Source organism: Haliotis rubra, unplaced genomic scaffold (genome assembly GCF_003918875.1).
Source record: "Haliotis rubra isolate DU_JTF1 unplaced genomic scaffold, ASM391887v1 Scf156, whole genome shotgun sequence".
In the NCBI taxonomy this organism is placed as follows: Eukaryota; Metazoa; Mollusca; class Gastropoda; order Lepetellida; family Haliotidae; genus Haliotis; species Haliotis rubra.
In genome coordinates this window covers 172,902-229,851 of record NW_025765514.1, presented here as the reverse complement: position 1 = coordinate 229,851, position 56,950 = coordinate 172,902, and the positions used below count along the sequence as shown (strand labels likewise).

At 39.8% G+C, this 56,950-nt stretch overlaps 1 protein-coding gene and 1 long non-coding RNA gene across 2 annotated transcripts; both read right to left on the bottom strand.

The window, feature by feature from the left end:
• Positions 1-4,524: 4,524 nt before the first annotated feature.
• Positions 4,525-19,168, bottom strand: LOC124270922 (barrier-to-autointegration factor-like). The gene is made up of 3 exons (XM_046705987.1): positions 19,097-19,168; positions 13,245-13,386; positions 4,525-4,950 (listed from the first exon to the last, which is right to left on the bottom strand). Exons 1-3 carry the CDS (start codon positions 19,135-19,137, stop codon positions 4,804-4,806), a joined length of 330 nt encoding a protein of 109 aa, XP_046561943.1. The 5' UTR covers positions 19,138-19,168; the 3' UTR covers positions 4,525-4,803.
• Positions 19,169-23,797: 4,629 nt separating this feature from the next.
• Positions 23,798-53,565, bottom strand: LOC124270923. The gene is made up of 3 exons (XR_006896903.1): positions 53,404-53,565; positions 37,396-37,546; positions 23,798-23,863 (listed from the first exon to the last, which is right to left on the bottom strand). It is a non-coding gene; the product is annotated as an uncharacterized LOC124270923 (long non-coding RNA).
• Positions 53,566-56,950: the final 3,385 nt, after the last annotated feature.

Below are 56,950 nucleotides of genomic sequence, written 5' to 3'. Positions count from 1 at the left end.
ACTGTCACGTGTGTGGATTATATGTAATAAATATAAAGACAGTTTGCTATTTATCATTAAACATGACATTTTGTTGATATACCATGCCATGTTAGGGAAGATGAGCTATTGATAACACAAAATCGATACACATATTTGAACGTTTTTTCAAGATGCATATATATCCCAAAATACATTGATGGTATCTCTTTTGGTTCTTAGACATCAGAAATTGTTTTCAATATCACAAAATATATTTTAGGTATCATAAAATACCTTTTAGATACTATTAATCAAATTTCTGACAATCAATATTTCATGATATCGATACTTATTTCGTGACATCATAAAATTGGATATCAATCAATTATTATTAATATCGCTATAATAAAATAGAAGATAATATAACGAAGATGTTCGTAAGGAATACGTATAGGCTGTCTGTGTAAAGGTCGCCAAGAAATGTTCAAAATAGAGCAAACGGAGTTTTGTCCCTTGTTCGTTCTGCTCGCCGATCTCGGATTGTCAGAAATTTTTCATGTGCTTTGTCGAGTATAGTTTTTTATTTTTAAATTTGCCTTTTGAATACTTTGCATTGACAGGAATAATGTATACACTTCGAGACGACACACCAAAACTTTTACAAGCTACATGTATATTTGTATCTACTTGGGGTTTTCTGTCTGTTATTTAGTCTGAATATGAATAGTAGGAGATACCATGCCGCAGTTTAGCATGAATGCCCTGCTCAGACACATGAAACTAACTCCGATCCGACCAGTTCTTGTTGTACCCATTAATGCCGAACACCCAGGCAGGGACCAACAAGATTCATAGTTTAACGTCTTTTGGTATGACGCGACCGGGGATCAAACCCGCGACCTTTCACTCTCCAGGAGGTAGCTCTAACCACTACACCACGGAGACGGCCAGTTCTTTGTATGACTTCAGTGATTAACAACAGTTATGTTTGCTGATTTCCCTGTTAGAGTTACGTAATTCACGAAGTGGTCGTCTCGCTGCTACACATGCAGCATGACACTCGTTGTCACACCAGCTGCTGCTGTTAAAGCGCTGACAAACCTACACACAAATTAAACCAAACAGGATTAGAAACAACACTCATTGGCCTTTGGTGTGACCAAAGGAGGCAACTCTATAAGCCGTTCGAGAGCCATGTGTATGGCCCTGACAGACCACATGGAACCCTAGAGTATGTGTATGGCCCTGACGGACCACATGGAACCCTAGAGTATGTGTATGGCCCTGACAGACCACATGGAACCCCAGAGTATGTGTATGGCCCTGACAGACCACATGGAACCCTAGAGTATGTGTATGGCCCTGACAGACCACATGGAACCCTAGAGTATGTGTATGGCCCTGACAGACCACATGGAACCCCAGAGTATGTGTATGGCCCTGACAGACCACATGGAACCCCAGAGTATGTGTATGGCCCTGACAGACCACATGGATCCCCAGAGTATGTGTATGGCCCTGACAGACCACTTGGAACCCCAGAGTATGTGCATGGTCCTGACAGGCCACATGGAACCCCAGAGTATGTGTATGGCAATGACAGACCACATGGATCCCCAGAGTATGTGTATGGCCCTGACAGACCACTTGGAACCCCAGAGTATGTGTATGGTCCTGACAGACTACATGGAACCCTAGAGTATGTGTATGGCCCTGACAGACTACATGGAACCCCAGAGTATGTGTATGGCCCTGACAGACCAAGGATCATAACTAGAGCAAATCCCTGGATCCCCTGGATCCCAGTGTATGTTCGACTTATCTGCTCGCCGTTGCTTTCTATTTCAATGTGCAGTGTAACAGTCTGAGCGGGCAACCACCCTTACATCCTGATCAAAAAGGGGGCACAACTCTACATGGCAACACATCATGTGACATGTCCTGCTTTGTCTTAGCCAAATCCTAGTCTTTGAAAGGAAATTTGAAAAACAACAGAATTGATTTTTTTAGTGGATAACAGCTTCTTTATCTTAAAAAATAATAAATGTTATCCATCAAAACTGTCATGGAAACACTAAACAACCGTAGTTGTGGCTTGTTTATGACCGAAATTGCATCAGTATTACAGGTTTGTGATGGAAGTCTGTATATAATCAACACTTGACGAATGGCTGAACAAAGTCAGTGAACCTGACCACATTATCCCACTAGTCGCTTTATGACAAGCATGGGCTTCTGAGACTCTAACGTGGATCTTCAGGTAACAGCTTCAGAACATTCAACAGATTATTATATACCACAAAAGACACATTTGAATGCCAACCTTTTCCTCCGAGTATTCAAATTACAATGAAAACAACAGTTACTAAAATAAGAATTTATTGAACATTGCCAAAACGTAAAATGGAAAACTCACATTGATGTTCATGTATAATGTATCAGATATGGTAATTATCATTGTGTACAGAGATGAATAATTGAATCCCTGTGTCAGCACAGTACAACAACGTAGCTTGTGTGAATGGCCTACTAAGCTTAGTATTAAATCTAACCCTTTTCCTTACTTGTCAGATCAGTTTGCTTTATATAACAACGAAACAAACAATTACTGCACTCCAGCTTACATTTTCCCATTGAAAGCTTTTCTCTAGTTTCTTGCCCCTGGAAATAAACATTGTTGTGTCGGTTCATGCACAACTTTCAAACAAAGTCAAACAAACAAGCATATGTCACCAGTGCCAGATGGCATTCTGAGAGCAATAGGTAGTTTATCATTGGTGTAAAATGTTAAAGGTCACATGCAACCAAAACATCAAACATAATTAAAACACAATTATCACTTATTCATGACATATAATATACATTGCTTGTTATGAAAAAACATATAAACAATATTATAAGCGTACAATCGCACATCAAAAGTGCAATATTGTGTACTTGGGTTTACTTCCCAAGAAACGAAGCAGCCGGGATAACGAACCCAGTCAGAGCGGGTGGGTGTGCACTCAAGTGTAACGGCTGGTTCATTTGCAGATGCCCTCACGGTTCATTGTGTGTGTGTATATAGAGATGTTGGGTTTTGTAAATACATGCTCATTTTTTGTGTATAACATTTTGCAATCAACAGACATCATAACATGTCATGTGTTCAAGTATCACACCTGCCTGTCTGTGTAATTACATAATGTGACAGAGACCGAACTCGGGCCATAAATCAATGCGTTGTGTTTATGGTGTATAGCCTGATTGGTGTTAAGTTCAAATTGCATGTGGTCAGTGATCGCAGTTGTGTATTGAATATTGTCATTAGCAGACAGGCAGGCAGACACACAGGTGTCAATAAAACAAAACATTGAGTTTTGTTTGTGACAACGACATATCTATATCACAGTTAGAAATTCTGTCAACGCTAAATAATGACCTTTCCTCTAAGTATCGAACTGAGAAAGTGACTCGGTAAGAAGAACGTGTGGTGAAATAGACAAATGAAATTATATAAACAGTTTATTTACTGTCATAACATATAAAAAGCTCGCGCCTGTGAGATATCAACAAAACATTAGGAAAACAGCTCACACCAAAGCCTTCACCGAGTATTCACGGGACAGCCCGCTTCCAAGTTGCGCGAACCTATTTCACTGCGCACGTGCTATGAGCGCAGCCCAGCTGTTGAAACCAGTTTTCCCCGGAAAAGTCGGGGGAAAATTAGTGAATCGTTTGAACTCCGATTTCGCGCGGTCTTTTTTCATCGCGTTATTTTTCAACTTTATAACTTTAATTTGCATTTTTGATGATTTGTTTCGGTAAGTCCATACCGAAAGGTATCAGAATCCGCAAAGTTGTGTTTTACGTTGCATGTGGCCTTTAAGGATTTTGGGCTCTTCCATTAAAAGGTTACAGGTGAAATACCTAATGGTTCCTTGAATACCATCAATACTATAAATGTATATAATCGCATTTAGCGTTAACCGCTAAATTGTGTTATTGTTGGCGTCGCATACTTTGTTTATAAACATGACCTTGGCACGCGCAGCTGCAAACATTACGTCAACAGATGACGTCATCAGTTTCTACGTCATCACACCACGCGACAGATAACGGTGAGTTACCTCACTTCTCGCGTCACCACCGAACTCGCCTGTCGCGCACAGCTATTAACCCGCCCTCCCTCCCCGTGCTCACTTGTTCACGGTATCTGATTGAGTGTACATTGCAGTCTAGGAAATTTAATATGTATACATTGTACCTTTTATTCACTGTTCATGAATTAAAACGTCATGGTGTGTATGGCCTGTTTGAGGTGAGAAGTTCTCAATCGCTATGCTGCTGGTTGTCCGCTTTCACAGCGGAAACCCCATAATCATAATTCCAGCCTGCTTTACAGTAGGTGGAAATTATTCGCTCGCTATGCTCACCTCGTCTGCTTGGTCACAGCGGAGAGGTGATTGTGTAATATGCTCTCGCTGCTACTTCTCACCCCTGTATAGCCATCACACATACTGGCCACTACTTCCCAAAACAAATATGTTCCTTTTCATTTATAACGCTAGTCCAGCAATAACTACTATTTCATATAGATCTGGGTCCAAGCTGTTTCAAAGTGATGAATGTCTGATTGTAGTGTTTTTAAACCTACCAAAGCAAGCATAACAAACAAGCACATTAACAACTAACAATAATCCATTCCTGCAAATGTTGTCCAAGACAAACAAACCACGTCACCAAACAAATAAATGATCTAACAAAAGAGGAGTGAGTTGTGCAACGTGGACCAAGGAAGCCCAAAGTAAGAGTATGCACGAGTACATGTGGAAAGAAGTAAGATATGACAGGGCAGGCACCTCACAAGTGAGCATCACACCAGGCTCTCAGACAATTGTAGCATTGCCCCGCCTGATCGACATTAGCTTTAAATGTATCCTTCAGCCAGGCTTTGAAACGATCCGCATCTTTGCTCAACATCAGGAACTTGCCCAGAACATGATACGCCTGGAAAAACATAAAACAATAAATCAATGGAGGTGAAAAGGAGTCTAATGTTGCTTTCAAGTAACAGATTATCAACACTAAGCCAGTTGTTTTAGTGCTACCAACTGAGAGAGAGCATGCTGCAGTTTAGCATGCAGACCCTCACGGTAAGAATATCAGTGTTTACCTATATCACATATACTTGTCAATAACCATTGATACTACATAGCTAATTCACTGCAACGGAAATGCTCATAGGATTAAATGTATCAACTGTGCCTGTAGGTCTATATAGGTATATACACATAAATTATTCGCAGTGTTAAAAGTTATTTTGACATGGACTTGTTTTGATAATCTTGTAAATGATTCTTTTGAATCTGAATCAGAGAAAGAGAGTGTTAAAATGGTCAAAGAAACTTAATTAAGCATTTGCTGTTCGAACTGCATGACATTTGCAAAAAGCATGACATATTTAACAAAGGTGGCCAGTAATATTCACTTTAAAAGGCAAGACAATCAGACGCTTATTGTTTCCACTCAGTGAAATCTTAAGAAGTGCAGAAGTCAGAAAAACACCTTTGTTCATCATTCTAGAAGACGTCAACATGCCACGCTTTGGGGAAAATGACTACAAGCATGCTTCCTTTATGACCTCGCAGCATGATCAACGTCCATGGAAACACTATTTGGCACTTATGGGGATGTTTTCGGCAACACAGTCAAGTTATAGACTGTCCCTGTAGTCGTCAGCCACAGTAACAGCCACAGTTTTCCTCTGGCTCGTCCAGGCCATAGGAAAACTTGAAAGGGGAAGTGTACACGAAAAAACACATAATCCCTTAAGTGAAACAAAATGGGAATTGTATATTTATATACTTATCCTATCTCATGGTATGCGCCTCTTTCTTCTTCGACCATGTGTGGAAACGTGCTATAGCTAAGTTGACTCGAATCTTTCTGGCCTCTAACCACCTGACCGCTGCCCCCACTCCGATATCGGCACCTGTCAATCATCTCTATAAGCGTGCAGATCGTCCTGGTTGATCACATGACGTCCTGTGCCTCTCATTCTCGTCTTGGAGCTTCCAGTAATCTGAGATGTGGGGCAGGTCGGGTGGGCATTCGCGTGAGATAGCATAAGTATATAAATATACAATTTATAGTTAAAATTTCCAAATTTTTAAACTTATCCTATCTCACGGTATGCATTATCACACGGTTGGCAGGTGGGCCGCAGATTACCCTGTCTGTTCTACAACCGTGAGGACGCATAGCACAAGAAGGCCAGAAGAAAGCACCAACTCCCGATATGCTCCAACTCCAACTTGTGATGGGTTGCTTCAGATAACCCCTTGGCTTAAACAGCACAAAACTCTAGGGAGTGGTCGCTCGCGAATTAATGTGGTTTTCAGCCGCAACTTTTGACAAGCAAAAGGACGCAGTTTGGCAAGTAGGCCCCGCCACCCCGCGATTTATCAGGTGACCCCAGTATTCTGGCCAGTCCCTGCTTCGAAACTACCCCCCACAGACACACGCTGGAAGGCAGTGAAAGAGGGAATAGCCCAGTTGCTCAACGAGTTTAACGTTCAGTACCAATCTCCCCAACTTACCAAAGGTGAGAAAGGACTTAGGAGCAGAATGCTTCGAGAACCATGTAGGCAATCGGAAATCAACACTTCACTGACGTAATTGCTCAGAGAGTAGAGGTCAGTAAGCGGAGTGTCGAACATCTCTGCATGTAGCACAAGACTGGCCTCACAGTCTATCAAGTCATAACTTATGACAGTGCAGACACGCCCTAATTCCATAGGTGAGAACTAAACCCAAGAGAAAAAAAGTACCAAGATATGGATTACATTTATATCTTTTATTATGTACAGAGCAAAACCGACCAAAGAAGTATTGCTTTATCTGCGAAACACGGGTTGATGACAACTGCTGTGCTGGGACCAAAGGACCAAACTGATGCAGACCTTCCACATCTGTATTCGAGAGATCCCGAAGGATTGTGCGAGGCAAAGACGGTATCCGACTTCCAAAAACAAACCTCCATGATGGACTGGATGGAACATTTCCTATGAAGCGCCATGGTGGAAGCCAGAGCCCAGGTCTCATAAGGGTTCGGCGTCGTAGGTGGAGGAATGTCTGCAAAGGCATATGCACGCAGGATCGTAGATTTCATCCAAAACGCCAAGGTAGTACAGGAGACTTCCGAGGCGGAGGCAGTGGATAACGGGATGAATAGTCTCTTGCGCAACCTGCAGCAGTCCTGAGAGGCAGCTAGGTAAATCCATAATGCTTGAACCGGGCGTAAGGAAAGATCTTCAGTGTCATCTGGACCCAGGACAGTAGACAGCAATCAGATCGACAGATCGTGAAAGTGCGATCCGTCTGTCCTGGCAATTGATTTTTGGCAAGAAAATCCAATCGCAAACAAAGGAACACCTTAGCATGTCTAGACCTTTCAAATCTCACCCAAGAGACGTCAAGCGTGTGCAACTCGGAAATACGGGCAGTTGTCGCTAAGGCCAACAGAACAAAGATCTTGAAAGTGACATGATCAAAATCCTTCTCCTCTAAGGGCTCATAATCTGCTGATGAAAGGTGATTGAGTACAACGGAAAGATCCAAAAGGTGGAGGCCGGAACTTCTGGGACTGATCAGCACGTTTGTAAGATCTGAGGAGAGACTGGAGCTCAGGGACAGTGGATACCCTCGCACGCAATAACTGTGTTTAGGGCAGTCAGGTAGGTAGGCAGCATAGAACCTTTAAGCTTGTTAGAGGTTCGAAGATGCTGAAGATATTCTGCCACCATCTGTGGTGATGCCATAGTGGGTGATGTTATGACCTTCATCCTGCAATACGCTTCAAAATATGTTCTTACACTTATCATCATAAAGTGACCTAGTGGAGGTACGGCCCGCAGTAATGGCAGTAGCAACACCCTTCCAATATCCCTTAGCCGTTAGTGATTTATGTAAATGCGCCAAACGTGAAGATGGAGTGTGAGCGGAGACCAATGTTGGAATGTGGATGAACGAGTAGATCTTGAAGATCTATGAACCAACTCCTGGCTGGCCAATAAGGTGGGACCAAAAGCAGTGTCATCCGCTGAGTCGTGTGCAGTTTCAGGAGTAGGCGTGGAAGAAAGGCCAATGGCAGAAATGCGTATGCATCCCATGAGATGGCTAGAACGTAGTGGTCCCAAGCCAGAGGGTCCGGAATTGGAGATACGAACAGCGGCAGCTGATGGTTGAAACGAGTGGCGAATAGATCCACTGTCGGATTCGTCAACGGAAGGCAAACGGTCTGGAACACTTGAGGGTGTAATTTCCACTCTGTCAAGGATGGACGATTCACCCGGGACAGAGAGTCTCTGATGACATTCTTCACCCCTGGAATATGATTGGCTTGTACTGAGATGTTGAGGGTGTCTATCAAGTCGAAGAACTACTGTGTCCATTGTTAGAAGTTGCGGAGACCCCGTTGACCCCATCCGATTGATGCTGCTGCATTGTCCGAACGGACCATGAGAGACAATGATCGTAGAATCGCTTGCCAGTGATTGATCGCAAGAATCACCACCCTGAGCTCTAACACGTTGATGTGGCAAGCGTGATCTGCGAAACCACTGCCTGGCCACTTGCTGATCTAGGTGAGCCCCCCAGCCGTGTAGAGAGGCGTCTACATACAGGTAGTGAGAAGGGATGAACGGCCTTCACGGAACGGAAAGCAAACTCTGCCGCAAACATTCAAATTTTCCATCCACCACAAGAGAAGGGGGTGGAGCTCCGGAGCCAGAGAGATCAGAGCAAGCGGGTTGCCCACTCTGATGTGAGGAGCCAGAAATAGTTATAAAGGCCGGAGTTGCAATTGACCTCGACGCGTCAACGCCTGAGCTGACGTCAACAGGCTCAGTAGCTCCTGCCATTGACGAAGTGTCCTGGGTTGTGACAACGCAAGGGGAACCAGGCGCTGTATCTTGCAGAAGCGATCCCTCGGAACAAACAGTTTGTTGACAGTGTTGAACACTGCACCGATAAATTGCAGACAGCGCGTATGGACTAGTTCCGACTTCTGCAAGTTGACCAACCAGACTAACTGGCAAAGTAGCTTCATCGTGTACTGCATTTGTCGAAGTAGAAGGCCACGATTGGACTGGGCCTGGATGCAGTCGTCGATGTTAGCTTAAAAATATCCCTTGCGATGTAGGAAACTGGTTATAGGCATCATCACCTATGTAAACAGCCATGTGGCCGAAGAAATTCCAAACGGGAGAACACGCCACTGATAGTGGGTGCCCTCGAAGACAAACCGAAGGAACTTGCGATGAGCCGGAAAAATGGGGATGTGAAGGTACGCATCCTCGAGGTCGAGACTGTCCATGTAGTCTCCCGGCTTTATGATCATTTTGAGAAAAGCCACCGACACCATACTGAAGTGAGGCGGAGAAACATTTTGTTGAAAACCTTCATATTGAAAATTAGTCTCAACTTAGTCTCTTTCTTTGGCACCAGAAAGATTGGAGAATAGAACCCCGGGTGGGTCGGAGCCAGGCCCAGGGACTCGATCGCAAGTTTCTGGAGGAGAGTGTCGATCGAGGAGCATAGAACAGCCATCTGGGCTGTGCTCCGGCAGCAAAGTTAGAGTAGGATTGCCGATAACAGGCAGTTGGAACCCCCTTGAAAGTGTGGAAAGGACGCCGTTGCCGCAAGCAATTCTCGACTTGTAATCGTTGGAATTTCAACAACTCCACTGACACCTGTAAATGGGCGTCCTGCCCCACTCTAGTGGCAACGTCTCTGATAGCTCCATTGAAGAGAGACTTGCCCGACCATGGTTGGCAAAGGAAATCAGTTCGAAATCTATCCTCCCATGAGGACAAATGAAGGGGCCCCCTTCGCCACATCGCCGTGATGTAGGAGAAGAAATGGGCCAACTGATCCAGAATGGTCTGAAATTGCTATTGTAATAACACCATCGACGCCCGAATATACGCCTGTTGATGAGAAGTCTCATGGGAAACAGACATGGCAACTGCTTCAGTAGTCGTTAAGACCATATTGAGGGGAGCCATAATCTTCCTGATGGCAACATCCAAATGCAGTATCCTCGATCCTCCACCAAGAATGGTGAGTAAGCTCACTGTTTCGATCCCAACAACACAATATCATCATCCACCGGAGGGGAGACAATAATCGAACAAAAACGAAGCACATGGGAGGACGCTAAACTAAAGCGAGGGGCTGCAAAACCATCCTTCACCTTCCTCAGGTTGTCAAACGCCTCATCCAGAAAAGCAGCCAGTTGAGAGATGCAAGGACACAGCGGAAACGTGATGGAGTCAAAATCACCTGTCTTCATGTCAAAAACAAGACAACCAGTCTGAAGGCGAACTACTACGCTGAAGACGTAAACTATCCACACCAACAACTGAGGCGTGTCCACCGCGTCGATACTAACATCCGAAGATGAAGTACCATCTGAGGTGAGACAAGGTGTAACCGAATGCTGTACTTCCTCCACATGTTGAACTGGGGCAGTCGGGTGACCAGATGGATGAGTAGGCGCAGAAGGCTCTGGAGCCTGCTGACGCAAAGTCGAAGCAACAGCCTGCACAATGGCATCAAAGTCAATATGTTGCGAAGCAGAAACATCAGATGCCGGGTTCCATGGAACCGGTAAAATAGGCCTCGATGTACAATCCAAAGTAGGTGGTAAAAAGGAACCATGGGCAGGCATGGAAGGGTGCTGTGAAACTTCACCAAAAGAAGTCAAACTCCCTGTAGATTGAGGCAAATTCCCATGTTGAAAAGCCGAATGTGAAGCATGCGACCCAAACGCCGCTGTAGGTGGTAACTGAGAACCCACTGAACTAATTTCAAGAGAGACAACAGTGGAGTTCATCGAAAAAGGCGCTTAAGAAACAAGTGGTGTAGTAAGGGTCGCACTCGGGACACACAGGACACCAGGAACAAGCGTTGAATAAGATACAAGCGCTGACGTATTGAGGGCAAGGGCTGCACTGAGTGTACAAGGAACCAACGCTGATCCCAGAACAGTTGTAGAAAGCATCGAACCAAGAGCGCTAGAAGTAAGCGCTGAATCAGAAAGAGACGGCCCTATGAACGAAAGCGCTGAACTGGAACCAAGCGGCGCTCTGAATGAAAGCGCTGAACTGGAATCTAGCAGCACTCTAAATGACAGCGCTGAACTGGGGATCAAGCGGCACTCTGAATGAGAGCACTGAACTGGGATCAAATGCCCCTCTGGAGGCAAACGACACATTGGAATAAAGTGGTGGTACATGACCAAAAGGTACAGTATTTAGGATGGAAGTAGGAAAAAAACACACTAGAAGTCATCGGCAAAGTCGGAGGAATCACAGGAGGATGAGAAAGCGCCAACCCAGTATGATCCACTGTACCAGAAGAAAGCGTCACACTCGACACAAGGGTTGCATGGGTAACAGACGTAGATGCAACCACCGAGGTGGAAAGCGCCGAACTGACAGCAAGCGACGCTTGGGAGAATATGTCGGGTAACACACCAAGCGCCACACTAGAAACAACCATCGAAGGAACATCAGCATGCTGGGGCACAGTAACTACAGATGAGGGACGGGACTGAACAACAGTTGAAGAAAGCAATACCACCCTAGGTAGTGATGACTCTTCTGCAGTGACAGGGCTAGACGTATGCGGACGGAAGAACCAGTCTTCATTTGGAGACGGGGATTTAGAACGTCTAACCGCTATTTTCTTACACCGGTGCGTCTTCGATCGTTTAGATGAAGAGGGACCCTCAGATGGTCTACAACGGTCCCTGTCTGACATGCGTCTCAAAGCTACCCGACGATATTCCGAGAATGCATCGTCGTCAAGATCAGCACAAATAGTGCAGCGATGAGACCAATCACAGCGGCCTACACAGTCCACACAAAGTGCATGCGGATCTGTCGCCGTGAAATTGCTGTTACACTTGTCAATATTTACGCTTCTTGGAAACATTCCTGTTAGATTTACCCATGGTACTTTATTGACCATCACAATTGCCGAGCTAACACACGTCCACACGGTGTGGCGACAAGAAAGAGAATGACAGGCACAGGACGATCTGCACCCTTATAGGGATGATTGACAGGTGCCGATATCGGAGTGGGGGCAGCGGTCAGGTGGTTAGAGGCCAGAAAGATTCGAGTCAACTTAGCTATAGCACGTTTCCACACATGGTCGAAGAAGAAGAAGCGAGGTGCATACCGTGAGATGGGATAAGTTTAAAAATATAGAGTTTAATGGCGTCATGTATTCGTTTTAAAGTTGGGCACCATTGACGTCATTTGCAAGGGACATAAGCCATGGTGTGTTTATTGTGGACATAGAACTCTCGGTAAATGTGAAACATATGAATCGATATAATTGAACGAGTTAATTAGTTACTTCTGAAATATGTACTGTTTTGGCCATGAGACTGCTTAACAAACATTTTTACGCAGAAAATGTTAATTTTCCTGTAAACTTGCCCTTTAAGATGGATTCAAACCATTCACCTCCAACCCTTACAGTCTGTACCATGCCACAGAGGTGTATCATGCCTGCCAACAAATGGTACAGATACGAGAACAGTTTCTTGACGTCTGCGTTACCTGTGCAAGATGGCAGATGGCAAATTCTGACGCCAGACTGTTGACGCTTAAGTCTCCAGTGGAGCAGACAACACTTGCTGTGGGGAGCATGTGACATGAGGAGAGTTCTCGTCTCTGTCACGTTTCACAATGTGAATGTGTTACCTTGACTGACAAGATCACGTCATTTGTCACCCGATGGACACATAAATGATGAAATGGAGCCACATTTGTGACATGATCCGAATCCTCCAACAATGCTGCAGGAACTGGAATGGAATTTCAGCAACGTCAAGTAGCCTCGATCAGCTGAAGTAGCCAGGCCTGCATCAATGCACAAGGTGGACGCACTCGTTACTGACCACGTGACCTTGCTTGTGAGCCCCCTTTTGTCTTGTGCATGTGCCAGGTACACTGTTCTTCTGTTGAATGTTGCCATAACTTGAAACAGTTGTGTTTCCATGTCATAAGAAAATATTTGCGGTAGTAAAAGTTTAATGCTGATTATGTTTGTTGTATGAGTGTCACACTAACTGTTGCCTTTGCGTATATTCATTAATGAGTAAAAAATTTATCAGAATATCCTGATACTTTTTGGTCAGTACATATAAATTATTTTCAGCAATGTCAGTTATGTCTGGTTCTTCAGTCTACTGAAATGTAAGACATCGTAAAGTGTAATCTCACCCTTCTAAACCCCGCTTCTCTGAGTCTTTCACCAAGAACCTCTCCTATTCCTGGTAGGGAAGTTGCGAGCTTATCTCCCATTGGCTCTGACATAAAGTCCCGGTTTTTTAGTTTCGGACGACATCCTCTCATCAGACTTTTACTGGAAAAAAATAATTATTTGTTTTCTTGTCATTCCTTATTAAAAATTGAAATAATAACCTTCACATTCTTTTCACAAGACATGTTACATTTGATACTATCTATGCTAGTGAGGAATATCTTTTCATTGTTACGAAATGCATTGTTACGTCTTGGAATTGATATTGTGCTGATGCTTGTGGTTAGTATGCCACAGTGAAATGTCTGACCAGCTGATCCACACTCTTGGATCAGACCAAACCTGTGACCAGCTGATCCATTGATATTCTGACCAAAGATCCACACTGTTGGGGTGTGATGCCACAGTGAACCATGTCTGACCAGCTGATCCACACTGTCGGGATCCACACGTGTGTGCGATACCACAGTGAACCATGTCTGACCAGCTGATCCACACTGTCGGGGTGTGATGCCACAGTGGACAGTGGACCAGCTGATCCACACCCAGTGAACTGATCTGACCAGCTGATCCACACTGTCGGGGTGTGATGCCACAGTGAACCATGTCTGACCAGCTGATCCACACTGTCGGGGTGTGATGCCACAGTGAACCATGTCTGACCAGCTGATCCACACTGTCGGGGTGTGTACATGTCTGACCAGCTCCACAGTGGACCATCCACACTGTCGGGGTGTGATACCACAGTGACCATCCACACTCTCGCTGATCCACACTGTCGGGGTGTAATTCCACAGGGTGCGATGCCACAGTGAACCATGTCTGACCAGCTGATCCACACTGTCGGGGTGCGATACTACAGTGAACCACGTATGACCAGCTGATCCATGAAGTCCCCTCTTACTACTACAACCAACTCGGGTTCTAACACCAGAATCCTTGAAAGGTAAAATATTATCGGATACAACACTCAGCATCAGTCGCCCTACACCTTGACAAGTGAGTAGCCGGTCTCTCATAGTCCCTAAACCATATTATTTTCCCTAAAGTTCAGCCCACTCAATAATGCAAAAGCCCAATATAAAGCAAGTCTTGATTAACCGCAGCGTCAGAATCTCCCAGCTTACTGGGGCTTCTTTTCGGTTATGTGTTTCTTTCAAAGTAATGTTTTCAGAGATTAAGCCTTAGTTTTTTGTTTTCTGGAAGGATTGATTTTCAACAGAAAACTCCATTTTGGTTTTGGAAAACATGGGGATAATTATCATCTTCCAAGCACTTTTGGGAACAGACCATCCCACAACAAGAATATCAAATTCTAAGCATTGCTAATCGTGCTAATATAGACAATGATCCTGTGTCATTCTTCAATATACTCTAAAATACCCTTTTCATAATTTAGAATACTAAAAAGTGAATTTCGATGCTGTGATATTTCTGTAGATAAACTTGAGGTATGTGTTAGATGATATGGTAGATGTATGTTTTTGTTGTAGCTGTCCACATTACGTGCTCCTGGACATATACTCTTAAAAAAAGTAGGGGAACTTCATTTTTCATTTACGCTTGGTAAAAGTGACAGACCGGAGTAACCTTCAGTAACCCATGCTTGTCGTAAAAGGCGACTAACGGGATCGGGTGGCCAGGCTCGCTGACTTGGTTGACATCGTATCCCAATTGCGCAGATCGATGCTCGCTCATTATTATCATATCAATGATAATCATGAATGTTCCCTCTGACCATAGTTGTTTGTACAGTAAGCGCTCTTGAAAGATGATTGGTGTATGACGTGAAATTTGCATGTGTACGATTTTCAAACAAAAACTAGAAACACTAACTGTGTGATTCAAGATGATTGTTAAAATTAATGGTCTACAGTTGGGCTCTCACGAGCACTCGGGTACTCGCATTCTCTTCCCACAGAGGTTACTTGTCACATCTTCCTACAAGATATGACAAGTAACCTCTGTGGGAAGAGAATGGGGTACTCGGGGCAGTCCGACATTGAATGGACTCGCAGGGGAGATAACTCTAAACGTCTCACGCAATCAAGATGGATGATCTTGAGATAAAATCCAATGTCTGACGCATTTTTATCTTGATTTAGTGGCCAAAATCCCCAAAACGAAATCCCGTCTTTGTGGTGATTCCTTTAGTTACGCAGGTAGTGGAACAAGTTCAATGCGCACGCATTTGTCCTGTAAGCACCCGCAAATAAGCACTGTAGACAGAAAACCAGATCAACAAGCAACGCTGGGGCAGTTTGGTAATTTTGTTAGCAAAAGTCGCAAGCCTGTTGACAGGAAATGTATGAAGGTATTACGCAAAAAGCAATGCTTATGGGCGTTAAGGATATGCAACCATTAAACCTTGTTAAAGGGGATGGGTTCAGGGATTTCAGTGAAGCATTGAACCCAAATTACCCCATGTACCGCGATTACCTCAGACCCGTGTGTCCATCAGTAACCGCGTCGTAAAGGCGACTATGCTTGTCGTACGACTAACGGGATCGGGTGGTCAGACTCGCTGACTACACTCGGTTCCCATGAATGTGGTCACTGGATGTCTGGTCCAGATTATTTACAGACCGCCGCCATATAGCTGGAATATTGCCGAGAGAACATAATGTCAGTACTAATGTCAAAAAAATGGTACCTGCCGTTGCCCTAACTAAGGACATGTGGACAAGCGTAGCCACTCACGGCTATATTACTGTCACTGCCCACTATAGTCCGTTTAAATTGGGTTTAGATGAGAACGATGAATTTGCAAATATCTCGAAATAGTGGTAAGTCAACAAAACATAAATAAGGCACATGGTCCTAAAACCTCTCTACCCAACAGGATCTGAAATCTGACGTTTTTTGATCGATCACGGAAAAAGTTGTTTAAGAAACCATCATGTAATATTGTGCTATTTTCACGTTTCACACCGAGGGGTGACAAACGGCTGATGGAACAGCACCAGCACACATTCCTGAATGTGCACTCAGCACAGCCAGGTGAGATGACCCCAGTCGTTCTTACCCAGCGTATTTCAGTGTTAAATATTCGTCAATTAACACATACATACGCATTCAACCGAGACCTAACTCCTGAAATAGTTAAAGTTTTAATCACAATAAATACCATTGACGTGCGTGATCTCCATTCAGCAGAGTTCCGGAAGAAGAAATACAGTGTAGTGTTATTCAATAAATGCTTAGTCTTTAGTTTGAAACCAAAACGTTTCACTATAAGAAATCTCAAATTTACATGAATCCAGTTTTACATATTTTATTCTTAAGTTCCATAGTCGATTCATCTTTACAAGATATCCAATGCAGCACCAATCAATGAATGCTTTGTCTAAATATCTTCCAGCTTGCTCACGTATTTTGCCGCAATTTAACCATGATTAAAATTAATTGATTGTAGATGCAAGAACACAACTCCAAAACTCGCATCGACAGGGATTTATTAAAGTTACGATTTTCGGCAGTCGTTGACAAGTCATTGGCTCATTATCGTTGACATGACTCGGTCCATCGATGAGGTTTAAGAAACTAAAAGAAACAAAATGATTCTTTTAGCTAATACATTAATTACAGCATTTAAATAAAACTTTTCTGAATTTTCAAATATAGGATTTCATGATTATCAAATATAGCTATTCAAAATTGTTAGGTAAAACGTTTGAAGATTCAATAGCAGCTTTCTATCAAAATATACAATAATAATGGTCAAAATATTCCAAATGATAACTCCAACAACATATACTATTCAAATGTCATATAAAGTTATACAATGTAAGATTAAAAGTACTCACATTTGTGTTGCAATACAGAGAGGTTTGCAGACAGCCAAGTGACCATGTGGATAGCATAGTGAATCAGCCTTTGCATGAAGATTTTGTGCAAGGGTTAGGTCATGTGACCATCAATAATGAAAGTGAGGCTATATATTTACTGATTAAATTTACAAAAGTTTTTGCTATTACGCTGGATTTGAACCCTAGCACTTTGGATCACAAGTCTAATTCGTTAACCACTAGGCCACCGTACAAGACACTCATTCATGCCTGGTTTAACAATGCTGAACATTACTGAATATAACATAACTTGTAGTTAGCATTAACATTGATTATGTGGCTTATCGTCTAGGTGAATGTTTAAAAGTTGCTAATAGGTGAGGTGAGGTGAAATTGGGTTTAACGTCGTGCTTGAGAATATTTCGCTCATATGACGAAAGTAACTAATATGTCATAACTGCAACGACATATTAATATTAGATAATCTTAAAAGCACAGTCAAACTTATAACCAAGAGGAAAGAGAAGTATATTAATTGGCTTCTACGTCATCATATTACAGCATTTACAGGCGTAATAAGGTATCACCGGTCCAGCTCATGAATATTAATCACATTATTGATCGCGTAGTAACTGGGTCACAGTGATACTTACGCTGCCTTCACATGCTGTTTGCAATAATAAAAGGGTGACATTGAATATCAATTGCTTTATTCAAGAACGTTTAGATTCATGTTGCATTATTCGTAGTTGGAACAGTCACGTGTATGCTTGCATGTTGGTTTTAGATAAGCATCCAAATTGTCGGGTAGTCGGGTCCGAGTCAGGTTTGACCTCTCCAGTACTCGAGTCCCAAATTTTGGACTCGAGAGAGCCCTAGTCCACAGTGATTGATCGACCTTCTGGAAAACCGTCAAAATCAAGAATGACACCCCATGCACGTGTATGGGGCTACTGTGTTGTGCACGTGCATCCCATGCGTTGAGAATAGGGATGGTGATAAAGAGACATGGTGGTTCGTTCATAAGGTGTCTGTCTTGGAAAAGTTTATTAACGCTTATACTTCCTATCCAACTTGAAAGTTCAGGTTCCGTTTCATTTTTTAAGCGTGTACTTGGGAGAACGGATTGTAATTTCAGACGTGTTGGCCTGTTGATGGTTTAGTTTCATCATCCGTGCAAATATCACCTTTCTATATAAGTGATATAACTGCAACTTTAAAAACATGTTCATCTGGTTTTTAATAACAAGGTGAAGATTACTGGTATTGGCTCATATTCTTTCTTAGTCAGCCCCATAAGCAGGGGCATATATCCCAGATCATATCCAATAGTCCATGATTACTTCCAGGGTGGCTTCTACAAAATAACGACATTTTACTGTCTCGGATTGACAGGCTAGCGTTCATTTCTGTCCCAGGCAATATAACAGATACAAAAGTGCATGTATCATATATTCTTCGTCATACAGTGTATAGTGCTCTTTGATCAGGACCACCTGGATTTGTCATTCACTAAAATTTCTACCCGAATGATTTTGATCCAATACTATTAATTTGAATTTTGAATCAGAACATTATCATAATATTATCGCATTTTTCCTCTCCCATGTCTGTTGACATTTGAAAGATTTCGCACATAATTTTCAACTTTCGATATCGTTGAAGGAGACAAGTCGACTGAAAGGTGATAGATATACCAGGTATGACCGAGTGGTCAGCTCCTGATAACGTTTAGGGTTAGGGAAATGCGCAACAGTGGAGCAAAACAAGGAAATATTCACCGGACTCGTGATTTGTTAGGTTGTTGAATCATCAGTGGGTGGTGATGTCGCAAACAATACAGTTTGACTGGCTTCCGGACTACTGCGAAAATGACGAGCCTGCGATCATGCCATATCATTTTGTCAAATCGTTGGAAGAAAGAGGAGATTATGTATCATTAAGCAATAACTTAAACGGACTTTCTGAAAAATACATGTTCCTCGCCCTAACTGATTGCTTGTTGTCGTATTAGCATATCTTACCTTTTACTTGGTTTGATGGCCACAGACGCAGATACACACATCCGGGTGCTTGGGTAATTTAGGAAGGCTTTGCGCAAGCTCAAAAATAGCTCAGGTGTCAGATTTCAAGTGATTGTGCTATACGGAGACAATGTTCAGCCAACGTTCAGTCACGTGTTCTGTGGGGTGTCCTTGAAATAAAACCCAGTCATCAGTGCATTGAAGAAGATATTTTATCGTGCTACTGTACCACACATAATATGATCTGACAAAGGTTTCGATTTGGATAATAAGAAAGTAAGATCCTTCTTGAAAAGATGAAATGTCTCTTATTATGTTACACGAAAAGAAACCGCCATATGCCGAGACAGTGATTAGAACTGTGAAGGTAGCTATGTACAGATATTTCACTTACAAGCCGACGTATCATTATATGGATGTACTGCAGGACCTCGTAAAAGACTATAACACCCCCTTCTGATATTAATAAAAACAAACGAAGCTTTCGTATGGGAAGAACAATACACTAAACGCCAAAAAGAAACGTTACCTCTACACATTTATGAATTACTTAAAAACTATCAAACATATGTTAGAAGGTATTAGTTTACAAGAAAGCTTAACAGCACAGCTTTATGCAAATCACGAAAAGAATTCTCAAATGCATTTATATTTAGGTGAAATGCATCCTTTTCATCCTTTTTTTGTCCTATTTTCGTCCGTGCCGAAATAAACCAATAACAGTGATTTAGATGTCCAAAAGGAGGGTTGAAATAGAATTCTGGTTTGAGACAACGATAAACCATTAAAGTCACCATTATTCAACTATTAAAGCAAGAAACAGATGTTGTAGAGTGTGTAATATTGTAAAGTAACCATTCCTATGATTTCAGTCTTTTAAAACATTTTCTGCTTATTTGCATTGGTGAAAACAAGTGAAACGTGTCTTTGATATTGTGAAAAAAATGTTTAGGAACATCTAAAATTATCTTTGTTGACATTTTTGCTTGCAAAGTAACATTTTTCCTTTTTCTGTTTACACATAGCAATATCAATCGCCAAAACGCAGCAATATTCAAGCAGTATTTGCATTCATTTTACATGTAGAATGATTCTATAGGGTATAAAGAGAGCCTAGAATGCATGCTATGATACACAAGTACGGACCGCCTCCATGGTGTAGTGGTTAGAGCGTCCGCCCGGAGAGCGGAAGGTCGCGGGTTCAATCCCCGACCGCGTCATACCAAAAGACGTTAAAATATGGTACTTGTTGGTCAATATAGAACAAATTTTATGGATAACAACTTCTTTTTATTCGTGAGTGCGACGTTTCGATACAGATTCTTGTACCGTTGTCAAGCACAATGGAACATGAAGACTGACTGACTGACTGAGTTTGGTTTTACACCGCTTTTAGCAATATTCCAGCAACATCACGGCGGGGGACACAAGAAATGGGCTTCACACATTGTACCCATGTGGGGATTCGAACCCGGGTCTTCGGCGTGACGAGCCAACGCTTTAACCACTAGGCTACCCCATCGCCCCGGAACATGAAGAAGGGGGAAGTATATATATACTGGATGTAACAATGTAACAAAGAAAACAACATAATTAACATAATTGGCTAGGCAGAAAGCTGATGAAGCCAGAGAGTAGACAAAGGACAGGCGTTGAAGCCAATGATGTACAAATAATAATGAGATGTTTATACAGCAGAGTTTATACAGTAGATTGGGCTTGGTGGATGAGTGCATCATTAGCGGATGGAATGAAGTATCCTTGGTCTCGGTTGATGGTGGGCTTTTGGCGTTTGATGTGGATGGCTTCGGTGAGCTTGCGTTTAGTGAAGTCTGTTTGTTTGTTAGAGAGAATGGTGATGTCAGACCACTCATCGAAACGTCGCACTCACGAATAAAAAGAAGTTGTTATCCACAAAGTTTGTTCTATATTGTACTTCCCAACTTCTAAAATGCCACTCAAAGAAGTTACTTGTTGGTCCCTGCCTGGCGCTCGGCATTAATGGATACAACAAGGACTGGTCGGCTCGGAGTCAGTATAATGTGTCTGAGTGGGGTATTCATGCTTCACTGCGGCATGGTATCTCAGTGGGCTAGCACTATAAAACCAGCTTCAGTCTGGGCTAGAACAAGCAGCCGCACATACACATACACACGCATGCACGTCGTCATATGAGCGAAATATTCTCAAGCACGACGTTAAACCCAATTTCACCCCACCTCATCTCATACACAAGTACGAGAAATATGCCACTATTAATAGCTGAAGAGAGAGAAAGAGCCATGGTGCAGATGTTGTCGACATACAATGCTGTTGTCAACCCCCTCGGATGCCATCGTATCACGGTTATAAGACTTATTCAGGGCTTCAGACAGACTGGGGTCCCAGTAGACAGAGCAAGAAGTGGACGTCCACGCACCACAACGCCAGCTGAAGACAGGTACCTCTGTCATTAAGGAAGGAGGGTAACGTTTCTTTGGGCGTTTAGTGTATGTGAAACCACTGAAGAAATCTAATGATATGAAACAGACTAAGAAACAGTCACATACACCGCCGCCTCCTCTCCCATAAGGAGCGAGAGGTAAAAGGTTTTGCGAGTATTTGTGGGGACAAACTCTATACAGAAACATTGACTAAGAGAGACGAATATGAAGATCAAGGTCGAAGTGAGAGATGAATTGAGAGGAAATTTGCTGTCATAGATCGACTGACACTAGCCAAGCTATGTGAACTACTTCGGATATGGACCAGTTTTCAAGCCTATTCTGGAGAAGGTGAGAGTTATGGATCCCGCTACAGATCCCAATGAACTATCCACTAAAATCATCATGTGGATGAAACCTATTATGGAAGATATTCTCACTCATGTAGATCTGTCGAAGATCTGAAGATCTCGAGCGTGAAAAGTCAGATGAGGATGTTTCAGACGGTGAGCAATCATCTGTTAATGTGCATTGTTATGAGATGCAGTCAGATTCTATCGGAATATGAATTTGTTTCTTTTGACATAAAATGGATCTTGACAGTTAATATGTTTGTCTGTTTTTCATGTGTTATGATCGAGATGTCATAATTCGACATGAGTCAAATTCTAGAATGAGCCCTTGCGGTTATATGAAACATGTGAACTGGTACAAGTCCAAGGTTGATGCTGTCTCACCAAACCATAGTTTTAAGATGCCTTCCATATTCAACAACAACAAACATACAAACAACTCGTTTAATACATTTATTCAAGTATAAATCATTCAATAAATCGAGTACAAGTATTCTACACATATTTCCAACAACATATTGTATACAATAATACTGTGCCAGAACATCAGGCCAACACACACAAGATGTAGGTCAGCTCAGCTGCATTACACAATGTTTCTGCACACATGAACATTCGAAAGATATGTATACACACAAGAACAACGTTAGCAAAATTTAAGCCCTAAACATAAAAAAGTTGCTTAACAAACTATCGATCTATGTAAACATAACACCTCATTACAGAAACGATCATGAAGTCTTTCCACTTCAGGTGATGGGTGAAACCCCCAAACCTCAGAACCATAGACAAGAATTGGCAAAATTTTGACATCAAACATATGACATAACATATGAACTGGTACGTTATGAAAGTTATTGACTTTAGGCTTTAAGCACTGGATGACCTTAGTAGCTTGAGGGCTAAAGTGTTCTGAGCAATATACCACAAGTCAGAACTTGAGAAATGTACTCCCAGGTATGTATAAGTAGGTACAATATTTATTATTCGACCACTGAAAAAGAATTTTTCGTAAAGCTTAAGTCTGCCTTTCTTTCTAAACACAATAACTATTATCTAAGTTAACCAGCAGCTGCCATTTATCACAATAACTTGATAACATATCTAATCTCTTTTGGAGACCTTTAACTGCACTGTCCATTATTACTATATCATCTGCGAACAGAAGCATAAACAATGGCAGCATACCAATATTGATAGACCATTGATTATGCTGCCCTAGATGCTCAACTATGTCGTTGATGAAAAATGAAAAAGGGGAAGGGAGACAACTGGCAACCCTGACGAACTCCAAAGTAGCAATCAAAGAAGCGGGTACAACCATTCCCAACAAAATAACAGAAGATTTTATATTTTCATACTTGGAGAGGAACATAGAATCAGAATATCACTTGTTTCTTATAAGTTATTTATATAAATGTCCATTATGAGTCAAAGGCGGATTTTAAATCTATGAAGGCACAGTAAAGTCTACCTTTATGCAAAGACAAGTATTTATTTATTACAGTGTCTATGATAATATATATTGTTTAAAAACCTTTTCTGACCCAACCTGCTCTGGAGCTAAAGTACTTTCTTGAGTGGCCCAGTTTGCTAGCCTATTGTAAATAATCTTAGAAAATATCTTCCCCGACACGACACTTCATGATCAACAAGTGTAATTGATTTGTAATTACTGGACCATTAGGATCACCTTATATATATATATATATATATATATATATGAATATTGCCAAAACGTAAAATGGAAAACTCACATTGACAAAATGTACATGTATAATGTCTCAATTTTCACAATTTCTTTCGTGTATGGTATGGCAGGGCAGGCACCTTATATATCACAAGAAAGAACGACACCAGTCGTATAGACCTTCGAAGCAGGCCCGCGCAAGCCCGCGCTGGCCCGAGTGCATGTTACATATGCCCATCAGCCAGTTTATGAAGCTCTCCTCATTTTGGTCCAACAGGTACTGGCCCAGAACTTGTGTCGCCTGGAAAAACAATAAGCAATAAATTGTTGGAGGTGAGAGGTGAGTGAGTGAGTGAGTTAATATTTATCGTCACATCGGCAATATTTCAGCCATATCGTGACGAGAACAGGTTATAATTATATTTAAGATCAATAAGGTTAGAAATTAAAAACCTGTTGACGAAGAACAGTAAAACTACTAATGTATCACAGATATCAATTTAAAACTAGTAATTAAATCTAAAATATTGGACATATAAATGACAATACAATATAAAACAGGCTATAGATTGCAAACGACTGAAGGTAGATCACCATACTAGGGACCATGGGGACTTACAGTACATTTGCTTCCCGCATGGACCCTAGCTGGATTTACACCATCCCTTCAGCCGTTAGCAACGTAGACAAATCTAGCCATACATTTTAAAACACACATATTCTACGATTAAAAATAGTGGAGAGTTTTAATTTACTTTGAATGTTTGTGGACTTGCGTATCCTCTCAGGAGGACAATAATTTTACAGTACTTTAACCCCCTTTGAGGATACAGCCACTAACAATCTGAGTTACTAAATTAAACTTCCAATCATAAAATATTTATCTATTTACAAATCATTTAACAAATCTAATTCTTTTAAAAATGCAATAATTAAATGAGAACTTATATTATGAAAAAGATCCCTCATAATTCGTGATTTTAAATAGTTATCCCTTGTGATGGAATATTCAACACAGTCAAGCAAGACATGCTTGACCGTGATTCTTTCATCACAAGGAATGCGAAACGGAGGATCCTCACCTTTCAATAGGTATTCATGAGTATATCTTGTGTGGCCAATACGACATCGTCGCATGATGACCTCTTCATCTCTGGACTGACAACCCAGTAGGTACAACCAATATAGGGTTTTATTGCATGTAATCTATTGATACCTACTTGGGTGTCCCACTTCTTTTGCATCAGATCACGGATGTAAGTTCTAATGCTAGTTTTGTAATCAGAGTATGGAAGAAGAAGGTGGTGTCACAGATTTGTTGAGTGCTGCCTTGGCAGCAAGATCGGCCATTGTGTTCCCAGAAATGCCAACGTGGCTGGGCAACCAACAGAAGGTGATGTTGCATTGGCCAGTAGCAAGATCTTTATATAATTCGATTATTTCAATTAAAAGTGGATGTTTACAAGATAGATTTTTTTATAGCCTGAAGGCAAGAAAGAGAGTAAGAAAAGATTATATAATGTTTATGTTTAGGATGTCTTTGAATATATTTAAGAGCCGTTAATATGGCATTTGCTTCTGCTGTAAAAATAGAGCTGATATCTGGTATTCTAGAAGATATTGTTCTGGATCCAATGACCGCGTCACCGTCCTTGGACCCATCTGTAAATAAGGATTTGTATCTATTATATTTAATTGTTAATTGGTTATATTCTTGTGTATATTGTAATTCATTAGTTTCTTATTTCTTAAACTTTGTCAGAGTTAGGTCAACTTCAGGCCTCACCAGTTTCCAAGGAGGAGAAGAAAGAAGACGGGAAGGAGATATATTTTGCAGCTCAATGCCGGCAGCAGAAATGAATGGTTTTGATTCTGTGTCCAAGAGGCGGAACAAGAGAAAAAGTTTTTGTTGTACAGATCCTCATAAAGAGGATTGAAAACTCAGTTAAATGCAGGATTAGACTCGTAAGAATAGAGTTTTGTTATATACTGTAATGATAGTTTTATACGACGTTGGTTAAGGGATGGCTCATCTGCCTCAACATAGAGACTGTCAACAGGAGTTCTAAAGAACCCAAGACAAAGTCTTAGGCCTTGGTGGTGAACAGAATCAAGTAGTTTTAGGTTGCTGTTGCAGGTTCCACCATATACCACCATCTATTTACTCAATATATCTTTCCTTAAAATTAGTTAATAATAACATTACTGGATTAATTTATTATGTAATTTATTATTGCTTAATTACTTTACCCTCCGTGTATCGTTAGTGTACACATAGTACAGGGATGTAAAGAATGTCTTTATTTAACGGCTCTAGTGTTTAACAGGAGTGAAAAAAATTGTTGAAAATGTGATAACCCATTGTAGTTACTGGAGTGACACTGGCTAAATAGAAATGTAATGATTTTATTTTTATAACTCTTTTTCAGATATGCTCAATTCATTTTTTGGCTGGCCATCCAAGCAAACAAAATCCTGATCCAGTCTTAAATTTGGGATATCAAAGAAAGGTTAGTGTACTTTTAGTTTAATGTAATGTACAATATAGTCCTACTAGTGATGTATTAAACGTAAAGTTATTTTGACAATTATGTTATTAACTATTTATTACTGTTCATTGATGTAAATGTATAATAGCCTGTTATACTTTAACTTTCCTCTCCAGGTGACACAAGGGAGAAGGACCATTTTCCGACACCCTCTCTCTGATGTTTCTCGGACCCCAAGGAGCAATCAACTGACTGAGGAGTGCCATGCTGAAGCTGAACTGACAGATCAACCTGTATCTCAAGCTGAAGAGAAGGAAAAAGGAGAATGATGACTCCAGACCAAGTGATTGTGACTGTTGTAAACAGAAGTCTTGTTTTTTGTCTTCACAGACCTATGATAAAAGTTCCAAACAGAACTGTAGGAGTACAGGTTCATTTTAACAAGTCAGTAGATCACCATTATGCAACCCAGCACTACACGACCAAAACAAAGACTGTCTCTGTTCAGGTTAATTTTCCTGCCTTTTCTGCAGACAGTATTAAGACTAACACTGATTCTGTGTTTTACAGTGGACTTACTCTACAGGTGTTTCTGTCAATAATAACTTATCTTACATCTGTACTGCGGTCAAACATTAAGATGCCACTCTCAGATCAAACACTACTCACACTTATGAGACTTAGGCTTGGAATTCAGTTTCATGATCCCGGGAGAAGATTTTCAATTTCCACGCAATTAGCAAGTAAAATTTTTGGAATTTGTATCTCAATTTTAGCCAGAAAGCTAAACGATTGCATTGTTTGGCTCCCAAGAGATGTTATGAGATCTGCAATGCCAATGTCCTTCAAGACTACCTATCCACACACTACCTGCATTATTGACTGTACAGAAATGTTCTTGCAACGTCCATTTTCATTGAAGGTTAGAGCTCAAACCTACAGTGCATATAAAAGTCACAATACTGCCAAAATTCTTGTTGCGATTGCTCCCAATGGGTATATTATGTATGTTTCAAGATGCTATGGGGGTCGTGCAAGTGATGTGTATATCACCAAGAACTCGGGTTTTCTAAACTACTTGTTACCTGGTGATGAGGTAATGGCAGATAGAGGCTTTACAATAAGCAATGAACTTTTATGCTAGAAGAGTGAAACTGAACATTCCTGCTTTTATGAAGGGTCGTAAACAACTGAGTGCTACAGAGTGTATAGAAACACGAAGAATTGCATCTGTAAGAATACATGTAGAAATAGCAATTGCCAGATTGAAGTCTTACAGAATATTGAATCAGGTTCTACTTCTAAATTCTGTTCAAAAGTTGGATAAGATAGTCAAAGTGTGTGCAGTCCTGTGTAACCTCAGACCAGAACTCATCAAGGACAAAGACTGAGTAGTCATGTATGTTTCAGACATCTAGTAGGCTGCTTAAGCTTATGAGATGTATGTGATTTTGCAATGTGATATTTCACCAACAAGAATGATAAATTATAAATACATATTCTCATTGAATTGATGTTTAAATCATTAAACTGAATGTTCACCTCACCTTGATTTTTGTTATCATTGCTGTTTTATGTTTAAATACCAACCTATAGATATTCAATGAAATCAAACTTGTAAATCACCTTAACTCCTTAGACTGCCATATGCATGGCACCATATATACAGTGATAGAAACTACCAGTGGCAGATGGCCACCACTTTTGTCTTTGGGCCACTGATATTTTGGAGAAAACAATAGCAGTTAGTGATGACCAAAAGTGTTGGGTTTTTTTACAGATACATCACCACTTGGGCCACTAGGAAAATCTCACAAGTTTCTGTAACTGTATATATGGTCCCATGATATGTGTGACAACAATACTCCTGCTTCAGGGGGTTAAACATTTCATCTTAAGTGTGAGTAATTACATGAGATATTAATACTGATCATGTTCATTAAAAACAAAAACACATATTCATTTCTTACTGGTACATTGTATTTTATTATTCAACCTAAATATGTTAAACATTTCTTTTAAGTTACTAGCGTGTGAAATAGTATTTGACTTGAACTGTTGTTTTCTTCATAAAATATCAGCAATTCATAATACACAACTTTGATTTTATTACAATTCATTTGAGTGTCAGTGAGTGAAGGAAATGCACACATTTACAGGTTATATACAAATTCTTTTCAAACATCAACAGTAAGTCAATAACATAGTAGATACATCACATCAATTAGATAGATAGCAATTAATTGACTCAGCTCTAACAAAACAACAAACTTCGCATAGCTGTGTCATTTATGTGTTGATGCTGTTACAGTGTTATTTACTCTACACATGCTACTGTGACACACAGAACTGCTTGTATTCCTCACTCAACACGAACCGACCTGCCTTGAAGTCATCAACCAATCGGACCAGCATATGTTTAAAATAAAACGCTCTTAATCTAGACAGTGTATTGTCAACAAAGCTGGAATCATATGCAACATCAAGCAGGACTCTGTCATGTTCTTCTGGCCTCCACATAAGAAATGTGCACTGATGTTTTCCTGTACAGAACATACACATTTGCACCTGAGTGAAATATCCATTTCTCCCTTTTGAGTAAAGAACTAGTTCACTCTCAATGTTTCGAACATCACCTTTTCCTGAGTCAATCATTGCATGCACAGATGTTGTGGGACATTTTATTTCTAATATTGCAGAATCTTCAATGATTCCATCAGGACTAGCAGACAGAAATGGTTCATGTGTTGATATAACAGCTCCTGTACACATTACTTTCTTCCCAGAAATATCCTGATAATGAGCTCTTGCTATGGGTTCATGGGTCACTCCATAAGCAGTGTTGTCATTACCCTTAAATCTCTCATACAGGTGATTGTTCAGGAATTTCTCAGGGTCGCCTCTACTTGTTTTAGGTACACTGTTGGCCTTTGATGCTGGTATTCTTACTCGCCTGCTGTCTTTCCATAGCGGACTTGATGATGCACCCTGGTTTAATGTTAAATTACTTAATTCTTCTCTTTTGTACTCTGGAAGATTAACATACTTGTCATAAAATTCCTGGCAAACAGAACATTCCAATTTTGTGACAGTCTTGCTATAATCAATATCATGAGATCCATGTCTGGATTCATCATTTAACGTTTCCTTGCAGATAGGATTTACATTTTCAGTGGCTGAAAATGTTTTATGGAGAAGTGTACGCTTCAGTTTCCAAAGAGAACAAAGTGGAGAATTATTTACATGCTCAGTAAAGTCTTCTGTGGTAACAAACTGCTTAAATCTGTAGGGCTTGCTTTTCGATGATGTAGACGTTTCTGCAGCTTGATTGGGATCATCAGATCTTTTTGGATGCTTGAAATTCATGGCCTTTAATTCACTGAGTAATTTATTGCTGTCAGTCCCTCGTCCCCATGTACAAGGTAAATCAGTACAAGATTTACCAGCATATCCATGTAACCAGGCTAGATGTACAGCATACATAATGGCTGCAACATGACTACATGACCTTCCATGACCAGCTGGGCAAGTGCAACATGCAGTTAATACAGTACCATCTTTCCTTGCAGCAATCCATGCATTGTAAGGAACTGTAGAGGCTCCTGGCTGAGAAGGTGACACACAGGCTTTAAGATAATGAACTTCATTTTCCACAATGCTTTGAATATCACCTAACCATCCATTCTGCACATAATTATATGCATATGTTGCTCGAAAAGCTTTCATTTCCGTGGAATCAAATGAGTGGGACTTAATGAGGTAGTCAATAATATCTTCATATCCTATCTGAGGCCAGTTTCCAGTATTATTGGTAACCCTCTTGGCACTGCCTTCAGGTAGTGACTCTGTAACAGAAAGAACAATAATAACCATACCCACTCATCACATTTGACCTAGCCTCATTACAGATTGAGATAACTATCTGACCTAATTATATTTAACCAGCTGTTACTTCTAGTTACAAGAGAACGTCTTAATTTGTGTGAGATAAATAAGAAATATACTAGTACTTTTTATAACACAAATATGTAGATAAAAAAGTAGAAGGTATTTTTCACAAATTATTTGGTCAAGATATAGTCAAAACGTAGTCATTTGTGAGCATTTAGTAAGAGATTACCGTGTGTAAATCTTGAAATAATTTTTATATAGCTAAATAATAAATTTTGACGATGGTTCTTGACATATCAAATCAAAATATAAACAAGACAACATTAGGGGAATATGTTTGGAAATATTTAAATGCCCTATACATATTTGAAAATACAGGCAAGTTCAAATTCTGAACACAGGCCTTATAAGATACAGGCGACCTATAGTTTACATACAGTTTCACGTTAAATTCAAACTTCGTTTAAAGGCCTTCAGTTTTCGTGCACAATACAATAGCCGAGTTACAACAAAATGCACATGATATTGACATTACTTGGTCATTTCTTTAAACTTAAGTACTTTAAATATATCTTACCTGCAATGTTTGTTTTAGACATGACATCAGAAATCCCTAAAACGAGATGTAATTGGACCAGTAAGTAGACGTTGTTTTTCGCCGCGTAAGCGTTGACTGGGCACCGTCTAGACTTGTTGCAACGTCATAGATTGCCGCGGCGTTACAAATAGCACAGACCAGTTCATCGTTGCAGCCGCTTAATGGCTGCCACAAAATGGCTGCGCCCATGAAATAAGCCATGGAAAAGTCTATACGATGGAGCCATAGTCAAGTTTAGATCGCACCAATGATCTTTATAAGTGAAGGAGGGTAGTTTGATCCCCTACCCACTTTGAATTGGAAACAACCTTTAACAAATCCATGGCCTTCGGGCATTTAGCTTCAAGGGATTTAATATGTGATAGGAATGTCAAATGGGAATCGAAAATATGACCCAAGAATTTGGCTTCCTTGACAACTTTGATGGCGGTGCCATTTAAAAATAGTTCAGGGTCCTTATGCGGTTTGTATTTACGGCAGAAATGTATACAATTAGTTTTGGATTTGGAAAATTTGAAGCCGTTTTCAAGACATCATTTATTTATTTTGTTTAAACATAACTGCAGTTGTCTTTCAGTAGTATGCATGTTTACCACGACAAGAGATATTAAAATTATCCACAAATAATGATCCATCAATTGAATCATTTAAAACCTTTGAGAAACTATTGATCTTGATACTAAACAGTGTGACAGACAAAATACTGTCTTGAGGGACACCCTGATTCCGATGTAATGATCAAACAGGGTTGAACCAACTCGGACTTGAAATTGCCTGTCATTTAAAAACTGTGATATAAAAAGAGGCCTCTCAAACAAAAATCATGTAAATCCTTCAAAATGTCATGCTTCCAGGTCGTATCATAAGCTTTCTCAAGATCAAAGATACAGCATGTTGTTTATTTACTATAGCATTTTTAACAAAGGATTCTAAACGAACCAAATGATCAATGGTACTACGAATTTTCCTGAAACCACATTGAATATTGGTTATAAGGTTATTGGTTTCAAAATACCAAGTTAATCTATTATTCACCATACGTTCCATAGTTTTACAGACACAGCTAGTTAGAGATATCGGTCTGTAATTGGACGGATCTGTATGATCCCTGCCAGGTTTTGGTATTGGGACTACAATGGCATTACGTCATGAAGGAGGAAATTCTCCAGACGTCCATATTTAATCAAATATATCTAAAAGTGTCATCAGACATGGTCCAGGTAAGTGTTTCAGTAGCTGGTAATGTATTTTATCTTCACACGCTGCAGTGTCATGAGCTTGGTCAAGAGCAGTATGTAGCTTATGTAATGAAAATACTTCATTATAATCTTCACCGTTATTCGATTCGAAATTAATTTTTGTCTTTTCCTGTGTTCCTGATATCTTTGAACTGACTGACTGACTGAGTTTGGTTTTACGCCGCTGTTAGCAATATTCCAGCAACATCACGGCGGGGGACACCAGAAATGGGCTTCCCAGCGTTGCAAACTCCCGCCTGCCCGACCGTCCGGGACGGTCTGTCTTGCGACCGGACGGTCAGTTTTAAAAAGTTGCACGCCCGATGGTCTGGCTGTTGAATCAGCGTGTATGTATTTACGCATCCATTTTTATCACACTAAGCTACCAAATGTACATGTAATGGATTGCGCGATTGGCTGCTATTTTAAGCATTGGACAATCAGAAACGGGCTTTCCCGACCCCACCCACATGTAACAATGTTTCAAGGAAATCATTAAATAAATTGAATAAACTAATGAATAAAATCAACAATAGCATTCATAAAAGTTGTCAAACGTACATATAAAACTACTATTTCAATCTTTTTGTGCGATCATGCAATACGAATCAAATCACTGACAAGTGACATCTGGGCTTTCGCCGCCACAATCTTCACGCTTGGACACGATGTTTAATGCGAAAATATATGCATGAAGCATTTTTGTCACAGGTCATAACCTAGCACGATACGTCAAATAAGTTCCATAATTTACGTATACATAGCGGTTTCGTGCTTAATATGTTCCGAATAGCATTATTTTACCCAAAACTTTCGTCTAAATATAAGAGTTTTCGTTTACGAGGAGAGTATCCATTGCCGTAATATGAGTGGCTGCCTCATGTCACGTGTCTGATTTTGACCAATCACGACTCTTATAGCTGAGTGTGGCGAAAAAGCGTCATTAGAAACCAATCTTTATCCAATAAAATCGCTTCTTACAACTGTGAAAATACTCTCAGCAAGGGTATAGAGATATTGTTGATGTTCAGAGCTTTCGAACGATACCCGCCATCAAACGATTCGCCTCGCATGTTATTCATACGAAGCTTCGAAAACGGAGGTATTTTCCGTTGTTGTGTCATGTTACCGAGCGGAAAGCCACTGATATCGGGAAATAGGCGACCATACATATTATTTAAGAAATCTTTATAATATAAAGATTTCTTAAATAATATGTATGGTCGCCTATAAAGATTTCTTAAATAATATGTATGGTCGCCTATTTCCCGATATCAGTGGCTTTTAATAATTTTCTGATTACGTAAAAATGAAAATATAAAAGAAAAAGGCACGGGGATGTTATGACATGTCACAAATGGAAAAAAATCGCCATAGTTTTTGCTTCTTTTGTGATATTTCTGGACATTATAAATGCTTGCATTTTCATTAAAAACTCAATTTATTTAAGTTGTAGTTGTATTATTTGAAAAATGTTAGAAAAATAAATTTCATATTTATCAACAGTGGGATTAGATCTTTTAATTTTGCTGTATATCTAGAATCCAAGTTGCAACATTAAATGTCATTAACAATTTAGTTATATGATGGCATTGGGATTTAAAAAAATGTCAAAAAGAGCTTTAGGTCAATGGCCTATCGCCAGACACCCACTCAGGACATTTGTCCTACTGATTTTATAGGCTTCAAAATCACTGTTAATCCTGAAAATTCTGGACTGGTAACTTTCCAGCCGGTCTGGTAACTTTTGAGAGTTACCAGACCAGTTGTCTGGCCGAAATTTTGGGGAGTTTACAACACTGGCTTCACACATTGTACCCATGTGCTTTTCGGCGTGACGAATTTAACCACTAGTACCGCCCTGATATCTTTGAAACTCAGGGACGTAATTTGGTTTCGCCAATTTTAGATTTGTCAGTAATTAAATCATCACCATCTTTAAGATGGTGAACAGTCGTTTTAGATGACTTTGCGTGAATTAATTTTGGAGACACTCATCAAGCTATTTCCTGGACAGTTTGGTGGCGGAAGACGTCACAATCTGTAAAACCATGTTTGAACGTAGGATCATACACTCATCAGCTGAAAAAAGTTTTCAGGTCACAGTTCAGGTCACATTTTCGATTTACAAATAGTTTGATATAAAGACCAGTTAGCCTTCGAAAAGTTCCATCTTGTATACGATGGAGAATCAGATGGAGTTATCTCTGAAAGGATAGTTGGGAAGTGGTCACTTCCACAAAGGTCATTATGAAGTGACCAATCAAATTCATTCAGGAGGTTAGAATCTGCAAGAGACAAATCTAGAGAAGAATAAGTGCCAGTTGCAGGATGCAAATAGGTGCTTGGATCATCATTACATATGCACAGGTCATTATTGGAAATGAAATCTTCAAGTATTTTGCCTTTAGTATTAGTGTTTGTACTGCCCAAGAGTAGGTTGTGACCGTTTAGGTCACCAATAATAACACATGGCTTCGGGAGTTGATCATAGAGTGATTGAAGATCAGTCTGCTGAAGTGCCAATGAAGGCGGAATATACAGAGAGCTAAACGTAAATGCTACACCCAGAGTAAGTCGCACTGCAACAGCTTGGAGATTACTGTTAAGTGAAACAGGGCTGTGAATAACATCCTGTCTTATAAGGATAGTAGAACCTCCAGTGGCCCTATCAACCAGAGGGGAAAAATAATGATAGGCTTCAAACTGACGTAAGCTAAAATTATCTGTCTGTTTCAGATACGTCTCTTGCAGATAGAACGCTGATGGCGTTAAATCCTGGGTTAACAGCTGTATTTCATTAAAATTTGTCCGTAGTCCTCTACAGTTCCACTGCACTATATGTTTAGATAGATCTATCTTTTAGGTGGATTAATAGGGGATCTACCCCGCACCTTTTTCGAGGGCGACAAGCTATGTGCCCTGGAAGGGACGTTTTCGGACACGTCCGTGTCCTCAAGTGATCCGTATTTGTTAAATAATTTGATTTTATCATCTGACCCTTTTGGGGCTCTGCCACTTTGTTTTTTCGAAGAATCAGGCTTCGGTTTGCTTTTGCTTTTGACGTTTTGTTGAACGTTTCTGTTAGACTGAGTCATATGAGATGCCTGAGAAGGTGTATCACGATCATAAGATGGTTCTGATTGGGTTTGGGGCGTGCTAGGAAGACTTAGTGGTTCCACAGTTTGTGTAGACATTGCAGGTGATAAAATCTTAGGAGACTCGGTTTTGAGCCAAGTCAAGTTCATCTGACAGCTTGCAGATGACTTGGTTACTGTAGGGGTCATATCAGCCGAAGTTTTGCTATGGACGCATACGTTTCCTTGATCTCAGATCTTAAGACAAGCTTTTTTGCATCAAAGAAACTAATGTTTTGAGTAAATTTGATCCTATCGATCTCCATATGCTGTTTCCAGATCGGACAATCTTTGGAAAAAGAGTGAGTGCCTGCGCAGTTGGTACATTTCTTAAAGGTACTCTCACAATCTTCTGTTGTATGTGTCTTCTCACCACAGTGAGCACACACAACAGACAATGTGCAAGTACTAACACCATAACAAACCTTCTGGCATTTAAAACACCTCAGAGGATTTGGTATGTAGGTGTCAACAGTAATGTTACAGTATCCTGCCTTTCATGATCTTGGAGCACTGGGAGAAGAAAATTAAAGCAGGTAAGTGTTACGTGGAGCCAAGAGTTCGTCTGAATGGTTTCCTGGTTTCCTGGCTCCTATGCCCTCAACAGCCAGAATCCCTTCCTCCACCGACACAGGGGCGCAACCCACGGCAAACAGGTTGCCCAATTCGGTCTTACGACCAGCAATTGGGTGCTGTGGACCAAATATACCCCCGGGTCCACACGGGGGGTTGAAGAGCTCTTAGCGTTACCCAGCACCCACCACGAGGAGGTGGCTCTTCACGGGTAACAGGTGAGATGTGAAACGGAGTGCAATGTAGCTTTCAAGTAACAGGTGAGGTGAAATTGGGTTTAACGTCGTGCTTGAGAATATGTCGCTCATATGACGACGTGCATGCGTGTGTATGTGTATGTGCGGCTGCTTGTTCTAGCCCAGACTTAAGCTGGTTTTATAGTGCTAGCCCACTGAGATACCATGCCGCAGTGAAACTAAACAGACAGAAATTTCAACCAAGTTCACTCAGACACATTATACTGACTCCGAGCCGACCAGTCCTTGTTGTACCAATTAATGCCGAGCGCCAGGCAGGGACCAACAAGTACCATATTTTAACGTCTTTTGGTATGACGCGGCCGGGAATCGAACCCGCGACCTTCCGCTCTCCGGGCGGACGCTCTAACCACTACACCACGGAGGCGGTCTTCAAGTAACAGATTATCAACACTAAGTCAGTTGTTTTTTGAGCTACCAACTGAGAGAGGGCATGCTGCAGCTTGACATGCATACCTGCTTATTCTAACTTCCATACATTTATCAATAGTCATTGATGCTACATAATTAATTCACTGCAACAGAAATGTTGAACATAATCAAAATGACTTCGACTGCATGAGAAACTAAACAGACAGAAATTTCAACCAAGTTCATACTTAGAATTAAATGTATTAACTGTACCTGTAGGTCTACAAAGGAAACCATCGTAAATATATAGGGTTGTGACAAGGGCTTGTTTGATAATCTTGTAAATGATTTCTTTCTATCTGAACCAGAGAAAGATAGTGTTAAAATGGTCAAAGTAACGTAATCAAGCAGTTGTTCGAATTACACGAAATTTGCAATAGGCATGACATATTTGGAATTTCTTTTGAGAAATATTCACCTTAAAAGGCGAGACAATCAGATGCTTATTATTTCAACTCAGTGAAATCTTAAGAAGTGCAGAAGTCAGAAAAAACACCTTTATTCATCATTCTGGAACAAGTCAACATGTCACGCCTTAGGGAAAATGACTATAGGTATGCTTCATTTGGGACCTCGCAGCGTGATGCTGCAATTCAACGTCCATGGAAACACCATTTGGCACTTATGGTGATGATCCACACGTGCTGTGGGGAGCATGTGAGATGAGGAGAGTTCTCTTCACTTTTTATCATGTTCCACAGTGTTAAAGTGTTACCTCAGCTGACCAGATCACCACTTTTGTCACCCAATGGACACATGAATGATGAAATGGCGCCACATTTGTAACATTATCGGAAAACTCAAACAATGCTGCAGGAACTCAGATGTGGAATGTCGGCGACATCAAGTGGCCTCAATGAGGCGAAGAAGCCAGGCTTGCATCCATGCACTAGGTGGACACACTCGTTACTGACCACGTGACCTTGCTTGTGAACCCCCTTTTGTTTTATGCATGCTTATTTTGCATGTGCCAGGTACACTGTCCTCACGAACTGGCTTTCAAAACTTGAAACACCTGTCTTTCCATGTCTTAAGATTCTATTTGCGGCAGTAAAGGTTTAATGCTGATTATGTTTGTTGTTCACAATAACTTTTGCCTATGTGTATATTCATCTCTACAGATACAGACCAGTATTCTGATCAGAGTATCGTGACATTTTTTATCAGTTTACTGATAAAACATTCATTTCATCAATGACAGTCTTCTGAAATGTAAGACATCGTAAAGTGTAATCTCACCTGATGATACCTTGCCCGATTGAGTCTTTCACCAAAACCGGTCCTATCCCCGGTAGAGCAGTCACAGGCTTACCTACCATTGACTCTGACACAAAGCTCTGATGTTTTTGAGTTGTGGACGACATCCTGAGTTGTGATCAGCAGACTTTTACTGGAAAAAATAATCCTTCCTTTTATTGTCATTCCTTTTTTAAAACTGAAATGATAACCTTCATTATTTCCCAAAAGACATGTTACATCTGATACTATTCATGCTAGTGATGAACAAATAGTGAAATAATAACAATCTTTTTATTGGTCAGATGCTTTGTTTCGTGGCCAGTAAATAGAACGTCTTGGGTAAGACAAACCCGTGATTGATAGTCTGACCAGCTGATCCACACTGTCGGGGTGCGATACCACAGTGGACCAGTCAGTGTATCTGACTACCGTCTTACTACTACAACCAACTCGGGTTTCTGGAGACCTATTCTAACACCAGAATCGCCAAAGGGTAAAACATTATCAGATACAACACTCAGCATCAGTCGCCCTGCACCTTGACAAAGGGGCTAGTCTGTCTCACAGTCCCTGAATCATATTATTTTGCCTTACGTTCAGCCCAATCAATAATGCCGTAGTTTGTTTTTTTTCTGCAAGGATTGACTATCAACAGAAAACACCCTTTTGGTAGGGAGTGCTGAACATCCGTAAAAATTGATCCATTGTGATTAACAATCTAATCTAAAATAGCCGTTTAAAATTTAGAATACTAAAGAGTAAATTTTTAATGCTGTGATATTTCTGACGATATGCTTGTGGTATGTGCTAGATGATATGGTGTAAAAAAAGATGTGTGTTTTATTATAGCTTTCCACATTACGTGCTACTCTTCAAAAACGTAGGTGATCTTCATTTTTAATTTACTATTGAAAATAGTGTGAGATATATCGGAGTCCGCCAATGTTGATATGATAATAATGAATGTTTTGAGAGTGCATCACTACTTGCACTTCCTGATGACCATAGTTGTTTGTACAGTGATCGCTCTTGAACGAAGATTGGTGTTTCATGTGAAAGTTGCATGTGTAAAATTTTCATTTTCAAACAAAACCCCGGCTAGAAACAAACACTGACACCTGTGTGATGCAAGATGATTGTAAAAATTAATGGTCTACAGTGATTTATCGACCTTCTTGAAAACCGTCAAAATCAAGAATGACACCCCATGCACGTGTATGGGGCTACTGTGTTGTGCACGTGTGTTGTGCCCTAAAAACCTACAATGGTCTTAAGTGCACAGGAATCATGAATATTCACGAGGGGGCGGAGCTTATGTCACTACGTCACATACACGGCACAGTATCTTCCTCGGAACTAGTGGAGGGAGTTGACCAACGCTTCTCCGTCTGTTATTGCCTTATACAATGTGACAGCTACAATATGCATGTAAGGTATATGTAAAGAAGAAGTATACGTGCCGTTTATTCAATATAATGTGCTGTACTGAAGTTTTGCGACGCAACTTCCGACGGTGAAGGAGTTCAAGCGTGAAAGCCACCTAGAGAACAACCATAGTACCTAGCGTTGCGATGAAAACATTAACATGTCTTTGCTCAGTCCTGACTTTCATAACTATCCCACCAAACACAATAACATCTCTTGTCAACCAAGTAAATACTTATACAATACATATGTACGTACATATTGCCAGATCTAATTAAACTATCTCCACGTATTTCAATAGCGTCAGCTCTAATGAAGGAAAGGTTACCCACGCAGGCCATAGTAATGCAACTTTTCCATGGCTATCAGGGCGCTACAAACTTTGAAAAATATTTGAGATTTATATCCCCTGGGTAACCTAGCACGGCAACAAATATTTCTGGAATTTGGGTCGTGTATCTGAAGTATCTGAGGAATCCCTTCAAATGGTAAAATTAGTAGTTTCTGGTGTGAAGGTGCAGATATTTATTAAGGATCACAAAAAGAAACACTATGTCAACACCTCGGCCAGTTTAAATGTCTGTTAAAGTATGTCCCACCACAGATACCATACTGTCAGGTTGTTTTGGCACTTTGGCAAGTCTTAAGAGTTTACAGATTGGCAGTTAAAATGACTTTCAGTTATTTTCAACTTAACTTCCCTCTAAAGTAATTAATTTGAAATCATTTTCCATGACATTATCATCACCCCTTTGACCCTGATTCCTTTGACCATGTGCAACCCCCTCTAGCCTGAAAATGTCATTCACTCTCTCTTCCATTTCAGCCAAGCTGGGCCGCTCCCTCGGCACGTCAAGGCGGAGTCGGTGTGCACGTCAGAGGTTCTACCAGCTGCACAGGAGAGCTTCATCCAGCCCCAAGCATCCCAGGGGACTGGTGGGAAATGAAGTGTATCTTCTTTTTGCTCTGCCTTTTTTTAAAGTGAGTGAGTGAGTTGAAATTTCACGTCCTATCGGCAATATTTCAGCCATATCGTGACGATTTTTTTAAAGCACCGTGGAGAGCCTTCAGTGCTGACTGAATCAAATGACGGCAGTGATTGGGTGATTTTAAGTTGTTGAAATGTGTTTTCATCCAGTTATTAAAACCAACCATATTTTTCCACCTGATGACATCTGCAGAATGTGTGCAGAGATATTTTCAAGTAGGTTACATTTTGGTGCAGAACTGGAGTCGGCGTTTTCAGCCTCCTGTATTACTCCTCTAAGTTTTACCATGCCTCGGATGGAAAATAGGAGAATATAGTGCCATGTTTAAATGCACTGATCTGTTTGTGCTAATTTATTCAGGGTGACTTGTGATAGCTTCAACTGAAAGATATTGCCATTTGTTTTTGTCCCCAATCTGCACATGGTATTGACTCCAACCTTTCATGATTTGACCCCAAGTTCAAGGCTCTTTAGTGTACAATTCCGATGACCATTGTTGACAGTGGATACAGCAAAATTAAAATGGTTGATCCAGACCGATATTTTGCCGGTTAAGTGAGAAGTAGTAGGTTGGTCAGCATGCAACAGGAGAACAGTCTAGGACCGATATTAATTATGGTGGACTGGCCATGGCATGTGACTGTAGATAGCAAAGAAAGAAAATAATTGTGGTCTGAGGCCATATGTACATGTATTGGCTGTGAACAGCCTGGGTTTTTATTAATGTTGCTTTGGAGTTAATGGTAAAACATTTGATTTTGTGCAACATGTAAAGGTGAGTGCACAATTTAGTAATTCATACTTTACATATATATGCTTTCCTGTTTATATTTTTCACCATGGATACAAGATGGCATTGTTAAAGAGACTAATTTAATAGTACTGGGAGTGAAGCTTGGGCTACTTGAGTTGAATGGATGGTTTTACTGGCCTTGATTTGAATGTAGCTTCGATTTGTGGTCTAACAGTGACAAGAGCCCACATGGTAATGGTTACCTGGCTTCTACATTTGTTGAAACCGATGAATTGACAACAAATTAGGACACAATTTGGGTGTCTGAGTTAATCTCCTGAGTGTAAAGTCATATGATATGAATATTGTGAGAGGAAATGTGTTCACTGCTGATGGCACAATATGTCATAAACCCTCTTATTTTAAGTCAACAATGTTGCATATGATCCATTCTTTCTGTTTGACCCTTTTTGCATTTGAATAAACCTAGTTTTCTTTTAAAAACAATTATTTAGTTTCTCCAAAAACTCTGCAGTTTCTCATGTTATTGTCTTTATGATTTAACATTTAATATGATCTTGACAGTATTTTCAGCTTGGAGAATGACTGATGGTGACTGGGGAGGTGTATCTTTGCACATACAGCAGAATCAGAAGCCAATGTTGTGTTTCAACAAGTCAGTCTGATGTTGGCAGTGTGTGCACCCTCCTTTCACCTTGATATCCTCTACCACCTTGTACAAGTTGTGGTACTTTAACATGTAGGTACATATAGTACATTTAAGTCCCCCAGTCCAGTGAAGGCTGTGTCTCAAATTCAATAACTCAGTCACCCTCATCCATTAGATATTTCTAATAAAAGATAATCACTTTTGGGCAGGGTAACCAATAAACTTCATAAGTTATCTTGATTTTTTCATTTTGTTATTCATATATGAAATTGGCAAGTCTAGCATTCTCAAAACAGCAAACAGTGAATATTTTTTATTTCATGGAAATATTTCAAAGTCTTAGCTTGATGAATTAATAGACTCATGTGTAATTCGTTTCATGCTGTGGTCTCAAAGAGCTTTCATCTGTTTAAAGGGTCATTTCAATTTCTCGGCTTTAACAGGCAGTAGGGTTCTTTGGTCAGTGTTTCACATTGCTGGGTATATTCCAACCCCTTACTTTATACTTTCTGGCAAAGTTCATTGTTCAGTCTTATATATGTCAGGACTTTAAAGCTGTTTAATGTGACCCTGGCCAATTTCTGGCCTGAATTCGGTGCTTTCTAACTTTGAACAATGCTTCTGATTCCTCTCCACTTATGTCACCAACGTGCATCAAAGATGCTTACACAGTTGACTTTGTGGATCAATTAAAGACCAGACACTGGTTTTAGCCCTCTCATAAATGGTTTATCAAACCTGGACAGTTGTTTGTTTAACAATATAAACAATGCAGGAGTGTGTGTTGAAGCAGTTTTAAACTATCTCAATCACATCAGGTCATGAGTATCAAAACCATATTCCATTAATGTAGCAGACTCTGCTATGATTTGATCATGTCAGCACAAGAAAGCACACAACTTACCATTAATGAACAGGAGGTTGTATAGTTACTAGTTTTGAGGTTTAAACAATTTCTGTCATTCGAAATATGATGTTGCGTGGGATTATCCCACGACCCCATTTTTTGTGACAAATGAATAAACTCCCATGGTCTCTGTATGATTATAAAACATTCTTTATCAATGCAGAAATACAGTTTGCAAAACATTAATGAAATAGACATAATTTATCTCTTACAGCTCTTTCAGTACAACAAATCTCTATATATACTACCCATCAAAAGTTTAGAGTCACTAGTGTAAATGTAGCCACTCACTTCAGTCAACTGTTCTAAACTTGATTTTGCAAAATATTCCATTCAGTTTAAAGGTACTGTTTTCACATGAACTAATGTATTGTAAAACAAATTCGTAACGTTGAAAAGATTATTGTCATGAATTCAGTAACTGATGAATATCAGTGAAAAGCGGCGAATTCTTAACTAAACTTTACATCAAAACGCAACTGTTCACATGAACGATATTTCCACATGCCTTTTAGCAAGTTTATGCATGATCCTCGTACAATTCATCTGCATAACGTTTGCAGCTGGTTCCCCCAAGTTAGTGGAGAAATTCATCTTCCATGTAACAATATATTATACAAAACATATAGTGAGTGCTTTAAGTGAGTCTAAACTTTTGATGGGTAGTATATCTTGTGCCATATAGACATGTTGGGCAGGGAAAAGTATTGAAGCTTCATCCAATTCTTTTTATTTATTTTTTTAAGTGACATGTACACATACAGGGGGTTGGGGTAACCTAGTGGTTAAAGTGTTCTCTCGTCACGCCAAAGACCCGGGTTCGATTCCCCACATGGATGAAGCCCATTTCTGGTGTCCCCCCGCCGTGATATTGCGGGAATATTGCCAAATGCGGCGTAAAACTAAATTCACTCAATCACATGTACATATACAGTACATAAATCACAGATTTGCTATTGCAGATGGTCTCCATCAACATTAATACCTTTCTGTAGGTTTAAGGGCAGCTGCAGAAGGGCCATAAGAGCACATATACACATCACATAGGAAGACAAGGCATTATTGACTTAAGAAGTTTAGTGATATTTTATGCAACATGTAAGTGCATGTAAGTATCCATTTCATATTTCATATTTATAATAACCTGAAGATTACAGCAAAATACATTGAAAAGGAAACACCAGCTGTTTATCACCTAAATGATTTTCTTTTGCAAACTGTTTTGGAGAGTACCATATGTGAAATATTATTTAGTTGTCATATCATTTACTCTGTTGTTCAATGTTAGAGCAAGTATAACACATTTTGGACCAAAGGCCATAGTGGATGTATTTGAATAGGTGTCGTGAAAGTCTGACAATATAACCAGGTTCACAGCTGTGTTGGTTAGATCACTGACTTTGTATGTTGGCGATCTGGTGGAGAGAGTCGGTTCAAATCCTGGATGGGACTGAACCCCAAACATGTCTAGAATGTGTACTTTACTGAGAAAGTGTAATCTTACATATAGCATGGTTTCATGTGTACAAGTTGTATACATGTGATGTGTTTTGGCCATTATTATGAATATTTGAACGAAAGGATTTAATGGATTTGAAGGACTTGGATAAGATATGTTTCTTTTCCATTTTAAAAGGCTTTATAATTATTATGATTACCATTAATACATCACTGAGATGTACTACCACTTCAACAAGTAATCCACCCTAACAGTACGTACAGAACATGGCCTTTGTTTCTTAGTTGAAGATAATTGTCAATCATGTTAGTGTCTCATTTGCCCTAATTCATAATCAGCCACATATTAAGAATAGGCAGCAGCTGAACTATTTGGGTGCGATTACATCTTGATATTGTATGTTAACAATGGTGTGCATTAATATAGTGTTCAGTGACTGTTTATGTGTTTCATATGTGTTTTCTATGTTATTTAATCTCTTGTGCAGTGATATGTTCATGGTACCATACTGTCAGTATGTATACCCAAATAAACTCTAAAGAGGAATCTTAATGGTGATGAGGTAACCACATTAAATATGCTTTACCTCAGTTTGGTTTGTCTAATTCTTTTCAGTTTTTGTATGGAATAACACTCCAGATAGAATAAAGAGGGTCCCTGTGTGTAAACCCATTAAAGAAGGGGGGTTTAGGAATGATAAACATATGTCGTAGGCACTTTGATGGGGTATGGGTTTTATCGGGAAATATAGACATGTTTGTATATTCCCTGAGTTAAGTTAAAGTTGCGTTATCTAAATCTAAATCACAGTGCTGACAATATACATGAAATATCAGCAGCTTATTATCATGACCATCAGTACAGCCATGTGCAGATCAGCTGCCTGCGTGTAATTAACCCTAATGAACCTTAGAGTATGGCCGGTTGGCCACGGAAGTTTAAGATTGTGGATGAGGTGCATGCTGGATACTGCAGGTTGACCATACATGTATCGTAATACAATACAGGGCAGCCTGACAGTCAGTATAGTGTATAGACAATGAATTCTTAATGGAACGGGACTTGACCCTCGGACAGCGGCTAGGAGGTGGGCTGACGATCGCCTCTGTGATGCTGCCTGGCCGTTGCTGCACTATCATGTAATTACTTACTTAGCTGACGAACAAAGTGTTGTGGACCCACTGATGGACTTTTGTGTTTGAAGAGACAATATCCCCCAAAACGCGTTAACCAGCCCGGGATATATTGGTGGAGACAAGATCCCTGAACCTCTCTGCAAGAAGTTTTTCAGCAAATATCTGTCGAGATTCATCCATCCTGGGTCCACATCACAACAGAAGTCAAACAGGCACCACCATCAGGCTAAGTCTACGAGAACAGCCAGCCACCCAGCTTGTCAACTGAGTAACAATTTGCATTTTGGACGCTTTGGAGATCCATCGTTTACAACTACAAAAAGTGATAGTGTTTCATGGAACACCGGTGTAAAACAAGAACTGGTCCGTTGACGCTCCACCGTGCACAGATTCAAGCAACACCTGTACGACGTCCTCCTTCTTCCATATCCTGTGTCTGTGTAAAGAAACTCAAAGACTGATTCCAAGACGAAGAGGTCACCTCATCTACCATGTGTTATTGACATTGTGACTTTTAGTGGACTGTGCTTTGTTCTGTGAATTTGTAATTGTTCTGTGTTTTCCACGATTGTATCCTACAGGGTGAGTGTTTATACCATTTAGTTCATTCTTTAAAGTACAATGCTCTCTCTTTCGTTTAAAATCTACTAAATCTGACGACGGGTCCTCCAGTCCATCCTGTTTTCCCTGGAGGGTCCTCCGAAAGTCTAAACGTACAACTACTGCCACTAGCTCAGTCTCTCCATCAGCCTCCCCTCAGCCTACCACCTCTAGTCCCGGTAATCACCCATGTCGAATTCACAATCCCCACTGTGATAACCGTTGTTGCTCTCCCCTCAATGTTCCTCCCGCCCGTAGAACGCCCCGCTGACCATTCCCAACCCCATGTCTGCTGCACAACCCTCCCAATGCCACTGTTTGATGGACATGATCCCGCTCTGCATCTTCCTGGCTAAGCAGATTCCAGAAATTTGTTAATATTCAAAATTTCGCTGATGAAGAAAATCATTAACGTTTTCCCCTATATTTATCGGAATCTGCGCTGATTTGGTATGAAGGACTTTCCTGTAAAGACAATATGACATGGCCCGAACTCAAACAATCTTTCTCAAATGGTATGGCCCCACATCTATCCAAATTATAAATCGTACAGATGCCCTTATCGACAGGAAATAAAAGAGCATGAGGACTTTCCATTATTTCTTCAATCAATTTCGGCATGAGGCATCCCTTTTGAAATGTAACGATGACCAATTCATAAAGACCTCATTTTCAGAAATTCCCTTCCTCATATCGTTCAATTTAATTGCCACCAGACGCCATGACACTTTGTCCGATATGATAGAAAGTGCCCAGGTAGCAGAGGACACATACCAAATGTCTGGTGTGGAGGGAATCATGTCTCTCATCATGCATTAAAGTTAAGCTGGACAGACTACATGAAGGGCTGCAGAAGCCAACTAATGACTTTCAACCCTCCCCAGCAATGCATTCCCCAACCCCTCCCCTTCCTCTGCCATCACCCAGTTTTCCCGTCCCACCACCTCCCCATCCCACCCCCAGTGTATCATGCCCACAGACACCCATTCAAATGCATCCACTGTGGGTTATACCATCTCAGTCCCCAAGAGTGTCGCCTCCACCCCTCAACTTATTTCCCGACACCGCTTATTACCTTCTTTGTAAATGTGTTCCGTTTCATGACCCTGTTCTGTATGCTCTCTATCGCAGCATACACCTGTGTGTCTATGTTCCATCAAAGGAATTGTCTGTATTCCTGGCAACCGCTTTCCAATATGTACTGAAGCATATATGGATGTATTTATGGGCCGTTGTTTGATTAATGTTTGGTGTTGAAAGATGTGTTTGAAATATGTCTGAGATTGATTTGCCATGCTTTGCTTGTCATGGTAGTGTTGTGCCCATAAGCTGGAATATGATGTTTTTGATATATATCTAATTGTGTTGTTGATATGATGTTAATAGGACTTGAAAGTGCGTTTAGAATGGTGTGACGAGTGTAGATGAGAACGTGTGTGTGCGTGTGCGTGTGTGTGTGTGTGTGCGTGCGTGCGTGCGTGCGTGCGTGAGAGTGAGTGAGGGGCTGTTGTTGACTGGTATTTTAGATAGAACATGAGAGAGAAGAATTACGCGCGCAAGAGTGTGTATGAGTATGTGTGACAGAGAGAGAGACAGGCGAGAGACCGTTTGTGTGTGTTAAAATGCAAGGAGAGTTTAAGTTTGATTTGAATGGTGTGACGTGAGTACATGAGAACGTGTGTGTGCGCGAGAGCGAGAGAGAGAGAGAGAAGGCGAGAAAGAATGGGAAAGAGTGTTGATGTCGAGATAGAACAGACGAGAGAGAGTGAGTGTGTGTGTTAAAAATAAGTATGCTATGAATAGAGGTGAAAGTGCGCATGTGTGTGTGAGAGAGAGTGTGTGAGGGAAAGAGCAAATTGACTCTTATTTTATTGCTAGAAGGATACAAAATGTTGAGGTGTGTGAGTGAGTGTGTGTTAAAATCAAGTATGATATGAATAGTGTGAGTGCGTGCGCGTGTGTGAGCGAGAGAGAGAGTGTGTGAGGGAAAGAGAATTGACAAACTGTTGAGGTGTGTGAGTGTGTGTGTGTATGTGCGTGTCTTCAAATATAAGAAGAGTTTCATGTTTATATTGTATGGAAGCTTGACTAATATTTAGAATTTGTTGTCCATGCATAAGATAAAATGTGCGCCGAAACATGCAATCTTTCACCTGAATTTCTTGAATGTATTTGTAATACAGTGCTACTTAAGCTTAATCAAGCAAATTATTCTGTCATTTATGTAATTGTTTTAAAGAAAAACAGAAAAATGGTTCCACGACACAAATCTTTATATGTCCTATACAAATCTTCACACAGGTGTTGTCATTCTTATGTCGATATTCCTGTCAGCAAACCTCAGCTGAAATCATGTTTTCAATTTTGCGATTATCAGGGTGTCTTTTAACAATGTCGGTATTATAGAGCTTATCCCTACTACTGATGAATTTGTGTAATTATTGTCACATCAGCTAACCTGTGATGTTATTTGGCAATTTGAAACAATATCATAACTTTTCGTATAGGTGACGTATAATGTATCTAATGTATTTTGTAACTTAATCGCTACCTCATTCACAATGCTTATAAGGACGTGGGACACGTCCTTTTTCTAGAAAGGGCGTATGTCGTAGGCACTTTGATGGGGTATGGGTTTATCGGGAAATATAGACATGTTTGTATATTCCCTGAAATTAAAGTTAAAGTTGCGTTATCTAAATCTAAATCACAGTACATATGTGCCTATGTCAAGCGATCAAACTTGTGATGCTGGATTAGAAAACTTATAAGCTCTGATTCATTGGAAAAGTATATTTGAAACAAGCTGGTGCAAAACGGATGATTTTTTCATTTGGGTACTGATTTCACTATCACTAAATTGTTTCATTGTAGTTGTGAGATGATGCTGATTACCAATTATTTTAGATATTACCTGTCATTAATTTGGAAGTTCAACAAGTGTACAGGTTAGATGTAAAGTATTCTTATATTTATCTTTTGGAAGTGTCTATATCTGAATGTCTGTTTACACCAACTTGACTTGAATCACTTATATCACTTCTAAATTAAGCTTTTATAGCTATGCTATTATTAATACATGTACAAATAAAGATGGATAGAGTCATGTACATCTTTACATGCTCTGTGTAGTGTTGGAACAGAAATGTATTAAGGGTTGTATATGGTTGATTGCACAAAGTAGGAATCTACATTTATAAGGTTTTGATATTGTTATTACCAGTATATAGTATTGGAAATTAGCCCTTACATTACATATTTGAACACATTTGGTTACCTGAAACATTGTTCAGAACATATCACCCATAGCTGCTATGACATAGGCTCTATTCTGGTCATGTATACTCCCTTGTATAAAACGATATATGGGTTATAACCCTTTTTGGTCAGCAGTAATTGTGTCCAGTAAACATCAGGACCAATAGACTTTTTCTTTGGGCTGGTCCATTGGACCGCTGACAAATTTTGGTCAGTGTCCAACACTGTAGGTTGTGCAGTGTTATTAATATGGACGTGCTATGTGAGTTAAGCAAGGCTTGCTAATATCATTTTGGGTGCAGAATTGAACAGTAATCATCATGCTCATGTATTTCTGTATACGGGTTTTGAGTGTACATACCATGTTTAATTTGTAACACATTTTTAAAACCAGAGCTATCACCGACATATGATTCATAGTCATTCTTCTTTAGTCAACACATTTTATAATTATTGAATATTATGTCTTTTGTACCTAAAATGTATTTTTCTCACCCTTGGCTAAGCCAGACATGGTACATATAGATGTCAATAAATGTGGATGAGTGTCTGTACCTTTTGTATTGTAAACTTTTGTAAGATGACTCAATAAATAATATAACATTATTAACATTAAGCACATAATGTGAGATAAAAAAGAAACAATCATATGAAGTACAGTTGAACCTAATGATTGATATTGGTGCATTTCAGGCACATCCTTCAAGAAATAGAAGCATTGGTGTTATTTCAAATGACAATAACGACTGCCTTAAATTAAAACTTGAAGGAGATGACATTCCCAAGAAAAGTAAGACTGTTACGTTTTATCATTTTTTGTAAGAAAATGAAGAAGTTTGATTTTCCTTTGAAAAGAAATCGACAACCCTGTCCATGGAAAATACAGACTGGAGATTATTGATGGGGACAGGAAAATGGTGATTCCTGAGTTTGGACTTCATAATGTCATTTCCACAAATTTACACAGCATTTGTTGGGTTCAAGATCCGAAAATATAAGAACATTTATAAACCGGTATTATGCTGGAAATTCTTAGGAAAGGCATACAGGAGTTTATTGATAAGCAGGGTGACAGGCAATTGTTGTCCCAAATTTCCTTATGAAGCACATTTGATATAAACCTGATATAAAATACACCAGTGGGGCAACATACCATTGACTTTGTGGATCAACTACATAGGATCTACCTTGAGTATGGATGGGGAAATCCAAGAATACCACAATGTGACCAAGGCTCTGAGTTTAAGTTAGCAGTCAACCAATTATTAGTGGTGGTCTGATTAACTGAAATAATCAAAGATTGGTCGCAGTGACTAAACGACCAAAGCAATTGAAAATGTTTTCCCATAATCGAACACAAGCAGTTTTGGAACATTTGTTTGCATTAACAATATGTTTTCACAAGGTTGGTTTGTCTGTGTCATTAAATTTACATTTCATAAGCACTGCAAGCTTGTTCCAAGTCATGATTGAATTTATCTTAAAGACGCCAGGAAATTTATGTTCCTAACATACTAGCCATCCTTTAAATATGTGAAATATGAAAATGCATTTTGTGCAATTTGAAAAACAAAACCAAAGAACTACATGTTTGTTTTTTTGTTACTTATTTTGTGCATTAACAAAGGTAACACCAACATTTGATAAATGATGCTAACCAATTATTTTCGATGACTGAGCGGTTGTATTGGACCAATGATCAATTATGAGATTTTAACCAATTCCCAACACTACCAATTATGCATTGAAATAACAAAAATTGTCATACGTCTAACTCACTATCCCAAATATCAGGCAAAGAGTAGGTGACAAATATCAAATAAAATATATGTGATCTGAAATATGATATGTAATCTATAAAGGTCATGTCCATGGTTAAGGTCACAGATGTAGAGGCATCTTCCTGATGCTTGATATGAAGAAAATTATTGTTGGTGTAAGTTGGAACATATCAACGTTAGGGCAGAGCCACAAACACAGAACAGATGTATTGGACTTGCAGGTTCCCACTTGTCAGGCAATATATCCTCAGCTTTCTGTGAACCCTTGGTACCACCACTAACTGCTTTAGTCACAATGAAACAATTGACCCCACTTTTGTTAGGATTATAGAGATATTTTTCTAGTTTCATTTGCACATGCATGGCTGAAGACATATTTGTTATTTTTCCATTAAGTGAATCAATGTATTTGACAGTTCACATCTTTCTGTCATGACACCTTAACAGGTATGCTCCTTTTTGGCAGTGTTATAAACCGTAGTTAGACTTTTCTGTTTTGTTACATTTCAACCTCAATAGTGAAATAAGGCATTTTAAAGTTAAATCTCAACATCTGTGTCTATTTTGTGCACCCCTTCATGGTTACTCAGAAAACATCAACACATGGATGCAGTTATGATTTATATTATGGCATTAACAAACAAATGTTTGTGTGTATAAATAACTTCATATGTTTACAGGTTGTTCACCATACCATCCCATGTTGGGTTGCCCCCCAGTCCAGATCAACAATTTGTTGAAAGCTTGGAATTCAGTTGATGCCTATTCTTGCTGTGAAGAGGAGCGATCTCAACTGTATGCAGGGGCACTGTTGAATTTTTAAAGTTAGCATTTAGTTAGGCAAGTGGGCACATCTGTTATCCCATGTCATATAACAGTGCTGGATCTATAGGTGAAAATAGATCCCCAGGAAAAAATCCCTATGTTGAGTCAGGTGACCAGGAGGTAGTCAGTCTTGGTGACCTAGTTTATAGTACAGCTGGAGTAGTCTGGGATGTTAATTATAATGCAGAGTCAATTAAAAGGAAAGGTACAGCATCATACAAACATTAAAGGAATGATGAATGCTACATTATACGCTATTTTGTCAATTTAAGCAAATTAATATTCCAATATTATGACGGAGGACACCAGAAATGGGCTTGAAACATTGTACCCATGTGGGGAATCGAACCTGGACCTTCGGCATGACGAGAGAACACTTTAACCACTAGGCTACCCCCACCCCTCCTAAAAGAGTAGAATTCAAACTCTCTCCAATTTTCTAAAGGTACACACTCACCCTGTGTGCATAGTGGTAACTAAACAGGCTCTGCCATGACGAAGATGTATTATATTTTATTTATTCTACAGTTTACGAATGTACTGAAATCATTGATTAAAGTGAACGGTAATTATGACTTGATAGATTGATTAATCATCTAGAATGTGGGTGACACATAACACTCCTTTCCTCTGTGAAACTGTTTCAGACAATGATGCATAACTGACACAATGTATATAACTATACATAATGTATAGGGTAGTAGTAGTAGCAGTAGTAGTAGTAGCGTTGAGAGAGTAGAGTAGTAGAGTAGTAGTAGAGGAGGGAGGGAGGGATCATCAATTTTTTCATACATGCAGTATGTGTGTTTTCATGAAAGAGGGAGTGGGGGTACCATTCACATTGTACCTGTTTCTCCATAAAGATCACCATCACTCGACCCCAGCCCAGCTATACATTATGAACGGTCCCTTACAAAATTTACGATCGAACTTTTAACAAACATTTGAATATTGCTATATTTTCTATAATATCTATATATGGTAGTTTGGAAAGAAATGCTGTTTTTGTTATGTTGTAGGGGACATATTCACTCTCATTACACGCTATTCGACTTTACACGGCTCAGCAGAAATAGAGACACTTCCGTGTGCAAGTGAGAAGTAGTGCGTACGAAACACGTGTGACGTGGTCACATAAGCTCCGCCCACTCATGTTTATTTATGATTACTGTACACTTAAGACCATTGTAGGGTTTTAGGGCACCACACACGTGTGCATCTCATGCGTTGTGTTTAGGGATGGTGATAAAGAGAAATGGTGGTGCGTTCATAAGATGTCTGTCTTGGAAAAGTTTGTTGACGCTTTTACTTCCTATCCAAACTGAAAGTTCAGGTTCCCCTACTGTTTTAAGAGTGTATTTGGGAGGACGGATTGTAATTTCAGACGTGTTGGCCTGTTGATCATCCGTACATATATCACATCTCTTCAACTTTAGAAACATGTTCAGCTGGATATAATAACAAGGTGGAGCTTACTGATATTGGTTCATTTTCTTTCCTTATCAGCCCCATAAGCAGGGGCAAATGTCCCAGACCATATCCAAATAGTCCATGACTACTTCCAGATTGGATTCTACAAAATATCTACATTTTACATCGGACAAACCGACTAGTCGTTATTTCTGTCCCAGGCAATACTAGTATAACAGATACAAAAGTGCATGTGTCATATATTCTTCGTCATACAGTGTACAGAGCTCTTTGATCAGAACAATATGGAGTTGGGCTCACATTGCCAGTCGCTAAATTTCCGCCCCGAATGATTCTGATATAATACTATTCATTTGAATCTTTTGTAATGCCCAGATTTAACAAAATATTCCATCGTATTATTCGTCTAGCATGTCTGTTGACATTTGAAAAGATTTCGCATATAATTTTCAACTTTCGATATCGTTTAACGAGAAACGTTGAATGTGGGAAAGGTGAGAGATCTACCGGGTATGAGCGAATGATCAGCTTTTGATAACGTTTGGGTTGAGCGAAATGCGCAACACTGGAGGTAAACAAGTAAACAAGTATTCACTGGACTCGAGATTTAATCATCAGTCGGCGGTGATGTTGCAAACAATACAGTTTGACTGCGATCATCCTGCGATATTTTGTCAAATCGTTGAAAGAAAGAGGAGATTATGTATCTTTATCTTTTATCTTAAACGGACTTTCTGAGAAATACATGTTAGTTGCACTAACTGATTATTTATTGTCGTATTGCGATATCTTACCTTTTACTTGGTTCGTTGCCGCAAAGACGTGTAATTACACACACACACTCACACACGTCCGGGTGCTTGGGTAACAGACGAAGGTATTGCGCAAGCGCAAGATGGATTAAATTTGCACTAGATACCACACTCCGGCACAGCGATGACTTAACATAACCGCATGAAACTCTGGGTGGGAGAGTGAGGTACGATATGCTTGCTTGCCGCATGGAACTCTGGGTAGGAGAGTGACTAGATATCTCAGGCATGACATGAGAGAGAGAAGGAGGGAGGTGGGGGTGGGGTGAGGTGAGGTGGGGTCTCCTCGCTATAATAATTCAAATCTCTTAACAACATAATGAAGGTAATCGGTTATGTAAACAATCCCTTGGGAATTTTTACTACAGTGCAGATACGGTCACTATAACTTTGACTAGGAATAAACAGGTTTGAACAAGTTTGAACAAGTCGGTCATGAATGGACTGGTCAGAGAAGTTCTTATGATGTAGGGGTGACCCACCTGTTTCATGATAGCCTCGTCTAATATGTTGAATACAGTCACACCTGCCTCCCCTTTTCATTGAAATCCGATTCACATCAGTGCATTCTCTATACACCCAGTACAGTCTACTTGGAATGAACTCATCCATTGTCAGCCCTACATAATGACGAGGAAACATCCGATTCAAATCGTTCTGTTTCACGCCAGCAGCCGAGAACTTTGTGTCATCAAAAAGTTAATTTTTTCTCACCCTTTTCAACCTTCCTTGCATTCATAAAGGTAACTGAACACAATTTAAGATACATATATCTATTCATAACTGCAGGTATGTAAATATACAGTATAGATTAAATTAGGACAAATAACGTTATTTTTACGTTTGAGGTAAAACATAAAGTATTTTACGTTTGTTTTTATTTTATATCATAGTTTCTACACGTTTTAAATGTCAATGACGTATTTATTGAAACATTCTGTTGTGGATATTCCCCATTTATATTTTGGCTATATTTTCCCGTTTTATTTTATTTAGAATGGAGAACACACAATTTCTGACCAATGTGAAGACACCCACCGAACTGGATACCTGGGCCACTTCTGACAATTAACCAAAATGAAAGGTGTTAAATGGTTTCTAGCGTTAAAGCTTAAGTATATCAAGTATGATGGAAATAATGAGACTATTTTAGCTGAGCCAGTACTTAGAACTACTAACTTTTGGACCACCAACCTTTCTGAAAATGAACAGCAGTTGTCAGATGCCTACCAAAACTTGTACACATCTGCTGATGAGTTTGAGGCCGAAGGGAGTGGGTGGGTGCTAGATCAAAGTACATGTATTTATATTGGAGTCAACACAGCTGAATACGTCCCTTTGGAAGCATGTTCCTGCATAAAACTCCCCAAATATCTAAAAGACAACAAAAAATATCCAAAATGAATATCAGAAATGCTTTGGCCTGTGCAGGGTGCCTTGCATCCAGAAGATGGAAAATCATCCTGGTCAGGGGCGGATCCAGGAATTTGGGCACCACCAACGCAAAAAAAAAATCTTCAACATGGTCTTAAGTTATTTTCAAAAAAGGGGAGGGGGTGGGGTTGTAGGGGGGGTTGTCCCCCCTGAAAATAACGTGGTCTTAAATTTTTTTCAGGGGGCGGACCCCGAACCCTGGGAAACACACCCCCACCCACACACACACACACCTGGATCCGCCAATGCTGGTAAGGTTAGCAAATATTGTCCATATGAGTCTGTGTTCAATTTAGAAGGTTTTGTCCTGCCTGTCCCTCTATCTCAAAATTTGAGAGGTCATGCCCGGGACCATTCTCTTCCCACAGAGGTTACTCCTGTGATATCTTCCTAGAACCTCTGTGGGAAGAGAATGGCCTGGGGCGGCATTACTGTTCATGTATTTGGCTATGAGCATGATGATGGAGTATTCTCACTTTATATCAGTTCTTTTAAGTTTGACTTATTGCTTCTCAGCCAGGAAGATAAAAGGCACTATTGTCCCATTATAAGTTTCTGTAGACTCAATCAAACAATTGACTGTAGACGGAGTTTCCATTGTTTTTGTAGCCAGGGCTTCTTAGAAGATCACAAGGTTAAGGTGCAAATCATTCTGATACAAAATGAGAAGATGAAAAATGGCTTAGATTTAAAAGTATATGTAAACAACTTAGAGTGCCATATGTAATTTATGCGGATTTCGAATGCATAACTAGAAAGGTCAGTGGCCGCTAACCCAGTCCTGAAACAGCACACACTGTGGTTCATAAGCAACACGTACCCTCTTTTGGTACAAGGTAATGTCTGCAAACCCAGACTATTATCATCCAGCTATAGTTTATTGAGGACCTAATGTGATTTCACAATTCATTGATTGTTTGTTGAAGGAAGAACAGACCATTAATGAAAAGTTGAAAATCCAGAGCCCATCTTACTTGATATATTTAAGCTTTAAGGTTGGAAACAATTTCATACCCTTCATTTTAGTTCTAGAGTCATGCAATAGTGATTGAATATCTGTCATCTGCAAGTAGCTGTAGGATGTCCACACTGTTTGCAGTAGTGTCGATATATTTCAGAACACCATACAAACTCCAAAAGTCACTTGGTATAGCTTAAGTGTATGTGTGCACATATTTTCATATATCATATAATGTACGCGTGATGAACCTACTGCATAAAAACATCATTGCATAATTTTACGCTTCTAAAATACCAAACTGTGCCTTAGATTCTGACAAACTTTTAGAATAGAACATTCTTGACAATTATCAGTTATCTTTTAAGAGTATCACGGAGGACCTCTGTAGTACATTAAAGAGGTATTATTATGTTGTGTAATTACACGTCATTCCGTTGCAATAGCCACTATAACATAAGTATAAACTATAGAGACGCGTGCTTTTTGTGTGAGTGTTTTTAATACTGGTTTAAACAAATCGGAATCTTTTGATATTCTCAGGCGAAATACAACGAAACGTAGCCAAACTCACAACATTTAAAATTAGAAATGTACCTAATGATGTCTAAATCAAATGTGTGATATCAATGATTCGCTTCTTGATACATACAGTAAATAAGTTAACTGACACCAATATTATCGCCTGTCACGTGTGTGGATTATATGTAATAAATATAAAGACAGTTTGCTATTTACTATTAAACATGACATTTTGTTGATATAAAATTCACACCATGCAGTGTTAAGGGAGATGATCTATTGATATCACTAAATCGATACACATATTTGAACGTTTTTTCAAGATGCTTATATATCACAAAATACATGAATGGTATCTCTTTTGGTTCTTAGACATCAGAAATTCTTTTTTAATGTCACTAAATATATTTTAGATATCATAAAATACCTTTTATATATTATAAATCAAATTTCTGACAATCAATATTTAATGATATCGATACTTATTTCGTGACATCATAAAACTGGATATCAAATCATTATTATCACTATATTGATATAATAAAATAGAAGGTTTTACGATGATATTCGTAAGGAACACTTATAGGTTGTCTGTGCAAAGGTCGCCAAGACATC

What these genes read in the sequence shown, in the direction of transcription:
- LOC124270922 (XM_046705987.1), bottom strand. Translation starts at nt 19,137, where the DNA reads ATGTGTGTATCTGCGTCTGTGGCCATCAAACCAAGTAAAAG. An exon ending in GCCATCAAACCAAGTAAAAG is followed by an intron (nt 13,387 to 19,096) that starts GTAAGATATGCT and finishes ATTTTTTTCCAG; the next exon opens with TAAAAGTCTGATGAGAGGAT. An exon ending in GAGAAGCGGGGTTTAGAAGG is followed by an intron (nt 4,951 to 13,244) that starts GTGAGATTACAC and finishes ATGTTTTTCCAG; the next exon opens with GCGTATCATGTTCTGGGCAA.